Genomic DNA, 72,089 nt, shown 5'->3' with positions numbered 1-72,089 from the left:
CTCTCAAATCTCAAGTTCACTGTCAAACACGTCCAAAGAACGTCTCTGCTGCTTCCCCTGCTGTTCTCTGCTTAATCATGCATGTGACACATGCAATTTGCATGCAGACTGTAGGAATGTCCAACAGAGCTGTTGCCAAAGCATTGAACGTTCATTTCTCTACCATGAGCTGCTTCCAATTTATAGCACTGGTTAGCCCTACAGTCCTGTAGGTGTAATCCTGCCTTATGCCCAGTGTCTGCTAGTTTTAGCAGCAACTCACACCCAGTAAAATAAAGTGGTTACAAAATGTAATGCATGTTCAATGAAATAGTGTTAATATACAGTGAGGGAAAAAAGTATTTGATCCCCTGCTGATTTTGTACGTTTGCCCACTGACAAAGAAATGATCAGTCTATAATTTTAATGGTAGGTGTATTTTAACAGTGAGAGACAGAATAACAACAAAAAAATCCAGAAAAATGCATTTCAAAAAAGTTATAAATTGACTTGCATGTTAATGAGGGAAATAAGTATTTGATCCCCTATCAATCAGCAAGATTTCTGGCTCCCAGGTGTCTTTTATACAGGTAACGAGCTGAGATTAGGAGCACTCCCATTAAGAGAGTGCTCCTAATCTCAGCTCGTTACCTGTATAAAAGACACCTGTCCACAGAAGCAATCAATCAATCAGATTCCAAACTCTCCACCATGGCCAAGACCAAAGAGCTGTCCAAGGATGTCAGGGACAAGATTGTAGACCTACACAGGGCTGGAATGGGCTACAAGACCATCGCCAAGCAGCTTGGTGAGAAGGTGACAACAGTTGCGATTATTGGCAAATGGAAGAAACACAAAATAACTGTCAGTCTCCCTCGGTCTGGGGCTCCATGCAAGATCTCACCTCGTGGAGTTTCAATGATCATGAGAACGGTGAGGAATCAGCCCAGAACTACACGGGAGGATCTTGTTCTCAAGGCAGCTGGGACCATAGTCACCAAGAAAACAATTGGTAACACACTACGCCGTGAAGGACAGAAATCCTGCAGCACCCGCAAGGTCCCCCTGCTCAAGAAAGCACATGTACAGGCCCGTCTGAAGTTTGCCAATGAACATCTGAATCATTCAGAGGAGAACTGGGTGAAAGTGTTGTGGTCAGATGAGACCAAATTCGAGCTCTTTGGCATCAACTCAACTCGCCGTGTTTGGAGGAGGAGGAATGACCCCAAGAACACCATCCCCACCGTCAAACATGGAGGTGGAAACATTATGCTTTGGGGGTGTTTTTCTGCTAAGGGGACAGGACAACTGCACCGCATCAAAGGGACGATGGACAGGGCCATGTACCGTCAAATCTTGGGTGAGAACCTCCTTCGCTCAGCCAGTGCATTGAAAATGGGTTGTGGATGGGTATTCCAGCATGACAATGACCCAAAACACACAGCCAAGGCAACAAAGGAGTGGCTCAAGAAGAAGCACATGAAGGTCCTGGAGTGGCCTAGCCAGTCTCCAGACCTTAATCCCATAGAAAATCTGTGGAGGGAGCTGAAGGTTCGACTTGCCAAACGTCAGCCTCGAAACCTTAATGACTTGGAGATGATCTGCAAAGAGGAGTGGGACAAAATCCCTCCTGAGATGTGTGCAAACCTGGTGGCCAACTACAAGAAATGTCTGACCTCTGTGATTGCCAACAAGGGTTTTGCAACCAAGTACTAAGTCGAAGGGGTCAAATACTTATTTCCCTCATTAACAATCAAATCAATTTATAACTTTTTTGAAATGCGTTTTTCTGGATTTTTTTGTTGTTATGCTGTCTCTCACTGTTAAAATACACCTACCATTAAAATTATAGACTGATCATTTCTTTGTCAGTTGGCAAACGTACAAAATCAGCAGGGGATCTTTGTTGCATTTTTAACCAACAATAACAATGTCCATTTGTAAGATATTATTAAATCACGCAGAATTGAAAATAGCGGCATATGATGTACGTGGTCAGAGAAATACAAGATTGAGAAACAATTATTGAGGTAAAGTTGGATTTATATTCAGACATTCAACAGACATTCGCCAATAGCTATTTAAAGTAAAAAAAAAAAAATCCATTAACTAATTCAGTGATTGTCACAGAAACCGAGGATGCAGAAGCAGGATGTGTGGAAGATAGAAGACACTCATGATAATGAAGGGGGCAATGAGAGAGAAATAAATCAGGATCATGACCTAGAAGAGAAAAAGGGTGAAAATGAGTACATAAAAAACAAACAAGGAGCCAATACCTTTACTATTCAAATACAAAAGAAAACATGGGAGAAAATTAAACCATTGTCTGGTACCTCAGCGATGGACTGGAATCCCGTCCTGGGTGTATTCCTGCCTTGTGCCCTATGTCTGCCGGGATCGGTTCCGGCTTCCCCCGTGACCCTCACCAGGATAAGCAGTTTGGATGGATGTCTGGTACCTACCAGCTGAAGAAGCCATAGAAAGAGATGTATTATAGACAATTCAGGAAGGTAAATCCATGTTGTACTCTGATATTCAAATATCAGCACATAGCGAGACATAGCCATAAGACACAGTGCCCATATTTATTTGTCAAGGCAGTCTGTTAATTCAAGGCCTACAAAAGCTCTTTACTGCTTCCAAATCCAGAAAAAAATACATCAGAAAAAAGTAAACCTGCATGTAACACGTGTTGGTGATGTCAAACATAACAGAAGTGAGGTGAAATCAGGCCCTGCCACCTACTTGAAGAGAGGAAAAATCACTAAAGCCCTGCAAAAAGGCATGAGTAATGAGTACTACTCATACTCAGACACCCCTGTGAATGAGTTGCTAGAAGGGAACATCACAAGGAGTCGGTCTAATGAGGTTTTAAAAGTTATTAGTTCAGAAATCAACTACAGCAGATGCCTACATGATTTTTAGAATTAGTGCTTGCACAAAGGATTAAAGAATACGAAGACCTATAACTTTGTCTTGGTTATATACAGCACCTGCAAGTTGATCTTTCTGCTGTTCATTTGTACTCTGAGACAGGCATTGGAATTGCTGTTCATCACTTCGGTTTAGAAAACCTACAACATTGTATTTGGATATCACTGGTGGGGTTGTAAGCAAGAACCTAAATCAAAACAAAAGCATCTTATATTACATCCTCAACTTCCCTGGAGAAGGCAGAAACAAACCCTCTCTACCCGTGACTGAGATGAACATACAGTACCTAATGTGACCTTCTGGCTAATACAGACTGACCAAAATAAAAAGGTAACAGTGAACCGGGTCCAGCAGTTGGAGATGGACTACAGTTGGCCATTGATCCAAGGTGTACTTCTAGCCTTTAACAAAGAGCATAAGTGCATACCTCGACAAAGCCCAACTGATCCTCCAATACGGACGTCGCAAGAGACAAAAAGAAATGGTCTGGTGCATTTGGGAGGCAGACCACAGACAAGGGATTGAAAGTTTTCTACATATAGTTTTGCCCTTATGCTGAACAGTACATCCCTGGAAGATGCGTTGGATGTCTTCTGGCACCTGTGTGTGATGCTGTGTCCAAAGAGTCTAGAGATACGATCCAGAAAATTAAGTATGTACTCAAAGGGTTAATCAGTAAAGTGGAATTTGAAGATCTGGACACACCAATCAAACTTAATTCACCAAAAGGAAGTGCCCTGTGATGATGCCATCTTCACCAGGTCTCCCTTCACCATACAATTCCAGGTGGTGTTTGACAAGACAACGATGTCCTTGAAACAGTTGGAGAAAGTGACAATCATTACCACTGCCCAGAGGTAGTGTCATGTCATTTCCTGGCTACCTGGGGATCTTTCCTCTTTCGAGTGGGGTACTGCTAGGTGACCTCACTAGATATGCCTTGGATAAAGATGAAACTACTGTTCTGAGCATGAAATGCAGAGAGACCAACTGCCATGCCGAAATCTGGTTTGGCATTGTGAAGAATTAGATTTTTCAGAAAGAGAGGTGTTCGGCCTGCTTGTTTCATACAGAAACTGTATCCTTCCATATGAGGGCAATACCGTTAGCATGTGAAACAGTTTGCCAGAAACCTTGCTAGAAAGGCCACTGAAGCACAAGCTCGAGCATAATGAGGAGCAGTGGGCCAAAAGAGCAGACTCAATCCCCCCAACCCTAACTAAAACTCAGTTAGGATGTCCCCCGTCACAATACCAACTCCAAAAGATCCCTCCAGAAAAACAAAGCCAAGGGTCAACAAGAAGCCCATGATGGTATAATTGAATTCATAAATGTGTTGATTTTAGAATTTTGGGGGATATTATGGATAACTTGATAATGGAACACTGTTCAGTGCTGGTTACTGCAGAAACAACCAAAACTGAAGACTTGGATAACATCCTCTGCTGAGCCTTCAAAGCCAGTAGGATATAACATGGATATAAGCATGTTAATTAGCAGTAATTTACTAAGATCAGGGGTGTCAAACTCAATTTTAGCACGGGCCATATGATCATTTCAAGGATCATTCAAGTGCTGCATAAATATTTGCTCATCCCTACTTATAATTCACTGTTGTTTCAACACAATTCGCAACACTCTACATTTAAATTAGTTCGAATTATACTTACTTTAAATCTTACGATTATTCAATCTGACCTAATCGCTGCTCTGAGGGGATTCATGTTTTCATGACACTAGCTTGGCAATGTCTGGTGTAATGTCTTGTGCTGAAGCGATCTTCAGTATGTAGTGTAGATGTTTGTCATTCAGTCGTGATGTCTGGGGGTATCTGTTGAGCTTCAGTGAAACAGCAGTTTGCACAGCTATGTGCTTCCACACATTGTGAGGACGTGTGCAGCGTGCAGGCGGGTCTGTGGTAACATGACTGGTAATAAGGGCTAAAACTCTGCAGCACCAATGGAACTAATTGCATTGCAATTCGATCAATTCCATCCGGATGTCCTCAACACCAAACGGGATGCAGAAAACCTGGAAACTGAATTGCTGTTTGTTAAAATCTGAGAAACGGTGCTCCAATTCTATACACAACAAGTTCAGTTTTGCAGCAAATCCAGCGCTAGGAATAGTGATGTTTGTGAGAGAGTTAGAGATGGCTTGGCAAGTCAGGAAATAGAAAAGGTTTCCTTGCTGCATTTGCATCTCCCATGAACATAATTTAAGCTGAATGCTTTCACACTGTCATACATCTCTGTTATGACCTGTTTACTGCCCTGTAGCTTCACGTTTAAAGTGCTCAGTAACATCACAGAAATGCAAGATCGCACAACCAGCTTTCATCCGAGAGCTCTGATATTTATTTTGCAGAAAGTCTGATTTCTCCCCATAGCTCAAAAAACTTGTTGAGTATTATGCCCCGACTCAGCCAGCGCACTTCTGTGTGATCAGGCAAATTGACACATTCAACGTTAAGCTACTCAAGGAATGCCTGGAATTGGTGCCGATTTAAACCTCTAGCCCTGATCAAATGTACAGTTTGATACCGTGTGCATTATATGATCCATATTCAACACCTTCCAACACAACACTTCCGGGTGTACAATGCAATGATACATTGTCCTGGGACACTAATCATTTTACTCCCATAGTTTTTTCTTGCATTCTAGCAAACAGACCTACTTTATCACCACACAAGCGCAGGCGCTCCGTCTGTGCTAATACCCACTAATTTCTCCCACGGCAACTTAATTCGGTTCATGCATCTCTCAACTTGCTGAAATGGGTCATTTGCTGTGCTGGTGCCATGTATTGCTGCATCCAAAAGCTCTTCAGTAACATTTAGATGTGAATTTGTCCCACTCCCCCTGTCTTACCGGGGCACGGAGGAGGAACAGGGCTCCTGCTCTCCCATTCTCTCCTCTTCTCTGTCCCCCCAGTGGAAATCACCTCTCCCTCTCACCTCTTCCTTCTAATTCTCTACCGTCCCCCCAGTCCACTCACCTCCTTCCTGGATGAACTTGACTTTCTTCTCTCCTCCCTCCCCTCGCTGTCCCACCTACCATCCTCCTGGGAGACTTCAACATCCACCTCTCCAACCCCTCCCACTGTGCCAGATTTCTTCCTCTCCTTCACTCCTTCTCTCTCTCCCTGTCTCCCCCCACTCACAGGGCAGGCCTCCAGTTAGACCTCATCTTCTCTAGAGGCTGCTCCCCTTCAACATTCTCCGTGACAGCCATGGACATCTCAGACCACCACTTAATCTCTTTCTCCCTTTCTCTCCCCTCCCTCCCCACCCCACCCACTCCCTTTGTCACCTTCCGCCGTAATCTCCGCTCCATCTCCGTCTACACCCTTGCTTCCACTGCCCTCACTCTCTTACCTTCCATTGACTGTTTTTCCCATCTATCCATCAACTGTGCTACCTCCTCTTTGTTCTCTTCCCTCACCTCCTCCCTTGACTTTCTGTCCTCTCACGTCTCATCCTGTCTGTCCCTCCCCTCCTCAGCCTCCCCTTCATCTACTCCCTCCTCAACTCTTCACTCCTCTCTGGCTGTTTCCCCATTGCATTTAAACAAGCTGCTGTCATCCCACTTCTCAAGAAACCAACCCTTGACCCCACCTCTCCTCCGAACTAGCGCCCCGTCTCCTTACTCCCCTTCCTCTCAAAGACTCTCGAGCGGGCGGTCCACCGTCATGCTCTATGACTTTCTGTCCCAACACTCACTCCTTGATCCTCTGCAATCCGGCTTCCGCACAGCTCACTCCACTGAGACGGCTCTCCTGGCACTCACTGACTCCCTCAGCTGTGCTCGGGCGGCCTTCCTCTCCTCCGTCCTCATCCTCCTTGACCTCTCCGCAGCATTTGACACTGTTGATCACTCCATCCTCCTCTCCTGTCTTGCTGACCTTGGAATCTCTGAAATTGCTCTCACCTGGTTCTCCTCCTACCTCAGCTACCGGATCTACCAAATTACATGGTGAGATTCCTCATCCACCCCCCAACCTCTCCTCACAGGCATACCCCAAGGCTCTGTCCTGGGCCCCTTCCTGTTCTCTCTCTCTACACTCGCTCCCTGGGCCCCCTCATCGCATCCCAAGGTTTCTCCTACCACTTCTATGCTGATGATACCCAGATCGTCCTGTCTTTTCCCTCTTGTGACCCTCTCATCCCCTCTCGCATCTCTTCCTGTTTGTCTGCTATCTCCACCTGGATGCACTCGCACCACCTCAAGATCAACCTCTCCAAATCAGATCTCCTGTTTTCCCCCCCCCACTCTTCCTCAACATCTGCTAATCTCTCCATCTCGATCCCCTTGGAATCCACCACACTGCCTGCCTGCAACTACTACCCGCCTGCTCCAGCTCATCCAGAAATCTGCGGCTCGTCTGGTATTCTCTCTGCCCCGATTCGCACATGCTACTCCATCGCTCCGCTCCCTCCACTGGCTCCCGATACCGGCATGCATTCAGTTCAAGACATTGACCCTCACCTACCGCTGTCTTGACCACACTGCACCAAGCTACCTTCTGCCCTTCATCTCCCCATACATCCCCTCCAGACTGCCGCGGTCTTCCCGTGCCAGAAGACTAACTCTGCTTCCTCTGCACTGCTATACATAAGGCAGTAAACTATGCTGCATACACCTCTCAGTCACCGCGTCCCGGCCTGTGTCTCTGGGCTTCCCGCTACCTGCCTTTCTACACTTTCCCTGATGCTCTCTCTTCCGAAACTTTCCTCCCTACTTTTATACAGGTGCAGCAATCACTTCAAGCATTGTCATCTGTTGATCATTACCCAATTAAAACAAACCTGTATAATCCCTAATATTCGACCCCTTTACAACATGTATATATGGGTACACCTTAAAACTGATATACTGAGTATAAAAAAGCATACATCAACAAGATCAATAAATAGCAACATTCTCAAAACAGCCAGTTTCACCAAAGTCTTCGGCTCTCAGCTCACATATCGCTCCTTTACCACACACCTAGACATCTTTTATACACCCCAAATTACTCAATTAACTTTCAGATAGTTAACACAGATTCTTAAAGAGACATTCCAATTAAAGCACACATTGTAACAAATCGTTTAATAGAAACCAAAACAATTATCAAACTGTGAATAAACAAAATAAACCATAATTAAACAATTAAACACAATACATAAAAAATACAAATCACATTTACACACTTTACATGTCACCCATTGAGCATGATCAACTACCTTTTTACTACTTTGTTTTAACTGTGTATCTGTGACCAACAGATGCATATCTGTTTTTCCAGTTATGTCAAATCCATAGGTTAGGGCCTAATTAATTTATTTCAATTGACTGATTTCCTGTAACTAAGTAAAATCTTTGAAATTGTTGCATATTGCATTTATATTTTTGTTCAGTGTATAATTCTAAGGGACTTTGTGCTTTCTACAGAATTTGCTCCAGACCATCACTACTGGAGAGCTGTGCCCCTTACATTCAGGCCAATTGCAAACACACTCTAATTCATTGTACCTGAGTTTATGAGAGCCTTGTGTCACATTTAAAGGACTTTGAAGACTCTAAATAATTGTTTTCCATTTTGCAGACACAATAATTTTGTCTACCCCACTATAGAAGATTGTTTAAATATATTTTACATATGATTATAACATATAATTGTTTCAAGTTCAACTGAAAGCACCAAAGTCTGAATAAGAATATGAATAAGAGAGAAATAGTAAGCATTTTTAGAAGGGGTATTTTAAACAAACATTTTTAGGAGCCTCCCGTTTTCTTTTGGAAAGATTACAAGTTAGAGAGGGGGGACATTTTATCTCAGTAGTTTCTTGTTACTTTATCCATTCAGGCCTTTTTGAGTTCTAACACATTGATCTTTCTGTTCCTCTCCCATTGTCACTGATTGGACCCTTTTTTTGAATGGGAAATATCTTGCACGAATGGTTGATGGGTGAATAGGTATAGGATTGCTTTCCTTACAAAGGAAAGGATAGCGAGGATAGGTTTGTCATTTAGGAGTTTGATTGTGTGTGATGGATTATATGACAGTACTGTAAAAAAACATCACAGACAGTCAGTTCACTCTGCCCTGACAAATAATCATTATACTCACATGTTCTCATCATAGAGGTCCCCGTAGTCCTGGCTGCAGAGTTACCATCAGCACTCTGTAATTCCCTGCCCTTTCAGAAGTAGTAAAGAGTCATCAGGGTTTAAAAGGGGTCAGAGTAATATGGCTGTGTTCTGCATTCTAAAGGACACACAGGTGCTTTCTGAGAATAGCCCTGGCTGGCCAATCAATAAGGCATTTCAAAATCATAATCACACATCAATACCACAATACCATTTCTAACTACATAGGAGAAATTGTGAATGTTAATACTCTCTTGGAATTCAGTACAAGATGCATCTACCATAAAAAGAAGCTTACCACCATTTTGCAGAGTTTAGCACTACCCAGCACATTATACATGAAAAACTATAGAATGTATGTGTAACAAGGGTGTTAAATACTGGCTTCCTTACCAGAGTATGGCTGTCCTAGAAATCCAGGCATGTAACATACCATAAAAACAGTATTATACTCTAATATCCAATTGAATTAACAGCATTTATTTACAGTGCAGTTCATCCACCCACAGAACTGACATACTGACATACTGACACTCACCATCTTGCACATTTAAAGAAATTGCCTACACAAGTCGATTCAAGATTACATTTCATTATTTAGTTATTGATGTCATGTCCCTATCAGTTGCATCTTATATTAGTAGCTATACTTTACATTTATGAAGGAAAGGTTATATGAATTGTACTACATTCATTATTTACAGAATTTAATTCTGAGTATGTAACGTGTGTGTTATGAAAACTAATACAATTATTGGATTTAAGCAAAAAAGAAAAAGGTGAGTAACTCAGTTCAACAGCTTCATGCAAAACATGACACATAATACAGCCCAACAACAACTTCAAAATATAATTTGTCCTATTATTTACTCCGTAAAATCTGGGTCATTGCCACTCACCTAGCCATTAGAAACATGCATGGAAGGTGGCTCAAATTTCCTGAGTTTGCCTATAGTGAAACGAAATATAGGAGATTCCATAGAAATAGAAAACCCCAATCCAATTAAGCATATTTACAAATATATAAGTACTGATGTTAACAAGGTCAAGGACACTTCTGATGTGTATATTGTGTTTAAAATACCATAGTGTATGACAAGCAGCTTCATTCAACCTATTTTATAGTGAAGTTTGTAAATATTCTTCAGTTGGAAGAACTTAATGGTTATTTGAATGGTTTTAAGATCTATTGAGAATTTTGCTTTGTCCTATAAGCTAGTGTTTCAATAAACTTCAATAGTGACTTCTATTAATTATAATGTGTTACACGCATTTCTGGGTAAAAATTAAATGTGTGATTAACCATGGAATTTTAACTTGAAGATAACACTTTTATTTGCATACACAGTTGATTCTATTATGATTGATTCTCCACACAAAATTATGTTATAGTAATTTATTTAGTTTAAAAGAAACAAAACCGACCGCAGAAGACAAATTCTGTAAGCGCATAGCACCTAATTATCTTTCAGGCCTCCCCTATAATTCCAAGGGCTTTCAGGTCAGCTAATTTTAAGTGACACCATTTCATTTTCCATTATCCAGGAAGTTAAGACAATATTTTCTATTTTATGCCCAAATATGGAGACATATGTGACCATTTCATTATTTATATTCCACACGTATCTAACGCATGTCTAGATAGGCAAAGGGGGGTCGTGTGCCCACTTCCCCATCTTCTTGTGGTTTTACAGAACATATGGGGGGGGGGGGGTATTTGGGGCCTCTTCAGTCCCTCCTGTCGGCAAGCAGAGCAGAGCGAGAGTAAGCTGAAACAGAAAGGTCAATCTGGCCACAACTCCACAACCTCAAATATAATTGCGCTTAAGTATGGCTGGGATGTGACACCATATATATATATATATATATATATATATATATATGTATTACAGAAAAGTATCCATCTCCCTCAGCCTGCCAGTTCAACCAACGGGCAAGACGGAGGAATGGAAGATGCTTGCGGAGGAGACAGGGAAAAGAGCATCGGAGGTCTTTTTAAAGAGACAATAAATGAGTTGTAAAGCCAGATAGAGACAAATGAAGAAGACCAGCGCATACACGACCAACTGCATAACGCTGCCACCCAGAAGATTTGTTAACCATGACCATCACCCTCCTGTGGAGGAGTTGGTGTCCCGTAAGTGGTTACTCACTTTACGTATGTGATCAGCCAAATCATAGATATGTTCAGAAGAATCAGGTATGTATGTACAACACTCCTTACCTATGAGGGCACATGTACCTCCTTGGGCAGCTAACATGTACTCTAAAGCTACACGGTTCTGCAATGTGACTGTCCTGATGGCCACCACTTCAGTGGTGATGTTAGACAAAGTGTCAGCGGTATCATTGGCAACAGTTTCTAGCATAGATGCAATCGTACGAATTTCTTTAGTATTTCGTGCTACCCCAAAATTAGGGGGTAGGGAGGCGGGAGATGGCAAACCATGACACGGGAGCCGACAGGGAAGGGAAGGCAGGGCAGAAGATTGGAGACTAAGATCATGAAGAGATTGCAAATTGCGCACGTGGCTATGAAGGCCAGAGAGATATGTGCAAAGGGCCTGCACATAGGACTGAAGGTAGTCCTTGAAGGGTGCCGAGGGGTCCGTTGGGCCCCAAAGGTCACTAGGCAATTGCATAGCCCGTCCAGTCATAAGCTCATAGGGAGAAAGCGAGGTTTGACGGGACGGGGCAGCACGCAGCTTATATAAGACAGCGGGTAGAACCACCATCCAGCCTTTTCCTGAAGAAAGGAGGGCCTTCGTGAGGCTCTCCTTCAGCGTGTGATTAGTGCATTCCATAAGACCACTGCTTTGTGGGTGGTAAGGTATGTGAAAGCGTTGTCTGACACCCAAGAGAAGGCGGGCCAATTTCATAACCTTCCCCATAAAGTGTGTGCCCATATCAGAATCCATCTGACGTGGCACACCCCAGCGGGGAATGATCTCAGTGGCCAACAAACGGACTGCAGTGGTTGCAGAACAATCGCAGAACAATCTGTTTGATTCAATCTACTCTACAGTCTGATTTTCTGAAAGTAATTAAAAGGGGATTCTTCAACACTAATTGCAACATTTGAAGATAATTTTAGGAAACATTTTAGTTCCCCTGGTAATGAGCATATTGCACCATATTACATACAGTGCATCCGGAAAGTATTCACAGCGCTTCACTTTTTCCACATTTTGTTATGTTACAGTCTTCTTCCAAAATATTATTTTCCTCTAAATTCTACAAACAATACCCCATAATGACAACGTAAAAGAAGTTTGTTTGAAATCTTTGTACATTTATTAAAAATAAAAAACAAAAAAAGCACATGTACATAAGTATTCACAACCTTTGCCATGACACTCAAAATTGAGCTCAGGTGCATCCTGTTTCCACTGATCATCCTTGAGATGTTTCTACAACTTGATTGGAGTCCACCTGTGGTAAATTCAGTTGATTGGACATGATTTGGAAAGGCACACACCTGTCTATATAAGGTCCCACAGTTAACAGTGCATGTCAGAGCACAAACCAAGCCATGAAGTCCAAGGAATTGTCTGTAGACCTCCGAGACAGGATTGTATCGAGGCACAGATCTGGGGAAGGGTACAGAAAAATGTCTGCAGCATTGAAGGTCCCAATGAGCACAGTGGCCTCCGTCATATGTAAATGGAAGAAGTTTGGAACCACCAGGACTCTTCCTAGAGCTGTCCGCCCGGCCAAACTGAGCGATCGGGGGAGAAGGGCCTTAGTCAGGGAGGTGACCAAGAACCTGATGGTCACTCTGACAGAGCTCCAGCGTGCATCTGTGGAGAGAGGAGAACCTTCCAGAAGAACAACCATTTCTGCAGCACTCCACCAATCAGGCCTGTATGGTAGAGTGGCCAGAGGGAAGCCACTCCTCAGTAAAAGGCACATGACAAATTTCACAGTGAGTGTGAGACATTGGTTTGTAGGCCTCTCCAGGTCTCCGTCTAACCATTAGACGACCAGGTGCTGGGCAAAGCTGAAAATTGGACTCATCAGAGAAGATGACCTTACTCCAGTCCTCTATAGTCCACTCCTTATGGTCTTTTGCAAACCTCAGCCTGGCTCTTCTTTGTTTCTCATTGATGAAGGGCTTTTTTCTAGCTTTGTACGACTTCAGCCCTGCCCCTAGGAGCCTGTTTCGAACCATCCTTGCCGTGCACTTCACCCCAGCTGCCGTTTGTCATTCTTTCTGTAGGTCACTTGATGTCATCCAATGGTTGTTGAGTGACATTCAAATGAGTTGGCCGTCATCCCAGTCAGTGGAGAGTTGTTTTTGCCCTCTGTTGGTCTATAGCTTTGTTGTCCCCAGTGTCTGCTGCTTGACCTTGTTCTTATGAACCACCGTCTTTTAAATTTTAAGGCTGGAAGCAACCCGATGCTCACTGCATCCCTCCGCCAGTAAAGCCAGAATTGAACCCTTCTTTTCCTCACTAAAAACTTTCCTTTTGAACTCTTTTGGCATAGTCAATAGTTATTTTTTTATTCCAATAGCTTTTGAGGTACTACTAGCACTGTTTTTGCCATCCAGCTGGTCCTATTGCGAGAGGATAGTGATGACCACAGCAGTGGTTTTTATACTTTTCCTCATTAAATAAGATTTGGTTCAGGTGATCACCTAATCAGTACCTCATTCGGTAGAATGAGGTGTGCCCATGTTGGAATTCAACAGACACTGGAATGGAATGGCTGCGATACATGTAGAGATGCTGATTTAAGAAAAATTTGCAGTGGTCTCTTAATTTTTTCCAGAGTTGTATATGATGCATCTGATTGGTTATTTGCCTTTAGAAGGTGGGACATACATGACACGACCTTAGTTTTGTAAGGTTAATAAACTTGGAGATGGTAACTTGCTCAAGCAGCCCTGTATATCAGCGAGCCAATTAGATAAATTAGTGACTGTGTTTAAAAAAAATATATATATATATTTATGTTCTATTTTGTCATGTCTTGAGGAGGTGCCGGAGCTGTGCTTAAGATAGGGACTGTTCTCTTACCTTTATTGTCATAAAAGGCATAATTTTAAGACCCTTTGTGTGTATTAACTGATGTAATGAAATGTAATGAAAGTCCCTTTAACAGGGGGCAGTCATAAGCATTGGACTACAGGCAGGTTACCTGCTTATCAGGTATGGTGGAATCTGCCACCACCTTTTTTTAACCCAGCAAAGTCTGGGAGCAGAGAAAACCTAAAATGATATTATTAGGCACAACACAAATAAAGCACCATTGAATACTGTAACAAGTTTTCAACCCTTTCACACATGAGTTCTAAATGCCACACTGTGCCTCCATGAGTGAGGCGCTTAACTTTTCTCTGCATATTAATATTGCAGACATTTGGCTTGAAACCTACCTACAAGCATTTAAGTAAAGAATATAATAAAGGTGTCCTGGATAAGGGCGTCTGCCAAGAAACAAATAATAACAATAATAATAATCCATGCCTCCCTGTAAGCCCCGTCCTCACGGCAAAACTCAAAAATGAAAATAAAAGCGAAAGCAAAGATCACAGCATCGTAACCATCGTAAGGCAGCGACTCCAGTGCTCTTGCTTTAAAATGATTTGCTTACAAGTTTTTTTGTTTTGCTTTTGACATTATTATTTTTGTTTACAATTCTATACATTTTGTTTTCGATTGTTTTATTTTTGATCTCAACATCCATTTTGTTCAACTTTATTTTTCTCATTTACAATATATTTTATTTTGAGCCCATACAAACATAATTAATGCCGCCTGCCCCAGTCATGCATTGACACAGAGCCGCAGACCCTCTCTGTGGCTGCGCTTCTTATCCAGAAGTGGGTTACTCTACACTGTGGGCAACATGGAAAATTTGAACAAATCTGCAGTGTTTAACACTGTTTGGAAATTGTAATGTATTTATAACTACTGTGTAGATAATACACTAGTTTTATCAGTTATATAATTTATTGAGCACCCCCTTTATTCCCATAATTTATTGAATTGAATCCCCTTTGAGTTTTTGACGATACGTGTTGCTGTGGGAAGTGTGGCAGTGTTGTTAAAACATTGTGATGGGGATATTTTCCTTTCATAAATGAGTTTATTGCACCAAAGGCATCAGGGATCAGCTTGTGAATAGAAATAAATCATCAGATCCAGTGTAACACTATATGCTTGAAAGCTTGATGTTCAAGTGTATACATGACAACTAAATATCAATGGTCACACTATTCCTTCTCCACCTTCCTCATCTTTAAGGAACTGTAATTCAGATAGACTGTAAGCAATATCAAATAGTATATTCCAACAGCCTAGAAATAATATAGGGCTATACGATGAATATATACTTCTATATGGTATACTGTTGGCCAGCACAGAGCTTGAGGAAATTAAAAAACAATAAACTGAAGCATTTAACTTATATGCAATTGTTTGTAAGGCTTCTTCCCTGTCTTTTACAGCCAATCCAGCAGTATTGGCTTTATTCAATATAATGTTATTTGCCTCCTCATAGCCTTCCATAATAAGTGCTGAAATTGGCAGCATGCTCTTTTGCAAATCCTAGTTTCGGCGCCATTGAGCATTCTTTCATACCCAAAGGGGAACATGCACGCACGTATCCTCGAATGAGCGAAATCTGATTTAAGCTAACAAGCAAATTAAATCCGAGATAAGTGTTTGAAGAACTGAAAATCACGGATATCAGATAGCACGTTAGCTTAAGCCGGGATACATCAATTTAGCCTGGATTTGTTAAACCACATACGAAGAATGGACCCCTGCTGTTAAAACTGAAAAGGGATACCGAACCAAACGTTGAAAAATAAACAAACAAAAAGTTAAAATGCTACTTCTTTTAATAATCACATAATAAAACATCAAACTGAGAGATGAACAGAGCAGCGTTAAACATCACTCCTCATTGTGAGAGGCAGCCATCTTGTTGTGTTCCTAGTTTCAGACTTAGCATTCCTGATTTTGTTTTAACTGCCTTAATTGAAGATAATCTTCTCTGTAGTTTGCCTTAATTTAAGTCAATTCAGTACAGCTGCTGAGTTGGTGAAAGTAAATAGGTTGAAGGAAAGGTGATTTAGTCTAGGACTAGCAGGAATTCAATTAGGTGAGTTATGCCAGGTGGAACCAGTTGGAGCCAGTTACAGTAGATGGAATTGGGGGCAGTAGACAAAAGGGTGCTTAAAGCTGCTGTTGAGAAAGAGCTGCGCTGTTTCTCTGTGACAAAAAAGTTAAGCAGTTGACCAGGGGACAGAAACCAAAACCAAAAAATAATAATAATAATAATAATAATAATAATAATTAAAATATAAAACGTGCAAACTTTAGAAGCATGTGACCACTACAGTGTCATGTTTGCAAAATTATTGCCTTCCTGGATGAAGTCATCCAAGAAGATTTCATTTGTGAATGTTCCTAGAGATCAAGGTCCATGATCTTGAGGCTCAGCTTGCTGATCAGTGCTGTATTAGTGATATGAAAGAATTGGTCAATCCGACCATGAGAGAGATGAGACCGTAGAGCAGGAAAGTGTACAGAACTGCTGGGTTACAGTAGGTCATAATCGCAGAAAAGGGAGTGCACAACCCTTAGAGACATCCCAAGAGCTAGAAATGTCCAACAGGTTCCAACTGCTGGACACCAAGTTGGACAGTGATGGCTCCAAGGGTAATGGGAGGGCAGTTGAGCACCAGAGCACCATGGTGTCCACTCAGGGAGGAAGTTATAGTAGGAGACTCAATTCTTAGAGATGTAGATCACACAAAGAATATGTTGAACTGCAAAGTGATGTGGTAAGAGAGGGATCAGGAAAGCAAACAGGGAAATAGAAAGAAACATAGCTCTTGGAGCTAAAACTAATGCAGAGCTTTTTTTCAATAGCAAGAGGTCAACGAAGGAGGAAGTGAAACAGATAAAGGACAAAAATGGAAGTATCTTGGAAGAGGAACAACATGTGGCAAATGTTCTAAATTAGTATTTCACAGAAGTTTTTACAAAAGAAAACATGCCATGGGTTAACAATCGGTCCAGTCAAACCCTAAGAAAGATCAGGATAAATGAGGAGGAGGTACTAAAGGGACTAGCAGAATTAAAAACAAACAAATCACCTGGGCCAGATGGTATTTTTCCAACAGTATCTAAAGAAATGAGGGAAATTATTTATAGGCTGCTAACTCAAATATTCCAAATGACACTTAGAACAGGGGATGTGACTGGAAGACGACAAATGTCATACCTTTCCACAAGAAAAGGGACAAAACTGAGCCAGAAAATTACAGACCAATCAGTCTCACCTCCATCACCTGTACAATGTTGGAAAAAATGATTAAGCAGAAAATAGAAGAGCATTTTAATGAAAACCATATTCTTGGAGATAGTCAACATGGGTTTAGATGAGGCAGATCATGTCTTACTAATTTATTAGAATGTTTTGAACATGCAACTGCAGCTGTAGATCATGTGAAAGCTGATATGATATACTTAGATTTTCAAAAAGCTTTTGATAAGGTTCCACACCAAAGACTGATCCTCAAATTGGAAGCTGTAGGCATTCAGGGTAATGTAAGTAGATGGATTATGAACTGGTTGATGTAAGGAAACAGTGGGTGTTGATTAGAGGAGTCTCTTCTAACTAGAGTGAGGTTGTTAGTGGAGTTCCACAGGGATCAGTACTAGGGCCTTTGCTTTTTCTAATCTATATTAATGATCTGGACTCTGGGATAGTTAGCAAACTTGTCAAATTTGAAAATGATACTAAAATAGGTGGCTCAACAGATACAATCTCGGCAGCACAGGTTTTTCAAAAGGACTTAGATAATATTCAGTTGTGGGCCGACACCTGGCAGATAAAATTCAATGTGGACAAGTGCAAGGTATTACATGCAGGTAACAAAAATGTCCACTATAATTACACTATGGGAGGAATAGAACTAGATGAAGTAACGCATGAGAAAGACCTAAGAGTCTACATGGACTCCTCACTTTCTCCATCCAAACAATGTGGGGAAGCAAGAAAAAAGGCAAACAGGATGTTAAGGTATATTGTCAAAAAGCGTAGAATTTAAAACAAGGGCAGTAATGTTCAGACTGTACAATGCACTAGTTAGAGCTCATCTGGATACTGTGTGCAGTTCTGAGCTCCACAGTTCAAGAAAGATATCGCTGCTCTAGAGGCAGTTCAGAGGAGAGCAACCAGACTTATTCCAGGTCTGAAGGGAATGTCCTACTGAGACACTGAGAGAACTGAACTGGACTGAATAGGATCCTTGGATCACTTAGTTATTAATGGACACCAAACGATGGGTCAAATGGCCTCCTCTCGTTTGTAAACTTTCTTATGTTCTTATATTCTTATGGTCACTGTAGCCTCCCCCTGACTGAATGGAGAGCAGCCTTTTAAAGCCTGAATCTAGGACATATACAGTGAGGGAAAAAAGTATTTGATCCCCTGCTGATTTTGTACGTTTGCCCACTGACAAAGAAATGATCAGTTTATAATTTTAATGGTAGGTGTATTTTAACAGTGAGAGACAGAATAACAACAACAAAATCCAAAAAAACGCATTTCAAAAAAGTTATAAATTGATTTGCATGTTAATGAGGGAAATAAGTATTTGATCCCCTATCAATCAGCAAGATTTCTGGCTCCCAGGTGTCTTTTATATAGGTAACGAGCTGAGATTAGGAGCACTCTCTTAAAGCTCGTTACCTGTATAAAAGACACCTGTCCACAGAAGAAATCAATCAATCAGATTCCAAACTCTCCACCATGGCCATGACCAAAGAGCTGTCCAAGGATGTCAGGGACAAGATTGTAGACCTACACAAGGCTGGAATGGGCTACAAGACCATCGCCAAGCAGCTTGGTGAGAAGGTGACAACAGTTGGTGCGATTATTCGCAAATGGAAGAAACACAAAATAACTGTCAGTCTCCCTTGGTCTGGGGCTCCATGCAAGATCTCACCTCGTGGAGTTTCAGTGATCATGAGAACGGTGAGGAATCAGCCCAGAACTACACGGGAGGATCTTGTTAATGATCTGAAGGCAGCTGGGACCATAGTCACCAAGAAAACAATTGGTAACACACTACGCCGTGAAGGACTGAAATCCTGCAGCGCCCGCAAGGTCCCCCTGCTCAAGAAAGCACATGTACAGGCCCGTCTGAAGTTTGCCAATGAACATCTGAATCATTCAGAGGAGAACTGGGTGAAAGTGTTGTGGTCAGATGAGACCAAATTCGAGCTCTTTGGCATCAACTCAACTCACTGTGTTTGGAGGAGGAGGAATGACCCCAAGAACACCATCCCCACCGTCAAACATGGAGGTGGAAACATTATGCTTTGGGGGTGTTTTTCTGCTAAGGGGACAGGACAACTGCACTGCATCAAAGGGACGATGGACGGGGCCATATACCATCAAATCTTGGGTGAGAAACTCCTTCGCTCAGCCAGGGCATTGAAAATGGGTCGTGGATGGGTATTCCAGCATGACAATGACCCAAAACACACAGCCATGGCAACAAAGGAGTGGCTCAAGAAGAAGCACATTAAGGTCCTGGAGTGGCCTAGCCAGTCTCCAGACCTTAATCCCATAGAAAATCTGTGGAGGGAGCTGAAGGTTCGAGTTTCCAAATGTCAGCCTCGAAACCTTAATGACTTGGAAATGATCTGCAAAGAGGAGTGGGACAAAATCCCTCCTGAGATGTGTGCAAACCTGGTGGCCAACTACAAGAAACGTCTGACCTCTGTGATTGCCAACAAGGGTTTTGCCACCAAGTACTAAGTCGAAGGGGTCAAATACTTATTTCCCTCATTAACATTCAAATCAATTCATAACTTTTTTGAAATATGTTTTTCTGGATTTTTTGTTGTTGTTATTCTGTCTCTCACTGTTAAAATACATCTACCATTAAAATTATAGACTGATCATTTCTTTGTCAGTGGGGAAACGTACAAAATCAGCAGGGGATCAAATACTTTTTTCCCTCACTGTACCATATAGCTGGTAACACAGATAAGTAAGGAGTAATCATTACAAAATACAATATCAAAATGATTGAAAACAATGCAAATATTGATTACACAGATATTCCAATATGTAATATATCATTTCAAGAAACAAACAAAGAAGACAATTGCACAATTAACAATAAAAAAGGAATGAAAAGAAAAGAAAATGATCCCCCTACAGAGACTGGAGCATTCCAGGCACCCAAAAGACTTTACACATGCTGGTGCTTGGGCCTAGAGCAGTAGTGTGTGAGCTTTACTTCAGTCGAAGGTAAATGCAATCAATCAATCAATCAATCAATCAATTTTTATTTGTATAGCACCCTTCGCAGGGGAGCCATAGAGCATACATACATACTACAAAATACAGCAAAATTAAATAAATAAAAATAGACCTTAAAATGAACAAAAATAAAGTAAACCAACATTAAATAAACCATTAGGCATGGAGGAGAGAAAAACAATGGATGGCATATAGAAGAAAATAAATCTCGGGGGTTCATGGCTTAAGGCCTAGGTCTAATGGTTGCCTCCCCTCCAGGCAATACAGTTCAAGGAGATCAGAAAGTTCTTATATGGTGCTGCTGGCCATGGTCTTCCCTCTGCTGGGAGCCTCTCTCCGGCCCTTGGGGGGTGGAGGGGTTGGAACCCCAACAGCCCTTGTGTGGCGATGGCTCGTCAGACTTTGGGTGTGGGTGCCCTGTTAGCCCTCTGTTATAGGTTGCCTCTGGGGTGGGTTGTGCTTCGTCGAACTTTTCTATTGAAATTATCCATAAAGTCATTGCAGGTGATACTGGGAGGAATTACCTCTGAAGGCTTTACCTGCTGATTAGTGAGTGTCGCTATTGTATTGAAAAGAAAGCACGGGTTCTCTATTCAATTAGAGTTATAGCAATAACATACATGTAAAAAGTAAAACATACACTTTATATTTCAGACTAGTTTAGATTTAACTAGGGAAATTAATCAGTCTACTTGATGCATCAATGTAAGTAGTTTAATAATGTCTTATTATTACAAAATGTGATGTGACAAAGGAAAAGGCCTAATTATGTATTGAAATATTGCTGGTATTGAAATGTTTGGAAACTAGACTTTAAGGTCCCAAAATGGAGGTGGTATTCAGAGCCAATATGGTGATGAACGAGGGCTCAGTTCATCATATACACCGATCAGCCATAACATTATGACCACTGACAGGTGAAGTGAATAACACTGATAATCTTGTAATCATGGCACCTGTCAGTGAGTGGGATATATTAGGCAGCAAGTGAACATTTTGACTTAAAAGTTGATGTGTTAGAAGCAGGAAAAATGGGCAAGTGTAAGGATCTGAGCGACTTTGACAAGGGCCAAATTGTGATGGCTAGACAACTGGGTCAGAGCATCTCCAAAACTGCAGCTCTTGTGGGGTGTTCCGGTCTGCAGTCAGTACCTATCAAAAGTGGTCCAAGGAAGGAAAAGTGGTGAACTGGCGACAGGGTCATGGGCGGCCAAGGTTAATTGATGCACGTGGGGAGCGAAGGCTGGCCCGTGTGGTTCGATCCAGATGAGCTACTGTAGCTCAAATTGCTGAAGAAGTTAATGCTGGTTCTGATTGAAAGGTGTCAGAATACACAGTGCATCGCAGTTTGTTGCGTATGGGACTGCATAGCTGCAGACCAGTCAGGGTGCCCATGCTGACCCCTGTCCACTGCTGAAAGCACCTACAATGGGCACGTGAGCATCAGAACTGGACCACGGAGCAATGGAAGAAGGTGGCCTGGTCTGTTGAATCATGAGTTCAAGGTGTTGACTTGGCCTTCAAATTCCCCAGATATCAATCCAATCGAGCATCTGTGGGAGGTGCTGGACAAACCAGTCTGATCCATGCAGGCCCCACCTTGCAACTTACAGGACTTAAAGGATCTGCTGCTAATGTCTTGGTGCCAGACCACAGCACACCTTCAGAGGTCTAGTGGAGTCCATGCCTCAATGGGTCTGGGCTGTTTTGGCGGCCAAAGGGGGACCTACACAATATTAGGCAGGTGGTCATAATGTTATGGCTGATCGGTGTATATGTATATAACCTGCCCTATCACCCCACTGTGTATATAGTTCATTTGCACTTCTAGTGGGTGTTGAGAACACATAGAGCTTTTTTTTAAGGTATCTGTGACCAACAGATGCACATCTGTATCCCCAGTCATGTGAAATCCATAGGTTAGAGTCTAATTCATATATTTCAATAGACTGATTTCTGCAAGTGAACTTCAACTCAGTAAAATCTTTGAAATTGTTGCATGTTGAAATTATATTTTTGTTCAGTATAATTATACGTATCACAGAATACCATGTGTATATTGTTAACTTTGTTAGCTCAATTATTACATGCTTTTTCATTGCATTGTTTTGACAACATGTTTAATTCTGTCGATGTTTCTTTTAACGCATCAATTTATTCAATTACTAGACTAATTGTATTGTTTTTTCTATAATTAGTCAAAGCGTAATTAGTTTAATTACTTATTATGAATCCAATGCAGAGACATCTAGGGCATAACAGATTAATTACAACAACAACAACAACAACAACAACAACAACAACAACAACAATAATAATAATAATAATAATAATAATAATAATAATAATAATAATTGTTTAAAAAAAAGTTTTAAGTTTGTGGTGTTGATTGTTTAAAATCTCGACACATTGTTTTTATGTTATGTTACTTAAGATTATAGTTGAGCTGTGATAGCACAATGTGTTGTATTGGTGTCTCTTTACTATGATCGTCTTCGTTTTAAGACACTTATTTTGTCACTAAATAAATAGACAAAATAAAATACAGTTTTTAAAAGAGATACAGCAGTTCTTAATTATTTTGAATTGTCCTACAAAACTAAGTGAGTTATAACCAGTTACTGTTACCGTGTAAAAACAATCAGAAAACTAAGCATCTAACAATCCAAAAAAATAATAATAAACCGAAGTAATCTAGTAAAATTGCTTACAATTGGGTAGCTTAATAAAATACTTTGAATCTACTGAAACGAAAAAATAAAATTAAAAAATTAAAATAGTACGGAACTGTATTCAAAACTCCAGCGAACTTTCTCCAGCTGCTGAGCACCGTGTGACATGGGGATTCAGTGTAGCCTATATCAGGATGAATGTGCCTGCTAACGATTCTATGACTAAATGAAAAGTTGATATCCCGTGGTTGCGATTAAACATTGTGTTTCTTCCTATCCTTTCATATGAGAAACGACATATTTTTAAACATACTCGACCATTCATGTACACAACATAGATTTTAACATTCGCTCTGGATGAGTCGGAAAACTGGACACACAGGCAAGCCAAAGCCAGCAGTTTGCAGCAAAGGTAAAACAGGTTGCTCCGCTTTTAACGAATGTCCTGTCTTGTTGTACGAGGCTCAGGAATGTGCACCTGCTCATTAATAATTAGTCGTCTTTGTGTGTTTTCTCTGCTTGTTTTGTCACTCCAAACCTCTGTCCTCTTGGCTTTGCATGCCGGCTGCCATAGGGCGTGTGTTTCCTCGCTGTAAAGACGGTGCATTGAGCACAGCCCGCCCTCGAGACAGCACAGAGAAGTGAGACTCGGCTCGTGGTGAACGGGAGTTGAGAGAGAGAGAGAGAGAGAGAGGGAGAGAGAGAGAGAGAGAGAGAGGGAGAGAGAGAGAGAGAGAGAGGGAGAGAGGGCGAGAGAGAGAGAGAGAGAGAGAGGGCGAGGGAGAGGGCGAGAGAGAGAGAGAGGGAGAGAGAGGGAGAGGGCGAGAGAGAGAGAGAGAAGTTTAAGTTGAGACAAACTTAAGCTTGAGACAGCTTGATAGGAAAAGACACGAGAAAGTCTATCCAAAATCTACCGGCGAAATTGAAAGGCAGGACTTTTTCAACTAAGCAGCGCCGGATACAGTGAAGTCCTTCAACTGATGGAAATGTGATCATTCCAGACAGTGACAGTGTGCTCGTTTTTAAATTCATGGGACTGGACACCGACGATCCTGCAACTGCTGTGCGTGATTTCATATAAATGAACACATTTTGGAGAAATACACAGTACACAGTAAGGTAAGAGAGAAACCAGCTATTGTATATTCATTCGTCGGAAAATATCTATAATATATATAATATAATATATAATGATAATAAATCAATAAATAACAGGTAAATATAAGAGGAACTATCTATTTAAAATAAATGCTTAGATTCAATTATACACTTACAGAAACAAAACACCTTTTTTATTTTTTTATTTCACTGTGTATTCCATAGCCTTTTTACAGTCATTCATATGTCTCATATAGGTCAGACCTCACCAACAATAAACTCTCAGAGCATAGTTCTTTCCTGATGCTGTGAAAGATGCTGCTTAGGAGAGGGGATCATTAATTGGAATAGATTGGCCATCCCCCCCTCTCTCCATCACTCACCATTCAGAGACATGTTACCAAATGAGACCTGTGAGAACACCACTAGGATCCACGCTGATGGAAACCCAGTGGCCAGCACTGTGATGTTCATCGCTGGGGTGGTGGGCAATGTCGTTGCACTGGCCATCCTGGGCATCCACAGAAAGGAGCACCGGTCTAAGTCGTCAGTGTTCTGCATCCTGGTAACCGGACTGGCCGTCACTGACCTGCTGGGCACCTGTTTCCTCAGCCCACTGGTGTTCGTTTCCTATGCCCGCAACACCTCCCTGCTGGGGCTGGTGGGCACCCATGGCCTGTGTGACTTCTTTGCCTTCGCCATGACCTTCTTCGGCCTGGCCTCTATGCTGATCCTCTTCGCCATGGCTGTGGAGCGCTGCCTGGCCATCAGTCACCCCTACTTCTACTCCAAGCACATCAGCCGCAGCTTTGCCAAGGTCCTCCTGCCACTGGTGTATATTTTCACTTGCATTTTTTGCACCCTACCCTTCCTTGGCTATGGCAAATATAAGCAGTACTGCCCAGGGACCTGGTGCTTCATCAAGATGGAGGTCGGGGAGGGTGATGGCAGCCAAGTGTTGGCCTTCTCACTGTCCTACGCCACACTCATGGCCTTCCTCATTGTCGCCGTCTTTCTGTGCAACGGCTCGGTCATCGTCAGCCTGTGCCAGATGTACAAGAACCAGCTCAGCCGCCGGGGCTCTGTAGTCTCCTCCAACCGCAAGAGGAAGAGCTGGATTGGCCAAGGGGAGGAGGAGGTCGACCACCTGATGCTTCTGGCCTCCATGACCACCATATTTGTCATCTGCTCGCTGCCCCTCACTGTGAGTGAATGGCTTTACTTCTTTTGTTGGGCTAAGTGCTTTCTTTTGTTAAGTAGTTTGATTTTCAAGATACCTGTAAACTTTTTTCCCAGCTGCTTAAAATCGTCAGCTTTCTATGAGCTACTGAAAAGAAACAACTGAAAAGGTCTAAATGAGCAAAGTCGCAGTTTACTGAAGTGAGTTTAGCTGGAATAAAAGCAAGCACTATTCTGTGTGTCAGTGTAGTTCAGTATCATCTTTTAACATCAATGCCTACTGTTTTGTGAATCTAATCAGTAAAAATCAGCCATTGTCCTTATCTTCAGGTTACCACTATTACACTTTGCTGAAAAGTGAAAGGATGTCTTCCAAACAACAACCCTATCTGGCCATGTGACAGCACCTAGTTAATAGTCTTAACCTCAACAGTTATCATTATTTCATTACATGAAAAATAGTCAGTTAGGTAATCAGGTATAGACGAATGAGACCCTGGTTTCTGCATAGAATGGAAAATGACTCCACAAGAATCTAAAGGCAGCCACAGGATAGAACCTCGGTTTGCTTTTATGGTTCTATCGAAAGATTTGTTTAACAGTGTAGATATTTTTTGACAGCTGTTTTGATGAGCCCGTGTAATACAGTTGTAATGCTTCCTGAATATCAGTGTTTGCCTCATCCACATTGTCTTGCAGTGACTTAGTAATGGTGTGAGCACTTGTTTTCCTCAAGGCAAAAATGAGCACACTTTCCTAACAGCTGGGAAATGTATTTCCACTGGAGGAGTATAAAGACAAAAAACTGCATGCCGTGACTACAGGAAACCACATGCTGATTTTTCACAGATTATTTATCATCTTATTAGAAACATACAAGCACCGTTGCATTGTAGTTTCTCCCATCACAGGTTTTAGTATAAACTAAGACCAGGTGCTACGTGTATTTTAAGCTCAGATATATGTGTCATAGAAAGTGATGTGTAGCTCTACAATAATATAACACATTGTTTTCATGCTTTGTCAGGACAATCTGTATAAGAAAGCAGCAATGTGTAGTATCAGTTAGGGCTCTAAACTCTGAAGCGGAGGGTCATGGGTTTAATTCCAGGTGGGGGACACTGCTGTTGTACCCTTGAGCACGGTACTTTGCCCAGATTGCTCCAGTAAAAACAAAAACATAAAACAACTGTATAAATGGGTAATTGTATGGAAAAATAATGTGATATACTGTAACAATTGTTAGTCACCCTGGATAATGGCATCTGCTAAGAAGTGCAATAAAAAAAGAACGGGCAGTTTTTTAACTCGACATGGATCAAACAGAGATGATCTTTCTCCTGAGTCTATTCACAAATGACTGTATATATTATCGATATATGCATCGATGAGTCTGGCCAGGTACAAGTGTTGAAACTGTTAAGTCCCAGAATGCCACTGAAAGCATGGAAATGGAAATGGATTAGGGTTGACCTTTTGAGCCACCTCTCCTCACTCCTATAATACGTGGTGTGTAGAGATTGAAAGTCTCTGATATAGGATGTACCCTTAAGAACAGAAAAAATGTCAACGATTTCCAGACAAGCACACAAATTCATAAGCAAAATCCCTTTGTCCCAGATTGTAGTTAATTATTGCACAGGTGCTGTCCATTGGATAAACCTCAGAAGGTTAAAATAACCTTTTGCAAGTTTACCTTTGGTTAAGGTACTATAGAATTTGGCACTTTTTATGTTTATGTTTATGTTTTACTGTCACTGTGCTTTACTACACGAGACCATGGGAATATGATAATATACTATGATACATTTTTCTATGGCTGGTTTACAATGGGAGACCATGCTTTATTCAAGGTACAGGGTAGTAAAGCACAGTGAAGACATGCTAAACCTGTAGAAAACCACTGTAAAACTACAGTTAAATCACAGTAAACCAGTGTTAAAAGTGAAAAAATCCTAGGCTAAATTTACCAAGGCAGACTTGAATAGTGGAAAACTAAGTCGAATTTCTAATCCTATCGGTATTTCACTCACACTCATAATAAATCAGGAAAATTAGGGATTGCTAATTACACTGTTAAATACTTTATATAATGTACAGTATTAAAAAGACTATCATTTATTTTGTAGTAACTAACCTTTAATAATTATTATCTAGGCAACATTTTTATCACAATATTGATCTTATTTATTTATGAATTTGAGAAAACGTTAATTCCCGGATTATAATGCATTTATACAGTGTATTTTGCACCCTTAAATTAAAGCTTTTGTTGACTGCTACCATTACTACTACTACTATTAGCTCTGTGCAATAACTACACTAGCACATAGCATATGCCTCTGCCTTCTGAAAATTGTTCTGTACATTTTATTTTTGGAAGTGCCAGTTAATATATTGTTGTTGCTTAGTTTCCCAATAAACAAAACAAAACTGTATTTCAAGCAAGGAGGCAGTTTACTAGTTCACAGTGGGCTGTGTATAGGATGAAAAAAAAACTTGTATGTATATATAAAACAATACATTGTTTGTTCCAAAGTGTCATTTGAAAAGGATGAGATGTGTTTTGTCCATTTTTAGTCTTGTCTTTCACTGTTAGTTGAATGCTCAATTAAATAGTCTTTGTGGTCACTGTTGAAAAATCTTGTTTACGTTCTGCTGCTTTTTCCATTACACCAATGTAAATATAAAATCCAGCTTAATAAATTAACAGTTTTCGGGTCGCACAAGGATATACTGTTCAATGCCGAATTTTGAACATGCAGTCTGGTCAACTCCCTATATGATGTTAAAACACAATTAAGCATAAGACATGGGGTCTGTTTGCTGCATTGATATTGTATTAGAGAGTTTAGTCTGTTCTGATTAGATGCATTAAACCTGCACATCATTAGCATTACCAGTTAAATGGATTTCCAATTTACATGAATCTCCATTTTATATCTAAACACAAAGATTGACATGCAAACACACATGTCTGGATGGAGTTAGATTGTGAATTATTACACTGAATAGCAGAAATGCGGTCTTTGTAATACAGTGGGGAAGGAGAAGCTCAGCAGAAAATGTGCAGCAGGACAGCATTGCATTGTGTTGCACTATATTTCAGGAATAGCGGGCAACATTTACACTCTTAGCCATTCAAATATAAGCTGTCTTGCATTTTGTATTTTGTGACATCATAAAGTTAATCAGTATGCAGTATGAATGTCCAAGTCTCAGAGAAAGAAAATAAAACTTTCAAAACACAATAAGAAGCTTAGAAAATGTATAGCATTAGCAGTTTGGATTAGTGGGTGTTCTGTGGACGTTTGTGTTTGGAAATTTCTTCATATAGGCTACAGACATTAAGCCACATAGTTAAAAAGCTATATGTGTTATGTTTATTTAACAAAGTGTGCTCTCCAACAATAAGATAAAAAATAAGATTAAAAAACATAATAAAATAGCCATATGAGCTTTTGACTTTTGATATTTCATCATTGGATTTTGGCCAATTTACAGACAATTAAATCAGTAATTTATGAGTCCCTCTAAATATTTTTTGCATGAATTATTCTAGATGGACTATAAATCAAAACCATACTTGCTCAACCTCCAAGGGTTGTATTTTGCTTGAAAGGCTTAGCAAGGGACTGAAACCCAGTAATCAATGCCAAAGGCCTAGTGGGAAGTGGGTAATCTGAAAACAAAATCAATCTGAAATACTCAACCCTTCTTGGTTCTAAATTATCAGGAGTGCCATAGAAAGTAATATTTAGTATGAGGATAACTGGCCAGATTATATTAAAAAAAACAAATGTCCCTCTTGTTAATAGTAAACAACAAACTCGTTCTTGATAGCAATTTTTGAGTAGGAGAAAAAAATGAATCAAACAAGATTAGCATATATATTTTAGATGTCGTACTCTGTCAGTACTCTGTCTGTATCACTCCCCTCATTCAATGTTCAGTGGTCATGGCTAGTGATTATTATAAAGTGTTACCAATGTGAGTGAAGCATACCATATTTTATACTTGTGATAAAGATAACTAAAATAAGTTACTTGCTCAATTTTGCTTTTTCGTTGTTAATGAAAAAGGAAGTAAAAACTGGAAGTAAATTACATTCACTTTCAGGACATAACAGCACACTCCAACAGAATAATGTTTCTAATGGTTTAGAAATCATGATCGTAGATATTTAGCAGTTAATTCCCCGGATTCTGCCAACGCCCCCACTCCATCCCCCCACTCACAAATGTTCAAATTTCCTTCATAAAAAAATCTAAATTTGTATTAGACACACCAGAAAACATCCGAGGGAGAGAGGTTCTGCTGTATGTTTGAACTTTAAATACACCAGCTGTTACCTTAATCCATCTACCCACTCTCAATAAATACCTCTTAGTAGGTATGGTTAACTTATTAGTTATAATATTAACTGCTCTATTTTTAAAACATTTTGACTCCAGCTGAAATACATATATACACACACACACACACACACATATAAGTAAGACCCCGTTCACACTTATTAGGCCGGCCCTGGGCCGCCTCAAATTTAGGCCGGCTTTTTCAAGATTTAAAGCCGTTCACACTTGCGGTTTTAGGAGCCTAAGTGCGTCACATATGCGGGCGAAAAGCCGGCCTAAACGAAATGCATGCCGGGAATAAACATCTGCTCAAACAAACCAGTGACGCAGGACATTAGGTCTGCTTACAGGTGTGTGCGCTGTATTTAATCACAACTTATTAACATCGATTGGCTATTGTTCGGTTCTATATTTTATTTGAAAGTAATATTAACCCTTTGCAGCCGAAGCTTTCTAAAATAATTAAAAATGTGCTGGTTCAATGGGGAATCTAATTCATATATTTCCCTTTTCAAATGTCTATCTTCGGTTCTGCAAGTCTAAAAGTGCTGTTAGAGTTCACCCGAAAGCGAAACACCTTTATTAGCACATCTGCATTAAATCACAATAAATCGTGTGCATTTGTATGCAATCGTATGCATCGAAAGCAGCCTCTGTGACGCGTCTATAGTTATAATATCCTCAGACAGCAGCGCTGCACACTTCCTGCGGTTTGTTTTAACTTTATCATCCACATTGTAAACAGCGCTTTCATTTCTGCATTGTCATAGTTGTTTCCTCCAGCGCCGGCATTTGTGATTGTACTGCTCAGCTCAATATAACTGCATTTCATATTGCATAGTAAATAGCTGGTCTCGTATTAAAATGCACTGATTTGAATGGAAACCTGCTTTGTTTAAATTTATATCGTTTTAATCCAAAATTCGGATAATTAATAAAGTTATGGTCCCTTTCACAATTTCACAATGCAATTTCCACGTGTAAAATGCATACTGTTAAATTTCAGACTTCAATCATCCTTAGTACAAGAACAAACAATAGCAAGTTTACCAGCTACACAATTGTATTTTAATCGACCGAGTAGTTTGAACTGTTTACATTATAACTCATTACTTAGCCTAGACTTTTATAATATATATATAAAGATGTGAGCTAGCGAAATGTAACAGTACATTTAAGGCTATAGATCGATATGACATTCAAACAATACAGAGACAATACTGTGTCCTGCAGCGCTGATGCTGTGTCGGTGCCCGTGTTTATTGTGTTTATTCTGTTGATTCTGTGTTGATTTTCTCTGGGGGCGGGGCTTGAGTTGCGTCACACGCTGACGCTTTCCACCGGCCCAGGCCCGGCGCGTCACAGTTACATTTAGGCCGCATTAGGCCGGGTCGAAAAGAGGGACTAGTTTTGATCTGGACCAGGGCTTAGTCTCAAGTGTGAACGGGGTCTAAATAAACAAACATAAATAAATATGATAATACTTTTTTTTTTCCTTGCCCGCAATTTTTGTAATTATTATAAATGTATACATAAATAAATAAATATGATAATACTTTTATTTTCTTGCTCGCAAAAATTGTTTAGTTAATGTAATGAAATCAAATGTACCCAAATGCTTTGAGTGCTTTTATAATCTCAGTGTTCCTCAGTGGAGTTCACAAAGTATCAAACATCTGAACACTGCTGGAGAACATGCTGCCAAGATTTAAAGCCAACACTCTAGAGTGATCACATCACATCACTTCATCAAATGAAACTGTATCTGTCAACAGTTTGTTACTAATCAGCTGTGTATCAATGCAGTACTTTTTTTTTTTTGTATTTTGCTTAATTTAATCTGGGGTGGACTGAAGAAGAGAGCCTGTAATATTATTTGTCTTTTAGCATTTGAAGTCTGGGGTTCTCAATCCTGTGTCTTAGAGTGCTTTTCTGTATTTTTGTTTTGCTCTGAGTACCATAGCTGGCTCTTTAATTTAAATAACTGCAAACTGTTGAACTCATTTTCAACAACATATTGCTTTGATTAATTAAATAATTTAGAGTTTGTTCCCTACTTTTGATTATATTTCCAGACACACATACGCAGTTAAATAAATCTGAAATGCTGATCAGTCCAATTTATCAATTGAAAGTTTGCAAATGCATGGAACATATAAACCCAAATGTATCAGACTGCTTGGGAATGGACAGTGTATAGGTTTCCCAGTATTGTTTTCTGGGAATGCAAACCAGAGCTCTTGTGCCAACCTGATGGCATGGGTACAGCTTGCATTGGTAACACCAGTCTGTGCCTGGGCTCAGCACTGCTTCCCTGCATATGTTTGAATCTAAACATCCTGATCTATGGGAAAAATCTATATCTTTTGAGTCATTAGGAGTCTTCATATACTTTTAATTTGTCTGTGATTTTCCACAAGGATGTATATTGGCAGTCTTGAACTACTGAGTGAGACACTGCTAGATTAATATATCCTGATTTCTGTTTTTCTAAAAAAATGTGTTGTTGCTGATGGTTGTTTTGTTTTGTCTTTAAAAGTTGCCAAATCTAGATCTCTGGGTGAGACTAATCTTGATGACTGACTTCAAAAATAGCCTGCCTGAGATAAGGGAACATTATGAGAAATAACTCAGTGGTATGTTTCTCAAATGACAAGGCACTTAGAGCCGTGGCTTTTAAAACAGTCTCACATTGTTTGACATTAATACAAATAAATGTATATTGTTTAATGAAGGAGACATTTTCTTTCTTGTAGTTTTGTTTTTGGATATTAAACCTTTTTCAGGGGTTGTATTTATATGTGCTGCAAAGTAGGAAAAGTGAGTTGATTCCTGTATACAACTGTGAGATTCTCAAATGATGATACTAGAATTCATAGGAGAAGGTGGCTAGTGGCAGTCTGAAGCTTCTGATGACTTGTAATAACTCACCAGGCATCTCCTCTACTTGATATAAAAAGCTTCATTCAGCAAATATTCATGCAAAAGGATCTAGTGAATATGTTTTAGGATATTGCAGATTTAATATCCTGTTCTGTCCAAATAACAAATGTCTTTTCCTCTGCATTGTGTGCTGATGTTTTTGTATTGCCTCTCATTGAGGCAGTTTGTAAACCATCTGTTTCACAAATGACCACCCCCACCCCTTTTGCTGTGTTATTGTTGTATCTTCTAATAGGAACAAAACTGAAAAAATTACTCTGCATGGGCATATTAGAGTTAGGTTGTGACTGCCAAAAATCCTAACAGGAGAGGAAGAGGGGACTAGTGGTGGGTTGCTACTTCAGTAAGAGTGGCAGAGATGCACAACAGACAACACAGTTTATCTGGAAAGTGGTAAATGGCAAATTGAGGAAAATTGTAAAAATAATTCAGATTCAGTGAGTGATGCCTTTGAGTAAATACAGTGGGAGTTATTTGTCCAAAAGTTGTTTATCTTCTCTGCCTCCAAAGGGCATAGATAAACATTTCAAATGCATTGTAATTGAAAGTGTAATTGATTTATTTGAATGTGTTTATGGGAGGAATAATTATGGAGATTAAATGTAATTGCATTTTGGTTGAGGGGGGGGGATTCAGTTTCAACTACAGATGGTTATCTTTAAAGGTTTCTTTGGGGCTGAATCAGTGTTCAGTAACTTTTAAGACATGTAGTAGAGTTTAATGAACGATTTGTATTACACAGAAGGAATCACAGAATAACGTTTCAAATGAGGGTCGTGTAAGCATTTTCAACTACAGCCATAGCATAAGTATTCATATTTATCTGTATGACTTTCTGTGCACTGGTGTTGCCTGGTGATGCAGCTCCAAAACATTGTGCTGTGTGCTTAGGTCCATATTGTGAGTCACAAATAAAGTGATGTATTGTAGCACAGTTTTATATGCTGATGGATTAAGTTAGATTGATACTTACAGGAATGTATTGGGAAGAGCAGGAAAGAAAATGTAAAGTAAATGCCTGGGCGAACTACAGGAAACCTATTTTTTTCTGTAACTAAGACTCATTTCAATTTAATTGGTGAAGGAACAGATGCTGGAATAACTGACCTGAGACAGTGATTAAAGAGGAACAATGCTGAACTAAACATTAAGAATGTCCCTCTGGTCTCAAGATGTATTGTTTCCAATTCCAGTTCTTGTGACTTGCCAAGAAATGCGGACCTCTGAGTGTAAATCCGATGCTTTTCCAATAAAACACAAAATGTGCTGGTTTGAATAGGATGGCCTCTTGTTTTCTTTTTCTTATGCTGCCTTCTATAATTTGCTTTGTTTTTTTTCACTTGACTGAATGTTATGATACAGTACAAAACAGCAGTTAACAAGTAGTTGTTTGCCTGAAGCACAATATATCTTGCTGCACATGGTCTTCATTGTTGGGCATGTTTTTTATAGTTAGGGAAATTAGTGGGTGAAAATGAAGTTAATGTTCACAGGTAACTGTCCAGACCACAGAATGCTTGCAGATACTGAAAAAAAAAATGCTTCAGAAAAACTTGACTGGGTAAGGGATATGTGCCGAGAGATATAGATTAGAAAGAAAATGGCAGACAGGTAGAATTAACTTTTTGAAAAATAGAGACAAATGAATTAATAAAAAATAGAATGATAGCAAAAAGCAGAACTTTAATGAAAAAAGAGTAAAGGACAAAAGATGGCATCAAAACGGAAAAAAACTCAAAATGATTTATGAGATGAAAATGAAATGACAAAAACAAAGTATGAACAAGAAATGAAAAAAAAAGTGGCTACATTTCTGTCTAGTGTATTGGTAGTAGTTTCCTGTCAGTGGTGTAGCCCAGCCGCATCTCTGTGTGGTAAAAGATGTACCAACTGTAAGCAGTACAGCAAACTGTTAATGAAAACACAACTACACTGCTGATTACAATTTTACAATTCTGAAAAGGAATAGCTCTGACAAGAACTGCATTATCCCTTTACATTGGTTTTTCAGATAGTTAAAACCAGAAACAAAGATGTAGTGGATTATTTCCAAAAAGGAATATCACAAGCTGTTGGAAACATTCAAAGCTAAATGTGCTGTTTTGTTATTTAATCCTCTTAAAGAAAACTGTCAAAGCAGAATCCTAAATATTACAATGCTGACCTTTGTGAACTAGGATTTTTTTTTGCACTTTGCACACTTGTTTTCACATCTTATCTTCTTTGCTTTAGACGGCTAATTATAGTGCTAAACATAATTTTCTTTCCATTGATGCGGGGATTAACGTGTTAAATATTGAAATGTGTGGAAGGGTTTTAAAATGTCAACCCTTAAGCCTGCAACAGCAGTGTAGAACAGTTTAACAGGCTACATTTTTACCTTTAGGAGAGATCAGCAAAATGAAATACAACTTTTGTTTTTAATTCAGTGTTACCCAAAAGATATGCTTAAAATACTGTGCTCACTTTACTACTTTAATCTCTGTCAATCAATTCATAGTCTGCTTGTGTTTTGAAATATGTATTTTAACGAAAGATTAAATGGCTGTTGTGTTCCACTGTTCCACTGTTCCAATGTTCTACAGTTTATGTTTTTAGAACCAGCCCATATCGCCTGGCTGCCAGGGCTTAACAACAGCAGGGGCCTGTGTGGTATAAATAAAGCCTGAGTAACACAGTGCAATAAAGTCCAGCTGCATGTCAGGTTTCCCTTGCAAGTCAGACTGCCAATACGGAGCAGGAGGTTAAAATAGCTTTTTCTTTACTATGAAATTAATAAAACATGTGAGTGGCGATGAACCCTTGCACCAACCTAAAGCATTTATGTGGGTCTCTGTTTAGTTATTCATTCCACTTACACACTGACAAAAACAAGATCATCTTCAAGCCACCTGATACTGAAGGGAATAGGTGACCTAACCCTATGCGAGCTCAGCTGGTTCCCTAACACATGGATCTTGGTAGTTAATTACTCTGTGCACATGGAATATTTAAGTGTGAGAAAGGCTGTTGAGAATGGGGCAGCCCATATTGGGATTGTGGCCTCACAAAAGTAGACTGGTGGTCCATGTTATTACCACAAATCAGACACTGCCTGACTGAGACAAATTCTGCTATTTTGATTTGATATAATGATTATCTTCATCTGTGATATTTAAGCTCTACATCTGTGCCCTTGGGGTGCCACAGCAACACTTGAACTAGCTGATGAAGGGTTTTCTATTTTATTGTCATTGTCCACATAGAATTAGTAGGGCCTTCCCTACCTTTCCTGAGCTCAGGATTCATACAGCCAGTTGAAAGTTAAAGCTACACGTTTATAAAATGTGACAAGGATTGGAGTTCTGCCCACATTTGCATCTTTGCAGAAACTGTAGATGCCATACTGATGGGGACATCAAATAGTCTCACATCCAGAGTCAGATTGATGGTCTCTTTTCTCAGACTCTTACCCCAGGAAATGCAGATTAATCATGATTGATTAGTTTTCCTTTCCCCCCAAAACACTATTAGTCACATCAAACACCTGATATGGTGAAAGCATTCCCTTTGAGGAACAAAATCAGGGGGAAAAAATGCATGTAAACTTAACTGGCTCCAGGCCCAAATGTGATTGACAGCATGTTTTAATAAAAATACTAAGTCATGATTATTTTCACTGAAGTGGGGACTGAGCCAGCGAGAAATTAATTTGTTGGAAAGAATACAGATCTTGTTGGAATTTGGAATTGGTTAATGGGCCGATGATGTCTTCAGTAAGAATATGTAAAAATGCAAATCGTAACAAATCACTCAACCTTTGAACCAAAGAACTGACTGTACTACACATGCTTTATGATTAGTGTAGATATTGGGAAAGCCTAAGGCCTCAGACACGTCAGAGAGGGGGAATGGCTCCAATCCAGATGCTGTATGTAACAAGTGGCTCATTGTTCTGGTTCTTTAGTACACCTGGTTTGTGATACCTGTGCCATACCACAGCCTGGTAGAGGTCTAGGAAAGGACACATCATCATATAGGTGAACTCCTCCTAACCTGTTTCTCCACAGTACAGAATAAAGAGGTTTTGTTGCTTTTCCCAATTTTCCCTGTTGCCACAAACAAAGAATTATAAAGGGTGGATCCAGTATTTTGATAGAGGGGGCAATTTTGTCAAAACTGAATTGGGGTGTGACTTGGAATAATGGAGATGGGGGGGAAAACAATTTGCTTTTCAGTTGAGCCCACTGCTGACATTGGTCTAAATAGTCCTGCCAGGCTGCAGTGTTATGAACACATTTCAAATCAGCTACAAAAAGAGAAGAGATTACTTTCCCAACTTCTCTCCTTGTTGCCCTCACCCAGCATTTGCAAACCCTTCCCGAGCATAACATATATGAAACATGGTGTCCTTACAACATCCACTCTTAATACATGTTTCACACGAACAAAACCTTGTTGGAAATCAACAACAGATACAAGTAGTTATTTCCATTATTTAAGTTTAAGCAGACATTTGTAAGTGGACAGTACTTTACAAAGCAGATTGGTTTTATTAACACGACTGACAATCATTTATCCCTACTACATAAGAACATAAGAAAGTTTATAAACGAGAGGAGGCCATTCGACCCATTGTGCTCCAGAACTGTCATTCATCCCCCTCCCTTGCAGCCAACTGGTTTTCTTGACTGGATTGACAGATTTTCTGCCCTGTCTTTTATCCTCCTCCTTTGTAAGGTTTACATTCTCTTGACTTGACCAACAGACATTTTATCAGCATCCAAATGAGCTACATGGGCCAAGAGGCCTCTTTTGTCATTTGTAATCATTCTTCTGTTCTTAAGCATTGTCACTTCAGTGTTTACACAAGTTCTTTAGAGTAACAGATAATTTGATTTATCACTCGTTTCTGACACATAATGGGGAAAATGGCCACAATAATTACAATACTTGTTTATGTCAAATACTTGGCACACCTCTACATAGAAAAATAGTGAGGTCTTCATGTAGTGTAAACCATAAGCTAGGGAAAATTGAGAATGATATATTGGTTGTTTAATTGAAAGTATATATGGTCTGTTAAAACTGTTTTAAAATGAATAAAAAAACAGGTTTGGTGCATTCTTTACACAACACTACAGTATGGCGTGGTATGAAATGTTTCTTATAATTCAAGACAAAGCATACCATAATTCTGGCCTGTACCTATAAAATCTCTTTCAAACCATACCATAAAATATTGTACCATAATTTACTACTTCATTTCATCCCTTAAAATAAAAACATATTAAAAAACAAAGAGAAAAGGAGCATAGTTGTAAAATGAATTTGTCACTTTAAAATTAATGTGTTTTGCATTGCATGGACAATATTCTGGCATCACAAATTACTGCAGTACAAATTATATTAATTAACATTAAACTCATTGGCAAATTTGGCAATTCACAATAAGGTTCAAGAAAGGTATACCTTCCTTCCATACCGTACCTGGAAAATAATATTGTACTGTACTTTTGACCCGTACTCAGGGCTAAAAGTATTCTTTACCCTTCAATAATTGCATACCATTCTCTACTGTACTGCCACCCTTGACCTCCGAATTGAATATCATACATGTTAATATTCTTATAGTAACATCACTTATTTGGCTAAGTAGTATTTTTTAATTTGTTAAATGTGTGCTATGCTCTACCATTATGAATTGTAAGCTTGCCACCTGTAAACATAATCCATTTGCTGTCTATGGCCATGTCAATGGCCATCTCCTTTGGCTAAGTACCAGTTTGCCTGTTTGCCTCCTGGGCTTTGACTTGGCATGACCTGGTAATATGAATCAGTCATACAGTGGGGGAAGCTGAATTTCAGGTCACAGAAAAATCTTGGAAATTCTTGAGTAAAAACATGAATCCCTACAGTCAGGTCCCAAACCTTGATCCATGTGCCAAACACGTGTTCAGGTTCCCATCCAATCTGATTCAATGCTATGGAAAGTAGTTGGGGAAGAGGGTTGCTACCAGGCAGTAAAAACAACAGCGGAACATTGCGTTGGAAGTATGGCGAGTTCCGGGGAGGAGGGATTTTGTGAACACTACTAACGTTGTGAGCTGTGTATATTTCACCTTGTTCCATGATAGGCATGATCACCCAGACTTTAAATGTGAAAACTGTCTGCTAGCCAAGGGCTACAGGGAAGAAGTTGTAGCTTTAAGCAAACAGATATCGGACTTACATAAGCTTTTGGGAAACCCACATTCTCGACATTCTCTTTCTCCTCTACACCGCTGAATGTGCATCTTGTCTTGCTAAAATACTGGAGTCATTAGTAAATATACAGCTGTGTTCTTTTTTAACTGAAAATAGTATATTTAATGAATTGTAATCTCATTTCAGACCAGGACACAGTACAAACACAGCAACCATGCTGGTTATAGATGACATTGCAAAGGCCTTGGATGAGAAACTAAGTTTATGTTGCACTATTCATTGATGTGTCTAAAGCCTTTGATACTGTTGATCACTCTGTTTTGCTGAAAAACTGTCATCATTGGGCATGGATATTGGTAAATGTTTGTGGTTTAAAAACTACCTCAGTGAAATAACTCAAGCTGTAGTAATGGATGGGTGTGAATCTACATTTATTGCTGTTCATAAAGGAGTTCCCCGGGGATTGATCTTGGGGCCTTTACTGTTTACAATTATATTTGTAACTCTTGTGAGAAACTGTACATTCCATTTTATGGTACAGTTTTACAGTGGGGGAAAAAAGTATTTGATCCCCTGCTGATTTTGTCAGTGGGCAAACGTACAAAGAAATGATCAGTCTATAATTTTAATGGTAGGTATATTTTAATAGTGAGAGACAGAATAACAACAAAAAAATCCAGAAAAATGCATTTCAAAAAAGTTATAAATTGATTTGCATGTTAATGAGGGAAATAAGTATTTGACCCCTTGGACTTAGTACTTGGTGGCAAAACCCTTGTTGGCAATCACAGATGTCAGATGTTTCTTGTAGTTGGCCACCAGGTTTGCACACATCTCAGGAGGGATTTTGTCCCACTCCTCTTTGCAGATCCTCTCCAAGTTATTAAGGTTTCGAATATGACATTTGGCAACTTGAACCTACAGCTCCCTCCACAGATTTTCTATGGGATTAAGGTCTGGAGACTGGCTAGGCCACTCCAGGACCTTAATGTGCTTCTTCTTGAGCCACTCCTTTGTTGCCTTGGCTGTGTGTTTTGGGTCATTGTCATGCTGGAATACCCATCCACGACCCATTTTCAATGCCCTGGCTGAGGGAAGGAGGTTCTCACCCAAGATTTGACAGTACATGGCCCCGTCCATCGTCCCTTTGATGCGGTGCAGTTGTCCTGTCCCCTTAGCAGAAAAACACCCCCAAAGCATAATGTTTCCACCTCCATGTTTGACGGTGGGGATGGTGTTCTTGGGGTCATTCCTCTTCCTCCAAACACGGCGAGTTGAGTTGATGGCAAAGAGCTTGATTTTGGTCTCATCTGAGACCACTTTCACCCAGTTCTCCTCTGAATCATTCAGATGTTCATTGGCAAACTTCAGACGGGCCTGTACATGTGCTTTCTTGAGCAGGGGGACCTTGCGGGTGCTGCAGGATTTCAGTCCTTCACGGCATAGTGTGTTACCAATTGTTTTCTTGGTGACTATGGTCCCAGCTGCCTTGAGATCATTAACAAGATCCTCCCGTGTAGTTCTAGGCTGATTCCTCACCGTTCTCATGATCATTGAAACTCCACGAGGTGAGATCTTACATGGAGCCCCAGACTGAGGGAGACTGACAGTTATTTTGTGTTTCTTCCATTTGCGAATAATCACACCAACTGTTGTCACCTTCTCAACAAGCTGCTTGGCGATATTCTTGTAGCCCATTCCAGCCTTGTGTAGGTCTACAATCTTGTCCCTGACATCCTTGGACAGCTCTTTAGTCTTGGCCATGGTGGAGAGTTTGGAATCTGATTGATTGATTGCTTCTGTGAAAAGATGTCTTTTATACAGGTAACGAGCTGAGATTAGGAGCACTCCCTTTAAGAGAGTGCTTCTAATCTCAGCTCGTGACCTGTATAAAAGACACCTGGGAGCCAGAAATCTTGCTGATTGATAGGGGATCAAATACTTATTTCCCTCATTAACATGCAAATCAATTTATAACTTTTTTGAAATGTGTTTTTCTGGATTGTTTTGCTGTTATTCTGTCTCTCACTGTTAAAATACACCTACCATTAAAATTATAGACTGATCATTTCTTTGTCAGTGGACAAACGTACAAAATCAGCAGGGGATCAAATACTTTTTTCCCTCACTGTATATACGGCAACGCCATCTCTTGTTCAAGCATTTATGCAATTGCAGTCTGATTCCCAAATTTGACAAAATTCCTTTATTGATCTTAAATTGTTTTAAATAGAAACAAAAAAAGTATATGGTTTTCTCAAAGTCTAGAAGCATTGCTTTGGAAATTTTTTAAATTACAACTTTGGACAATTCGGTTTTAGAATGTGTCCCTTCATACAAATACCTTGGCATTTGGTTAGATGACAAACTGTCTTTTAAAAGCCACATTACTGAGTTGGTGAAAAAATTGAAGTTCAGATTATTATTATTTTTTTAATATAAACAAAGTGTATCTGTCATCTAGACATAGAAAGGAAATTGTGCAGGCCACCTTTATGTCTGTACTGGACTATGGTGATTATACTTTATATGCATGCTTTTGCATCTGTGTTAAATGTTTTAGACTTTGAAGATTTTGAACACACCATTGTCTGTTATACACTTCTGTTGGTTGGGATTCCTTATCTTCTAGAAGGGCCAGACATTGGTAATTCTTTGTTTATAAAGATGTCCTGCAGAAACTACCTAATCACAGGATTGGCTGGTACTAGAGGTACCACGGGCTCATTCTGAGATAAATTTCATTCACCTTCAATGCCCCCCATTTATGGAATGCTCTACAGGAGACCCTGAAGTTGAAGACCACTGTGTCTATATCACTTTTTAAACAGCTGTTGAGTGACCATTTTACTGTGAATTGTGTGTCTTATTCTTAAAGTGTTTTTACTTTATTTTTTTATGTATTTTAAGTCTATGTTTTGTTGTTTTTATTGTATATGGTTGTAATACAGGGCACCACTGTAAATGAGACCTCAGTCTCAGTTGGTCTTCCCTGTTTAAATAAATAAATACAAATTTGCAACAGATTGCTGTCCAAGGGGATCTTGGTGGCTTGAGGTTTAATGAAGGAAACCCAGGTTGCCTAAGATCTACACACACAGGGCCTTTAATGGAAAATAATACACTGTCCAAAAGTGGGAGGCACTTTATCCAAAGACATGACAACATGCCGTCCCCAGACTGTTCCCATTTTACTTTCTTTTCTTCTGCAGCCATGCATATCTGCACTAGTGGTGGGGGGGGGAGCACAGATTGATTCCCTTGGAGCAATGTTCAAACACAGTCATTCCAAGACCTTCCTCACCCTAAGCAGTCATGGGATTCATGAAGAAACAGATTGTCACGGAGCAGAAAAATGCACTCAAACAATGTGTTAACAGCACTAAAAAGCACTGAGTGCACATACTCTAAGAGCAATCAGACATGAACGCACCCAGTTTATGGTGCATTCCCTCTAAATATAATTGCATCATCCCTTAGTGAAGCAATGCCCATCTAATCTCAGTCTGGCTTTGCTGAGGAAGTAGGTTTCATAACATCTGCCTTTTCCTGTTATTTAAAGTTAGTTGTATGTCTTAGTGATGGGTACGTGTCTTTAGTAGTGATTTGCCACTGTGTGTGAAGAAGTGAAAGGGGAATCAGGAAGGGAGAGGAAAGGGGGGTAGTAATGTTACTACATGCTTCAGCACAGAGCATCCTGGGGAATTTAGGAGAATTCATAGAGTGGCCTTGGGCCGTGTGCCTGCCAGGTTAGACTCTGGCTCACCATGACCCTGTACTGGCCAAAATGAGTATCGATAATAAATGAATGAATGAATTAACTTTGTACTTGTCAAAAAATGAGTTTTCAATAAGGAAGTTGTGTAGCCTTATGTGAGACGGGTGCCATTAGGAGGTAAGGAAATGTAATTTCTTCTGACTGTAGCAAACAAAAGCCATATGATTTGGGTTTGGAAGCATCTTTTACCCGAGATCTTTTCTTTCAATATATTGTGTGAGTTGCAGAATTGATTTATGTCCCAGTCTGCCCAGTGCAGACTCATTACTGTACAATCCCCCAACTTCCTTCAGGGTTCATAATAAGACTAATTATCTTTCATAGGTAATGTAATGAATGGATTTCAAGAATGTGCCTTCTTTTTTAGATTTGACGCTAATGGTATCTTTGGGGAAATTATCAAAAGAATAATGTGCTCTGCTTTGAGTATGTCTGCGCCCCTATTCCCTAGTGAAACACAGCTTGAAGTCTCATGACCTTGTTAAAAAGATCTTAACGTTGTTTTCCTGCACTGCCTCTTCTTATCAATGCTAAAGGAGGGTGCTAATTGCCAGCCAATTGTCTAGCCCTGTAAATGTATGTCAGTGCCTTTTCTGAACTTTTTTCTGAATGCTTTTTTCAATGTAGTTATCAGGACCTCGATGCTGTTAAGGTCTACCTGGTTTACCTTTACTTTTTCAGGAATCCTATACAGAATACTGAGACATTAACTAATCAGTATTGTGCCCAAAGTAGCAGTTTTGGATCTCTGTATCTCCCTTCTCTTTTTCCCTCCCTCTGTCTCTCACTCTCACTCAATACTACCATATATAAAACCACCAGCTACACAGATATTCCCATTCTTATCCTGCATTGTACTTCTGTGTATTATCTCTGCATCACTCCCTTGCAAACTGCAAAGGAATATGCTACTAGATACTGCAGGGTTTTTGTCAGCTCAATTCTGTCCTTATCATTTTGTTGTGTTTGTATTTCATGCAAGGCTCTGTATAATGTATTGTACATACATACTTGTACGTTACCACAAATATGAAATATGAGATTGCAAGTACTTGTGTAAATACACTGCATGCACTATATCAAAGAATCCAGTTCATTGCGTATTGCTAGAAACAACATACAATTATTCTTTACAGTCAGCAAAGAAATGGGTCAAGTACAGGCAAAGGCATAAGCCTCTGTTGATTATATAAAGGCCTGGGTTAAAACATCAACCTCAAAACCTTGTTTTTCAATAGTTAATTTTGAATTGTTGTATAAACCGTACAAGAGTCATAAAACAGCCTTCATTCTTCAACAGTCCATTCCTATATTGTGGCTACAGTTAAGCCAGTTTGATTAGAACTTCTGACTTGTGACACGTTAGATATAGCTTCAATGTGTGTTTGTTGTCCTCTCTAAAATAACTTAAGTGGATAGGCAGAAAGTGTGGTGAGCACACTTCAGTTCAAAGTGAAACAAGAACTACCAGGTTACTGGAAAAAGTCTTAGCTAAGTACAAATTATTTTAAAAGCCATCGACCAAACCACATTCAATACTGTTCTAATAACCTTGTCACAGCAGTAGATTTGATTAATAAATAAAGGTTATATTAAGATATGCAGCTTTATTGCTTCTTGTAGGCCCTCCTGAGCACACTTCATTATTAAAAATACGGAGAGGAGATGGCTACAACATGTCACTGTGGGAGAGAGCTAGCTCAGTTTTTCATCTTTCTCTCCACTGGGCTGGGTATGAGTGCCTGGTCTATTTCAATCTGACACTGTCCTTAAAGTAGCACAATGTGGTGGTCCTATACACCACATTAAACACAGCCCCTTTGCCTTCCTCAACATTGTCTGTACATTTGTATGAGCTCATGCCTCAGAACCCTCTGAGCTGGAGACTCAAATTGTTAGCGAAGATTTGTTAAAGGGGGGTAAAAAATAGAACAGCGAATATTTATATATGTATATATACATACATACACCGATCAGCCATAACATTATGACCACCTGCCTAATATTGTGTAGGTCCCCCTTTTGCCGCCAAAACTCCACTAGACTAGACGCAACAAACTGCGATGCACTGTGTGTTCTGACACCTTTCTATCAGAACCAGCATTAACTTTTTCAGCAATTTGAGCTACAGTAGCTCGTCTGTTGGATCGGACCACACAGGCCAGCCTTCGCTCCCCACGTGTATCAGTGAGCCTTGGCCGCCCATGACCCTGTCGCCAGTTCACCGCTTTCCTTCCTTGGACCACTTTTGATAGGTACTGACAACTGCAGACCGGGAACACCCCACAAGAGCTCCAGTTTTGGAGATGCTATGACTTACAGTGAGGGAAAAAAGTATTTGATCCCCTGCTGATTTTGTACGTTTGTCCACTGACAAAGAAATGATCAGTCTATAATTTTAATGATAGGTGTATTTTAACAGTGAGAGACAGAATAACAACAAAAAAATCCAGAAAAAAGGTTATAAATTGATTTGCATGTTAATGAGGGAAATAAGTATTTGATCCCCTATCAATCAGCAAGATTTCTGGCTCCCAGGTGTCTTTTATACGGGTAGCGAGCTGAGATTAGAAGCACTCTCTTAAAGGGAGTGCTCCTAATCTCAGCTCGTTACCTGTATAAAAGACACCTGTCCACAGAAGCAATCAATCAATCAGATTCCAAACTCTCCACCATGGCCAAGACCAAAGAGCTGTCCAAGGATGTCAGGGACAAGATTGTAGACCTACACAAGGCTGGAATGGGCTACAAGACCATCGCCAAGCAGCTTGTTGAGAAGGTGACAACAGTTGGTGCGATTATTCGCAAATGGAAGAAACACAAAATAACAGTCTCCCTCGATCTGGGGCTCCATGCAAGATCTCACCTCCTGGAGTTTCAATGATCATGAGAACGGTGAGGAATCAGCCTAGAACTACACGGGAGGATCTTGTTAATGATCTCAAGGCAGCTGGGACCATAGTCACCAAGAAAACAATTGGTAACACACTACGCCGTGAAGGACTGAAATCCTGCAGCAACCGCAAGGTCCCCCTGCTCAAGAAAGCACATGTACAGGCCCGTCTGAAGTTTGCCAATGAACATCTGAATCATTCAGAGGAGAACTGGGTGAAAGTGTTGTGGTCAGATGAGACCAAAATCGAGCTCTTTGCCATCAACTCAATTCGCCGTGTTTGGAGGAGTAGGAATGACCCCAAGAACACCATCCCCACCGTCAAACATGGAGGTGGAAACATTATGCTTTGGGGGTGTTTTTCTGCTAAGGGGACAGGACAACTGCACCGCATCAAAGAGACGATGAATGGGGCCATGTACCGTCAAATCTTGGGTGAGAACTTCCTTCCCTCAGCCAGGGCATTGAAAATGGGTCATGGATGGATATTCCAGCATGACAATGACCCAAAACACACAGCCAAGGCAACAAAGGAGTGGCTCAAGAAGAAGCACATTAAGGTCCTGGAGTGGCCTAGCCAGTCTCCAGACCTTAATCCCATAGAAAATCTGTGGAGGGAGCTGAAGGTTCGAGTTGCCAAACGTCAGCCTCGAAACCTTAATGACTTGGAGAGGATCTGCAAAGAGGAGTGGGACAAAATCCCTCCTGAGATGTGTGCAAACCTGGTGGCCAACTACAAGAAACGTCTGACCTCTGTGATTGCCAACAAGGGTTTTGCCACCAAGTACTAAGTCGAAGGGGTCAAATACTTATTTCCCTCATTAACATGCAAATCAATTTATAACTTTTTTGAAATGCGTTTTTCTGGATTTTTTTTGTTGTTATTCTGTCTCTCACTGTTAAAATACACCTACCATTAAAATTATAGACTGATTATTTCTTTGTCAGTGGGCAAATGTACAAAATCAGCAGGGGATCAAATACTTTTTTCCCTCACTGTATAATCTATTAACATGTCTATTTTTTAAAGCATTCTTACTTTACAGCATTTTTTCACACTTGCCTAAAACTTTTGCACAGTACTATATATCTCACTTACATTTTCTTTCCTGTTGACATTTGCAGCTACTGTCACTGAGTGATTTCAGTTGAATTGTTTTGCTTCACTGCGTTTCCTCTCACTGCGTTTCCTCTCACTGCGTTTAGACGTTTTACTTGGAGAGCCTCAGCAAACTAAACTTATTAAAGAGACATATTTTAAATGCTATGTCCAAATCCCAGGCTCTGCAAAAGCCTGTATGGCCCCGGGGTCATTGCGGCTTCATATATGGCTTCATGAATAATGGTGTTTGGTGTCCTCGGCTACAAAAGCCCTAACCAGAGTGCTATTCACAGCTCAACCCATTTCAATCAGCTGAAATCTTGTTCCTGAATCAATGTTCAACCAACTCTAGAAAGGTAGCATTGATAAATAAGTATGGTTTTGCAAACAATATTTAGAAAAACTAACAGAACTCCCAATAACATTGTTCCAAACAATTATGTGATCCTACTACTGTAATGCAGTTTTTGTTAACCTTCCTGCTCGTTCTATAAATCGATTGCAGATGGTGCAAAATGCTGCAGCTAGGATCTTAACAGGTACTAGGCACTCCGGTCCTCCATTGGCTCCCTGGTGTCACGGTTGCCTCTTAGGAGGACCGTAAAACTGTAGAGAAAGGACCCAAGTGCAAAGCTAGTACAATGAGCAGACAAAAGCCAAGGAGAGATCAGAGGCATGGTCGAGGTCATAGGCTAAGGCTGAAATCCAGGAGGTCAAGAGAAACAGATACAGAACACAGGGAGCGAGAGAGAGACACAGGGTTACAGAACAAGGCGCTAAGGAGAACAAGGCGCTAAGGAGAACAAGGCGCTAAGGAGAACAAGGCTTAGTGATGCAGGGAGAGCTGACAACACTTCACCCAGAGTGAGGGCAGTGAGGGGTATATAAAGGAGAGCAGAAACTAGGAACCTAGGTTTATGTCCCAGGAAGACAGTTGAGATCCACAAACCTCCTGCAGAAAATTATCCCAAAACACATCACACTTGGTGGGCGTAGTTTTAGTTGTGTTGCTCCTTCCTTTTGGAATTCCCTCCCAATTTGAATCAGAGATTCCAACACAGCTGTTCCTTTTTCAATTGCCCTGATAACATTTTTATTTTCTACTGCATTTGGTACTCTGTAATGTATTTTATTTGCTTCTTAGAAAATTGTATTTTATTCTTGTCCTTATGGTATTTTACTCTTATTTATTTTTCTTTTTATCTATTGTATTTATTGTTCATTTCTTGTATCCATTGCATTTGTGTCTTGCTTTTAACTCGGTGTGAAAGAGTGCTATATTAAATAAAAGTTATTATTCTGTTTTATGCTGTTACATGTAACGCTTATTTCTGCCCTGTTGCTGGTTTCAGTATTTTGGACAGCCCCATTTAAAAGCAGGTGAAGGATAGTGATGAAATAATGGAGATTATTTGGCCTTAACCCACTTAGTGAGGGAACAATAGCCTGACCACTAGGATGAGACCATTGGAACCTCCACATGGTGGATGGAGCAAAGGAGCTGCTGCAAAAGAAGGGACTGGAGAGGTGGAGGGATGTTGCTCTTAATGTTTTAAGCTATTCACACAAAGGAAATGTATTATATGTGGAATTTATGATAGTGTGTATGTATGAGGGTGTGTCAGATTGGTTGTGCTTCGTGTTTAGTTTAAACTCAATTTAAAATTATTTTATTTTGTACATGTTGACATAACAGTCTCATCCTGGTTCTTTTAAACCTTTCAGTTGCAGCCATGATGCAGAGGTTGTCATCCTTTCAGAGTATCTTAATGTTTTTCCTCAACGGGAGTGTAAGGTTTCTCCACATTTTATTATTTCTGAGTGAAGTTACAGAGCATCAGTTGCCCTACATTCATAATAAAGCTTGGGGAATTCCTAGAAAATGTAACAACACAAATTCCTAGAAACATGACCTTTCACAGATGCCTCAGAATAGGATGACACATTGCAAGAATGTGTAGGCAGATCGATTCAATGAGCTCAATGAGTCAAATACAGACACGATCATTTCATTTCGGGAAATGTATTTTATCATGGTTATTTATTTATTTGTAAAGCAATGAGGAGGAAAAAAAACATTGACAGGGAAATTAATCATGTTTGATATATGCATATATATACACACACACACACACACACACACATTATATATATATATATATATATATATAAACAACACAACTTACAGTGAGGGAAAAAAGTTTTTGATCCCCTGTTGATTTTGTACATTTGCCCACTGACAAAGAAATGATCAGTCTATAATTTTAATGGTAGGTGTATTTTAACAGTGAGAGACAGAATAACAACAAAAAAATCCAGAAAAACACATTTCAAAAAAGTTATAAATTGATTTGCATGTTAATGAGGGAAATAAGTATTTGACCCCTTCGACTTAGTACTTGGTGGCAAAACCCTTGTTGGCAATCACAGAGGTCAGACGTTTCTTGTAGTTGGCCACCAGGTTTGCACACATCTCAGGAGGGATTTTGTCCCACTCCTCTTTGCAGATCCTCTCCAAGTCATTAAGGTTTCGAGGCTGACGTTTGGCAGCTCGAACCTTCAGCTCCCTCCACAGATTTTCTATGGGATTAAGGTCTGGAGACTGGCTAGGCCACTCCAGGATCTTAATGTGCTTCTTCTTGAGCCACTCCTTTGTTGCCTTGGCTGTGTGTTTTGGGTCATTGTCATGCTGGAATACCCATCCACGACCCATTTTCAATGCCCTGGCTGAGGGAAGGAAGTTCTCACCCAAGATTTGACGGTACATGGCCCCGTCCATCGTCCCTTTGATGCGGTGCAGTTGTCCTGTCTCCTTAGCAGAAAAACACCCCCAAAGCATAATGTTTCCACCTCCATGTTTGACGGTGGGGATGGTGTTCTTGGGGTCATTCCTCCTCCTCCAAACACGGCGAGTTGAGTTGATGCCAAAGAGCTCGATTTTGGTCTCATCTGACCACAACACTTTCACCCAGTTCTCCTCTGAGTGATTCAGATGTTCAGTGGCAAACTTCAGACGGGCCTGTACATGTGCTTTCTTGAGCAGGGGGACCTTGCGGGTGCTGCAGGATTTCAGTCCTTCACGGCGTAGTGTGTTACCAATTGTTTTCTTGGTGACTATGGTCCCAGCTGCCTTGAGATCATTAACAAGATCCTCCCGTGTGGTTCTGGGCTGATTCCTCACCGTTTTCATGATCATTGAAACTGCAGGAGGTGAGATCTTGCATGGAGCCCCAGATTGAGGGAGACTGACAGTTATTTTGTGTTTCTTCCATTTACGAATAATCGCACCAACTGTTGTCACCTTCTCAACAAGCTGCTTGGCGATGGTCTTGTAGCCCATTCCAGCCTTGTGTAGGTCTACAATCTTGTCCCTGACATCCTTGCACAGCTCTTTGGTCTTGGCCATGGTGGAGAGTTTGGAATCTGATTGATTATGGACAGGTGTCTTTTATACAGGTAACGAGTTGAGATTAGGAGCACTCTCTTAAAGGGAGTGCTCCTAATCTCAGCTCGTTACCTGTATAAAAGACACCTGGGAGCCAGAAATCTTTCTGATTGATAGGGGATCAAATACTTATTTCCCTCATTAACATGCAAATCAATTCATAACTTTTTTGAAATGCGTTTTTCTGGATTTTTTTGTTGTTATTCTATCTCTCACTGTTAAAATACACCTACCATTAAAATTATAGACTGACCATTTATTTTTCAGTGGGCAAACGTACAAAATCAGCAGGGGATCAAATACTTTTTTCCCTCACTGTATATATATCAATTAACTAAATGCAAAGTGAGTGAACAGAAGAAAAATCTAAATCAAATCCATATTTGGTGTGACCACCCTTTGCCTTCAAAACAGCATCAATTCTTATAGGTACACTTGCACAAAGTCTGGTGCCAGGAAATAACTTGTTTTACTGTAATTGAGGTTAATGCACAAAAAGTGGCAAATATTATGCTTCAGTTCAGATTTTGTACATTTTAGAGATGCACATATTTTTGTTTTGGTGTCAATGTCAAGGTGAGGTTGCTGAAGACAGTTTACTGTCAAAAGTCATACACCAAGGCAAGACTGAGTGCATCAATAAGACACAAGGTAGTTATACTGCATCAGCAAGGTCTCCCCCAGGCAGAAATGTCAAGGCAGACAGGGGTTTCCAGATGTGCTGTCCAAGCTCTTTTGAAGAAGCACAAAGAAATGGGCAACGTTGAAGACCGTAGATGCAATGGTCGGCCAAGGAAAAGACACATCATGCTTACTTCCCTTTGCAATCGGAAGATGGACAGCAGTGCCATCAGCTCAGAATTGGTAGAAAACAGTGGGACCCTGTTGTCCGGAGAAGTCTGGTCAGAAGTGGCCTTCATGGAAGACTTGTGAGCAAAAATCCATACCTCCGACGTGGCAACAAGACCAAGCGACTCAACTATGCATGAAAACACAGGAACTGGGGTGCAGAAAAATGGCAGCAGTGCTCTGAACTGATGAGTAAAAATTTGAAATATTTGGCTGTAGCAGAAGGCCCGAAGGGCTGCAGAGTGATACATGAATGAGTGTCTGCAGACAACAGTGAAGCATGGTGTAGGTTCCTTGCAAGTTTGGGGCTGCTTTTCTGCAAATGGAGTTGAGGATTTGGTCAGAATTAATGGTCTCCTCAATGCTAAGAAGTACAGGCAGATACTTATCCATCATGCAGTGCCATCAGGAAGGCATCTGATTGGCCCCAAATGTATTCTGCAGCATGACAACGATCCCACACATGCAGCAAAAGTCATTAAGAACTATCTTCAGTGTAAAGAAGAACAAGGAGTCCTGGAAGTGAAGGTATGGCCCCACAGAGCCCTGATCTCAACATCATCGAGTCTGTCTGGGATTACATGAAGAGAGAGAAGCAACTGAGGCTGCCTAAATCCACAGAAGAACTGTGGTTAGTTCTCCAAGATGTTTGGCCAGCCTACCTGCCTTCAAAAACTGTGTGCAAGTGCACCTAGAAGAATTGATGCTGTTTTGAAGGCAAAGGGTGGTCACACCAAATATGGGTTTGATTTAGATTTTTCTTGTGTTCACTCACTTTGCATTTAGTTAATTGATAAATATAATCTATTAACATGTCTATTGTTGAAAGCATTCTTACTTTACAGCATTTGTTCACACCTGCCTAAAACTTTTGCAAAGTACTGTAGCTTTCTAAAAGAGAGAGTGAGAAGGACAAAGGATGTCAACACAAATACAGTGTACATTAAGTGTATTTATAATGTATTTATGTCAATGGTGTTCAACTGTAATCTGCTGTGCAAACACAGTGTGTTAATGTGTTTGTAGGTGTCGGGATGGCATCATAAAATGCAGGGTAAAAATATCTTTAAAAAACTTAAACTGGATAATCATTAGAAAAATACAGTTATTGCTAATTTAACCTAAGTAGTGTAGATTTTGGTTTACTACTTGGAGTACACATGAGTTTTTGTCTGTCCATAACTCTCATGATTACATGTATGTTTGTGATATTGAGTGTGTCAGAAGGGAGAGTAAATATTTGTCTGCATGTGTGTCTGTGAATGTCTGTGGATAGTGGAAAGAATTGGAAGGCTGTCCTGCTGATTGGTGGTGCTGCCAGTTCTGTTGCTCCTGATAAATCAGCACAGTAATCAGTCTCAGACAGCACCCCAAGCACTGGCGACAGTGCGGAGAGGAATCCGGCAGGTTGTGGTAATGCAAACAAATGAGGGAGATTAAGACAAAATTATGAATCGCACAGCCCTACAAAAGACAGATGTGTTTCAGCTGCAGGCTGCTCTGAATAGCTGACATGCACTCTGACACCACATTCCCCACTGACCATACTGCCAAACTCTTTGACAGCTTTGGGTTAACCTTTTATTCTCTTGCTTTGGTGTAAGTAAATCCAGTTATACCAGTCCACTTTCCACTACAATAGTTAAATGCTTTGGTTGGTAAACTTTCCGAACTAATAACCCAAAACAGTGGCTTACTTCCTTCCCATGGCCATATCTAATATTTCTAAACTAAAATAGACATACTCTATAAGGACTGAATAAAATAACTTTTTAAGAATATTTTATTGGGAGCAGTGCCATTCTTGGATTTTTGCTACTTGCAGTTCTGGCCTCTGAATTGTTCTATAATTCTTCTTCATGTATGACAACTTTGGGAATCTCCATTCTTGCAGGCTAATGCAAAATAATATTTATAGTATTTTGTCGGGAGGAGTTAAAGTGAAAGGTTCTTTGATCTTTTGATGCAAAATATGACAAGGAGAATGCATGCAAACCCAGATATACAAACTTTTGTTTTCTTGTACAGTATTATTTTCATTAAATCCATAATATTTGGTTGACATAATTCACTTGCTTTATCTATCCTGTGCACTTTTGTTTTAAGGCATTGTGGAAGTAAATCAGTTACAAGGGACGGGACATTTATTTCCAGCAGATTTGCACCATCCAGCCTTTGCCACCTTCTGCACAATAGCAAAGATTTTAAAAAGTGATCTTTAATATTTGACACCCACAGTCATTTCCTCACTTATAATGCCTTTGCACAACTTAGCTCTCATAGCACATTTATCAAACAAATTGCATTACACTGCATGAGCCCAGAGCAGACCCATGCCATCTAATTTGCTAAGGAAGAGAGATCTGTAAAGAGGTAAATCTTTCCTGTCCCTCTTTTTATCCAATAATGGCAAAAACTGTCTTTCTAATGACTTTGATGTAACAGAATCTCGGGTTAGAGCTGGAGAGCATGTTCTTGGTATCAACATGACTAACTGTCGGAGTGTATAATGTGCTACTCTGGACCCTTATTATTATAGCAGCTTCCTGAGTTGCATCTATTATCATTAGCCCCCAACATTAGCCGCTAACTTGAACACTTACACAGGAGCCAAGTGCTTGCAGTAACACAAATGCTATGCAGTGAAGCCTTCCCTCTTCCGATGAGTGAATCAATAATACAAGGATCTCAGAGTTGTTTTACTGCTCCGTAGTGGTAATCCTTCAATGACCCACAGCATGCAGTGCGTATAAATCTCATTACGCTCCTTGTAAAAGTCATATTTTGGAGGTGCTTATTGTTTTACTGGGGTAGATAGTTAGTGACCTTAGAAGAAAAGCAGTAAATCAATCACACTAAGTTCCAAGCCCCAGAGTCTAAAAAATAGTTAAATATATTCACACCTCCATTTCACTTTTATTCTATGCACAGATTTAGCACTGACCCAGTTAACACTCTCACTGGAGAGGATTCAAACAGGTTCTGAGGTTCCTGTAGTCATGACTGAACTCTCTACCTGAGGGGGTGGTGAGCATTAATAAACACATATTTTTGAATATAGTCAGATTCTATATTTTTTTTTTTACAAGATTTCGGCAACATCTGCTTTAGTAACACACCCTTTGTTAGATGCTTTTGGAAAAAGAGAAGACTAGAACACAAGCAGCTATTATCTGTGTGAATAGACTCTACATACATTTTAATGCCAGGCATTGAAACTGGCAGTAAACATGGTTCATATTTTAAAAACTGCATTGCAGAGGGAGGCTTTAGCAATTTGAACAGGTTAAGCATTGTCTTGAAGAAAAGCCTTTATCATACCCACTAGAGCACCGAAGGTTGCCTCACTATTGCGCTACATTAAAAGATACAACCAAAGGCCGCATTGCGTAAAGTTGCATAAGACTTATAGCCATGCCAAAAAATTGAGTCTTGTATTATCTGCGGAGGTGTTCAACCACACTGGTATCCACCCCCCCCCCCCCCCTCCAATCACAACAAAAAATAACAGCATGTACTAATGGAAATTGTTTTGTGAGGTAGTCACATCTTTTCTGTTCTTTTGTTTTATTTCAACGTTTATTTTCAGTGCTATGATTAGATAAACAAAATACTTGTCAACTGTGACTTTTGTATTTGTTAACATGCAGGTAAAATAGCTTCACTTCACTTCATAATTATAATATCACACTAGTGTCAGAGGTATGTAAACAGCAAATGTGATGGTAAACTCCATACTGAGATCTAGATAAACAGTAAAGACAATGTGAAATTTACCTTTTTCGTCCGAGGCCTTTTGTAAACACTGTAAAATATACATAGGTTGTAAAATGTAAATATTTACAGGTTATATTGAATTGCATGAATGTTTGTATTGTCCAATGTGTGAAAGGGATTATTGCCTACATGATCCTGTTAGGGTGACACTTCCCTGAGATCTAAAGATTATTCAAAACCCCTGCAGACCGCAGACACTATAAAAGTACACAAGTGATAATTACTGCAACCTGAGACAAAGCAGTGATGCAATGTTGGTGCAGACCGGCGTAAATCATCTTATGCCCAGTTGCATTAATGATCTATTTTTTTGTAATTCAAGGCCTGATCACTTGGCTTTAAAAAAAAAAAAAGTACTGGTTAACATACCAAAAATATATATATATTATCTGTTCCTGAACACTACTCTTATATACGATTGAACTTTAATCAGTGACAAACGCTTATATTAACTTTATAAGAACTGTAGGCTGAAAACTGAGTCCAAAGACAGAAGGAGAAGGGAGAGAGTTAAATCTGTTGCTAATATCAACTAATCTCTTTGCGATTGTTAACAATTCTGGGCAGCCTGGTTGACTTTCCTCTCTCACATAATAATAAGCCACAGTTATTGTGGCTGTGGATTAAAAAAGGAAAAAAAGTACTGGTTAACATACCAAAAAAAAAATATATATATATATTACCTGTTCCTGAACACTACTCTTCTATACGATTGCCCTGTTGGTACTGTTGTGGGCAGGTGCAGTGGAGACAATTAGACAATTGTGTCACACAAGATACACAGAATACACGTCTGTTTCCTTGGGGCATCCATTCTCATTTACTCAAATTACATGTGTGAAGGGGGGTCGGGGGTCCCCAGGGGACACGCGAGACCCAGCCTTCATAAAAGATACCCATATTCATCCTGTCCACAATGCCCTCCCCTTTTTTATTATGGTGAGCCATGACCCATACTGTGGCTTATTGCACCAATCCAAGTCATAGATTTGTTGTTTTGTTTTCTTCCACTTGTAGGAGTTCCCTGAAGTGACAGATTTACAATGTAGTTAGGACAGACCTAAGCAGTCACAGGACCACCTCTTGAGCAGACTATTTTTAGGTCCGATTTTAAGTCGGATTTTGGCTAATTATGTAAGGATGTGGTATCTGCCTACTGAAGTGCCCTAGCTAAAAAAGTAGAGCATTACATATAATGTGACTCATATTGAAAGAAGTTAAAATCAGAAAAATCATATCTGCATGTGCAGTGGTTTGACACAGCTATCAGCTATACTTGTCTCTAAATCTGAAGACGGTCTACTTTTTAGGTCAAGTTTTAATATCAGTACACATTGTGATGCAAACAACTTTCTGACATGACAGTAGTTATTGCAATAAAATACTGCAAAGTGAATACTGCATCTTTATCCCCTTATAAGGATCAATGTATCTGTCTTGTCAATCTGTCTTTTTATTTATTTAACTTTGTTAGTTGTTGTTATTGCTACATCTGTTGCTAATATCAACTAATCTCTTTGCGATTGTTAACAATTCTGGGCACCCTGGTTGATTTCCTCTCTCACATAAGAATAAGCCACAGTTATTGTGGCTGTGGATTGCACTTTCTCTGGTAACCATTAAAAGCTATGTCCAGCTGGCAACCTGATACATCTTTAGGAAACAACAAAGGGAATATAAGGGACTCTTAATAATCTGTGACACTGGATTTATTTAAAACTTTTAGATTGTGCCAAACCTTTCAATTGTTTTGAATGTTTTAATAGGCAGCACACCATTTGAAAAAAAAGATAAGTAATTCTTAAACTGTTGTTTAGGAGAAGTACATTTTGTGGGTTAATAATCATTTACAGCTTCCCAAAAACAATGGAAAAAAGATTTCACAAAATGAATACTGCTTCACTTTAAATACACAGCAATCTTGTTTATATAAAGTGTTTATATAAAATAGATAAAAAATATATTGTAGTGCCATCTGCCGGTGCAGCAGGGGTGTTGACAAAACAAGACACTGTCAGACCCCCCTTGTATTTTCTGTCAGCCCCCCCACCAGATACCGGATATAACGCCCCCCCCCGGCTCTTACCAGAGAAAACGCAGTCACTCTTACGAGAGAAAACACCGTCAGCAGCTCCTGGGCATCGTTTCTGTTATATTGCAATGAACGACTGGACACCAACTGTATAGGTTGAACTGTATAGGATGTTTTTATTATCCCTGTTACCATTGCCACAACATGGCGTCTCTTTCTCGTTGCACGCATACACATGCAACACCAGCATCGTATCCTAACACCCCAAGCACGACACTCATTCACCTAGGAAGACTGAAAACGGAACACGGAACACTTAATAATCATATGCATAATAATTTAATATAACAGTTTCGTTGCCCCCCTAAAACCTAAAGTCTAGCGACGCCCCTGCAGTGCAGCCCAGTACTAGAGACTGCAAACCAGAGTCAGCAGAACTCAAGGGATCGTGGGAGTGGCCTGGTGCAATTGAATTGGACAGGGTAGTGGCTGCCAGACATTGTAAATAGTTGTGTTGAGGACTTTTATGACTTTTCAAACACATCCCTCTGTGTATACCTTTTTCTGTCCACCCTGGCAGTGTCAGTGTCAGAGCCTCTCTCCCTTCTCCTTCTGTCTTTGGTCTACAGTTCTTATAAGGGTAATATAGCGTTTGTCACTGATTAAAGGGCAAATTCCTAGTTAAGTGCAGAATTCTGTTTTCCATGCTTCCGAAACCCTTGTACTGTTTGAAACTATTACACTGGTGACAGACATGTGGAGCTGGGAACGACACTGGCTAGGGATGATAGGCTGATCCTGGGCCTCAACTTCACATTCACAGCCCTGTCGTCAGCATTGCAGCAGTGCATCAAATTGGGCAACATGAAAGGGGGGCCTACAAGATGAACTAGAGAGGGGATAATGGTGGACATCCTATATATGACTTGGCAGGCATACCCCCCACATTTCTGGGGGCCGCAGTGAAGAGCTGGCCTGTGCAGAGGAGAGGAAGATAACCTGGAACTACAACTGATTAAGGGAACAGGGCTATTTTGCCAGGGCCTGCTATGCCCCATAACCCTACCATTGAGGGAACCTATCACTGAGAAGTGCCAGCAAAGCATCTTGGGAAAGAGAAGGACACCTCCTGCAGTGATTCCCCCCTCTCTCACTTCTGCTATCGAGTTGGAACCCCTCATTGCCACGGTGGGCTGGATCAGACTGCGTTATCAAGGGTGCAGTCTGCCGGACCTTGGTGGATACTGGCACCACAAAATCTCTGATTCAGCCTGGAGTGCTCCCAGGGACTGAGGACCCCTCTTCTGCCAGCCGGGACTCTGAGCAGCACATGACAATACAGGGTAAGAGAGAACTCTTTATCCAAAAGCTGGTCCTCTGCCAGGTGTGAAGGCATCCACACCCTCCAGAAGTAGTATTCAGGCCTCTGAGAGCCCAGAGCTTTTCTGCTGCCTGGAGCTGATCTTCTCTGGAATCAAGTGGTGGAGCTGAGATCCACCTTAGGAGGATGAAGCGTCCTCTGTCGAGCTAAATGTCACCATTGAGTATTGGAATTGGTACTTTGCACTTGTCGGGGGGTCCTAGACAGACATTCCTAGGATCATAGCCCTAGACAGACAAGCATGGTAGTGGCATTAGGGGCTTCTACACTGCCATTTCTGATCCAAATCAACTTTCAGGGGTCTCTGCATGAGCACTAGCACGTAAGTCCAAACTTAATGCTACCGATGCATTTGATCTGGATCAGAAATGGCAATGTAAACATGTCTTTTGGTGGTGGGGGCAGAGGAGCTATCTGAAGCATCTGTTTACGTCTATCTACATCCTTTTACATTTTCTCCTGCATCCAGCTAGTTATTTCACAGTGGCTTTTCTAGTTGGATAGATTCCACAGTGCTGATTAATGGTTTCCTCTGATACACACAATCCCACTGGATTTTTATAAAAGTACCAAACAAAAACATATTGTTTTATTCTCAGCTTTTATGTTTCATCCTCCCCCCCCCTCCAGAAATAAGAGAAAAAAGGAACGTGTTTTAGGAATGCATGATGAGAAGGAAGCATGTACTGCTCTACTCAGAGCACATTTAAAGGAAATTATTCCAGCTTGAATTGACCATAGGATTCAAAATCAACAATGATCTCATCCTGTTTTTGCCTGAATAATACGGTATTTCAGCACTAGTACTGGGTGACTGCCGAGTGCCTTCACTCTGCTGGAAAATGGCCACACATGGCTGTCAAAGCAGTGCCCAACCCCATTCACCACAGTGCTGTTTTTCTTTCTTTTAATTCCTTAATTTTTTAACTGAATCCATCTAAAGTTAAATCCAGTACTGCCCAACTCAACTCCCCAAACCATGTTAACTGAACTACCACCAGATATACCCATTCCTAATTTTGTTAACAGCTGATTTACCCCCACCTTTTGTTAACTGATTTACTGATACATTATTCAAAATATATCCCGGTTCACCTGATCACACCCTTCTTAAACACTAACTCTTATCTCCTGAGAAAATGCTAGGTATAGGAATCCCAGTCGGCACCATCTATACACACCCAGCAACCAGCAAACTCACACTTGCTGAATGTCTTTTTATTCAAATTTATATTTAGCAATAGCTAATTGTTATTGTTGTCAACTGAGCTGGAAGGCTCCTTAGTCAAGGGAGGTAACAACTAGATAAGTGATATTCGACTGCTCTCAGCATTAGTTGTGGACATTGAATGCCCAATGAGATGTGTTTCAAAAGTAGTAGGCCTATGCCTTTATAGCTAGGTATATTCTCTGTCTTTTTTGTCTCTTGTAAAGACAGCCCTTCTCTCAGCTCTTTCACTTAGTTTCCCATGAATAGGTCACCTAAATAAGGAAGTGGAAGTTGATCCTATTTAACAACAGGACAAATGGCCATCGGGCATTTGTACAATTATTACCCACACTGCTTCATCAAAGTGTTTGAACCAACAGTGGCCTAAATCAACCACTGCCAAGAGGACAAAATGTTATCCTCTTCCTGCTCTGTGTTGTTTAAAGGGTACTGAGAGTTTCCATCAATTTAACCTTTTCTTGTCCCCCATAACTATACCATTTACAAACATATTGTATTAATGTTTTTACTACATTATTGTATCATCTTATGGCAACTGTGGGCAGGTTAGAATGAGAATGTACTGATGGATGCAAAAACTTCCAACACATGTAGAATTCTCATTTCACTGGGGCATTCACTTTTAAAGCCTTATGACACATATACATTTGCTCTCCACTTTCTGAAGATCACTGTAACATTCTAAAGGGGCAAATCTATCATGAAACAACATGGTCAACAGAATGTTTTTTCCTCCGCTTAGTGTTGGCAGGATTTTTATTTGGAGTTGCAGAGACAAAATACAGAGGGAATTTTGCACTTGGAGAAAAAAAAACCATCCTGTACCTTATCTTATTAGCTGTGATTCCTTCAATGGTTTTGTGAAACATACTTTTCAGAATTGCAGTTCTCATAGCTCTCCGATACAGAGTGTGCCAGATGTGGGTCATAGTGATTAGCCCTGTAATCAGGGTGGTACAGAAACTGCTAAGTCAGAGCCCTGCAGGTCTGTGCTTTACCTCCCACCTGCCTGTTAAGATTAAATAAACACAAAGGGACTGTGGTTTTCTTTCTTTCCATCAACACATTAGGACAACAGGCTCTGAGCCAAAGCCGGAGCTCGTGGTTAATATTTACACGCATTAGACAATAGCAATGCGACTTGAGAAAATATTTGCAGATCTGAATTTCACTACAAAGAGAAGCCCAGAGCCTGGTATAACTAGTTATATAATTGGCACTGTGCTAGCTACATCTTTATTAATAATAATAATAATAATAATAATAATAATAATAATAATATTATTATTATTATTTTAAAAATATGATACATGTTTGTTTGCTTGTCTTCTTTTTATCATATATCAAAGAGCCCAGAGAGAAGCAATCTGAAGTATTGAGCCTCTGCTAAAGTACCTCTCTATTGACTTGTCTGATCCCATAAGAAAAGCACATAAAGGTTATAATTGAGTAGAGACAGTTTGGCCCATCTCACTTGATTGGTGGCCAGTAGCTTATTGATCTGAGGATCTCATCCAGCTGTTTTTAGAAGGATCTACAAGGAATCAGGTTCATCCATATGGCTGGGTCGATTCAGACTCGCACAACTCTTTGTGTAAAGAGATTTTGGTCCTAAAAAGTACACCCTGTTCATTTTCTTCATGTGTCCTTGTGTCTTAATATCTTAATTTTAAAGTTTCTCACTCAGTACCATTCAGGATTTTGACTGCTTTTGTCAAGTTCCTTCATTGTCTCCTTTATTCAGGACTAAATTAGGAGAAAACTAAGGAATCCACATGTAATAGAAGTAGTTCACAGTAAATTCTAAATCCAATTCTACCTACTGACTGAAAGCTATATGCTGCTTCTCTTCAACTTCCCCTGAAAATGAGCCAAAACTACCCTCTATAGGGGTAACTGCCTTGAAAAACATTTGAGTTATTTTTCCATGGTGCCAGAGTAAAGCAAACAAAATACTCCAGCTCAGTCTTTGATTTGCACAAGTTCCAATACAATAAATAACTGTCGGATCAGACTTAACAGAAATTAATGGCTTTGTTAATGCATACTCTGGTTAAACCCTGCAGGTCATTACATACTGAATGATGGGGGATTAATTAAAATAATAATAATAATAAAAACATACAAGCTAAAATAATGCATTTAGTTTCATACATATTGCTTATGACACTATACTTATTCATCAATTATTATATTTTTCAATCTGATGAAATCTTGAGAAGGTTGGATTTTATTGGAGTAAGTTAGGAAGGGGGAAGTCATTATATATGTTCCAGAAAGTCAAAAGATGTCTAAATGGGTATGGGATGAATAGGTTCAGTTTTGTAAACTTCAAACGAAGCAAATGTACTCATTCATTCCAATTGAAACTAATCACAAAAGAAAACATCCAAACTATTTATGTAATTTGATTCTCAGAGAAATGTGCAGGTTGCTTCGATTTAATTCCTCCAAATTATTTTAATAATGTTAATGCTTAGAATAGGATCAGTGGGGCAGTGCTAGATATACATCCTGCCCAGGCCATAATTATTTGTTTAGTGCTGTGGTTCATTTCTCACAGAGTGAACAAACTAATTAAACTCTTTTTAAGTTCAAGGAAAAGTTCAAACGCAAGTGGCCATTTAAGTGGTGAGTTCCTGTACTGAGCCCAGTTTATCTACCTTTTTCATTTATCAATTTTTCCTTTTCTTATATTACACTTACTTGGAATCATGCATCATATTCGCCATCACAGAATTACTGACTGTTCCATATTTAAGAAAATGAAAAGGGAATGCTTCTGATTTTATGAAATATTGGAAACATTTATTTTTGTTTGGCAAAATAATAGCATAATTTAACATAAGAGGTAGCAGAGTCACATCCAATAGTGCTGTGAAGGAGAAACGTGTTTCTCCAAAAATACTTTTGATCAGTATCACGTGTATGCAAATAGGGGCTGCACTGCAGTAAACATACAAAATATAAACACTTGTATATACAGTTAGGGGGAAAAAGTATTTGATCCCCTGCTGATTTTGTACGTTTGCCCATTGACAAAGAAATGATCAGTCTATAATTTTAATGGTAGGTGTATTTTAACAGTGAGAGACAGAATAACAACAACTAAATCCAGAAAAACGCATTTCAAAAAACTTATAAATTGATTTGCATGTTAATGAGAGAAATAAGTATTTGATCCCCTATCAATCAGCAAGATTTCTGGTTCCCAGGTGTCTTTTATACAGGTAAAGAGCTGAGATTAGGAGCACTCTCTTAAAGGGAGTGCTCCTAATCTCAGCTCATTACCTGTATAAAAGACACCTGTCCACAGAAGCAATCAATCAATCAGATTCCATCAAAGGGACGATGGACGGGGCCATGTACCGTCAAATCTTGGGTGAGAACCTCCTTCCCTCAGGCAGGGCATTGAAAATGGGTCGTGGATGGGTATTCCAGCATGACAATGACCCAAAACACACAGCCAAGGCAACAAAGGAGTGGCTCAAGAAGAAGCACATTAAGGTCCTGGAGTGGCCTAGCCAGTCTCCAGACCTTAATCCCATAGAAAATCTGTGGAGGGAGCTGAAGGTTCGAGTTGCCAAACGTCAGCCTCGAAACCTTAATGACTTGGAGAGGATCTGCAAAGAGGAGTGGGACAAAATCCCTCCTGAGATGTGTGCAAACCTTGTGGCCAACTACAAGAAACATCTGACCTTTGTGATTGCCAACAAGGGTTTTGTCACCAAGTACTAAGTCGAAGGGGTCAAATACTTATTTCCCTCATTAACATGCAAATCAATTTATAACTTTTTTGAAATGCGTTTTTCTGCGGTTCTAGACCCTGTGAACAGGTGGGGCATGGCTGGGGCCAGGTGTAATATGAGGGGGGGCATCAATTTATTTCGGGGTGTGTGTGGAGGGGGGAGCTGCTGACAGTGTTTTTTCTGTGATGTTTCGGGGGGGGACTTCTGGTATTTTGGCTGAGATTATTCCTCATTTGGTTACATAGAAATTAATTAACAAGTTAACAGGGAGTGATGATCTTGGGCTACATACAGGAAGTGATTTGAAGATATATAAAAATGATTTATAGAGATCTCGAAATAAACAGGAAGTAATTTGCAGATATCTCTAAATGATTTAAAGATATCTTTAAATGATTTAAAGATATCTTTAAATGATTTAGAGATATCTTTAAATGATTTAGAGATATCTTTAAATGATTTAGAGATATCTTTAAATAATTTAGAGATATCTTTAAATATTTGATGATATCTTGAAATTAATTAAAGATATCTCCATATACTTTAAAAACCACCAAGTAGGTTACAAACAATCTTTAAAACAAGAAAAGAATGAGCGATTTGCTATTTTATGGAGGGACATCACTGTAAAATAGTGCAAATCACAAGTGAGTACAAATCAAAAATACAAATATGACCAGTACAGCAGGGAGAATAGTGTCAAACATATTTTTAACTTGTAATTACAGATACAAATTAAAAATATGAGTATAACTTGCAAAAATGTATAGGTACAAATCAAACCTACGAATTGAAAAGAGCATGAAATCACTATGAGAAATATCATAAATATCACAGATTGTGGACTGTGGGAACAATCGATGAGGATTTAATTTATTAGTATTTTTTTATTATTAAAATAGTTTGTCAATTTTGCAACACAATCTACTTGTTAGTGTGTTACTTCTACACTGACCTCCCTGAAATCCTTAAAAGCACCTACATTTGTATGCTTTATTCAAAGGACAGAGGGTGAGAGACATGGAGGGATAAAAGAGTGGAACAAATTATGACCCTCCTGATAATATGGTTAAAAAGCTCCATAACAAGAAGATCATCTACACCTTTACTTAGACTATGGTCAAATCTTATTGACTGTAATATTCAATATGGCCAGCATGCAAACCAGTACTTCACTGTAGACCTGTTGGTTCCCAGTCAGAGCTATATTGTAAAAACACTTTGAGACTAGCTATAGATTATAAAGCTCTTGTCATAAGCCACTAATGCTTGAAATCAATGGTAGGGTTATGCAGACCACTGCGGGGAGGAGTTGCAAATGCTTGCATTAAATTGGCCCTCTATATAACATATCAGCATGTTTGTTTTTGTTTTTTTATGTTGCTCATTCTGTACTCTCCTACTGTCCTTGGCAGATCTGTGGCTTCGTCAGTGCCATCTCACCGGGGGGCAATGACCAAAAGAACCTGGTGGCCTTCCGCTTCTCTGCCACCAACCCCATTGTGGACCCCTGGATCTTCATCATCTTCCGCAAGAGTGTCTTCCGCAACCTGCGCTCCTTGGTGTGCTGCCGCTTCTCCAGGAGGCAGGTCAAGACTAGCTCTTTCCCCGAGCCCAGCCAGGTCCAGTCCGCACCCTATGAGCAGAAGTCCTACAGCAGCCTGCCTGTCAGCACACACTGAGCATGGGGGAACAGAGACTGGAGGGGTTAGAGTTGGGGGTGCACCGCACTCTCAGCCATTAGGGGAGAACCAAATGGTGTGTACGGGGACTCCCACCGGCTCCCACCGTCCAAACACATTCCTTACACTGCCAGGGCTGATGATGCACACTGAGCAGGCAGGGGGTTTCAAACTAGGCCCCTTTTAGGAGATGTGACAGTGGTATGTTCATAAAAAAACTGGTTCAGGCAGCTGCATAAAGACCTTTTTGTATATCTCCAAAGACCACTTGGATCTCAAAGTGCACAGATATCCTTTGGCATCACTGGTACATTGTACCTACTTTTATTTATATTGGTGACTGCAGGTGTTTGTGTTTGGAAAGAAGTACAAAATAATCTTTCACTACCCCCTTTCCACTACTATCTAGAGGAATGCAGAGAGAACTAGCTACTGATTTCCATTTACTGTCCATTAATTTGTAAGGCAGAAGAAACATCAGGCCTGACACTGATAATTAGTATTGCAGAACACTGCTTTATACAGAAGCCAATTCTGAACCCAGTGCAATCCCCGCTTAAATAAATTGTACAGAAAAATAAACAATACTACAACTATTTGCATTCATAAACTATATGCAATAATTGATGTGATGTTTTCACCTCCATTTAACCCAAAGACTTTAAGACCTTACCAAAAATGGAGATGCCAAGGATACAGTGGAAAACGATATGATTTACTGCATCCGGGGCTCTGCAGCATTGTCTTAACAAGGGCCAATGTAAAACAGGTCTCCCTGAGGTCTTTAATGCAAACAATGGTGAGTCATATCTGAGAAGTTGGGGGGATGCTGGAGTTGCTCCAGTGATAGAACAAAACACCAAACTGTCTCACTAAGCTGTGTCTCTCTGTGCCCTGAGGCGCAGGGTGACAGGTCGTGCACTGCCACTGATTTGGCTACAGAACTTTGAGCTACAGAACCAGGACATGACCAGTGGTAGCTGCACAGAGAACTCATTTCAGTCAGGCTAGCTCAGCATGTTAAGGCTGGTTCACACTGGGAGAACTATCATTCAGTCAGATGCTACTTAAGCACATCTCACTCATTTTGATGGATCCGGAGGTCAGATATAATGTGAGAAACTTTTTTTTTTACACTTCCCATTGTCTTTTCCTTTGGTCATCCTGTAATTATTCTTAATGTAGGGAATTGGTATCAGGTGGAGAAACGACTACAGATAGTGAAACAGTTGAGGCTGCAGCAAGGAGATACAATGCATGCTGGTCTAGGAGATGTGTCTGATAGAGAGAAACTGAAGATATTTGGGTTGTTTTCCAGCTGTTCAGAATGTCTCCTTAGAGCTCTAATGCACTTCTGGCTACAAGTGACATAGTCTGACATATTTTGCTACTGTATCCATAACTAACAAGCTATTGCAAACAATAAAGCAGGGTAATATATAATGCATGGGAAAGCTGTCATTGGATGGTTGAAAGCCAGCTTGATGCTGTGAAAGTGAGATAGGGCAGCTGGTCTGTTCTGCCAGTGATGTGAATACTTGCTGAAATGTCCATCTGAGTAGCTTCCCAAAGTGTGTGTGGGTTTATAAAAGGGCTCTCTAAAGCTTTACAATGTCAAGGACTTTTTAATGGACGTGTGAATCACGTTCTAAATCAGAACAGTGGCTGTTCAAGGGGATTCCTAATGGGACCAGAGCAAAAACTGCCACCCAACAGCTGGGTTTTTACCCATGCTTTCTCTGCTTACCTTCAGACTAACTTTATGGCCTTCAGACAATAAATGTACAAATTTTATTCTTTTAGAAAACAAAATACAAACAAACAATAAAAACATTACACTTTATATGAACACGCTACAGTTATTTTATTATAGATGTTTGCAGGGACACACAGGCCACAAGGACATTACAGGAAAGAGAGAGAAAGAGAAAGAAATAGATGTTGTTTCTTTGTTTTTTTGTTTTTGTTTTGTTAAACAATACATTACAAATAAAAAAAGTAGTAAGATAACGTCAAATACAAAAGTGTCACTACTGTTGCATATATAATGTATTTAAACTGACAGCATAGCACTGTCAGTACATGGTCTTCTAATTGAAAATGTGTATATTGATTTCAGCCAAATCACATGTAATGAATTTCGTGTGTGAACACCATATCACACAGACAACACAGGGAAAAATCATAATGTCTTCTGTTTAAAGCTATATATACAAGATTAATATAATGAAAGACAGGTTTCTATTCCCCAGGCAATGAACCTTCAGGACCTCAAATTTTCCATTACATAAAGAGGGGTGGGAGCTATGACACCCTAGAGAGTTATAGGTGAAAGACAAATTGAATGTGGCTCAAATTGCACAGCTGAACTGTGACCTTCAAAACAAATGATGTCTTGGCAGTATACTGCTCTGTCTTGATAGCTTCAGTCCCAGTGCAAGGCATCGATGTGCTATGTGTGTAGAATGTAAATCCGTGTGACAGTACATGTTTCTTATTGTAATAAAAGTGCCCTTTTTTCATGTGTTCAAAAATATGTGAATCATGAACATGGTTTCAGTATTTGTTTGCTAGTGTGTGTGTTTTTGCTGTGTGCTAATATTGCCCCTTGACTCTGTTTCAGCTGGCCTGTGGAAGAATGCATGGTGATCCAGAGCTTGCACTTTATGTAGACTAATGAACATGAAACAGCTCACTGCAGTATTGCCTTCTGGTGAAGTGATGCTTGTAAAGGTATTTTGAATAAAGAAATCAGTACAAGCCTTCCAGCTGAGTCGACAATTGATTTAAACCAGAGAGTGGATGTTACAGAGCAGCTTTGGCACACAAGTATTACTGGTCTGGTCCAATGCACACTGGATACATCCTGCGCAAAACTCTAACTTCCAAAAGTGGAACCTACTTCACTTTCTATCAGGTGCCCCAAATTATCTCTGCTGTTAATGTGGTTTCACTGCGTGACATGTTCTGTCTATACTACACCATATATAAATAACTTTAATGACTAACATGTAATGGATGTCTCTTTGCCTCTAGCCACTGTGGGAACACTTGGGAATAAACTTGCCCCCATATTTTAAAATAATCCAGCTGTCTCCCTATTTCCAGCTGATTGTCAGCTACTGTGCAGTAAGCAATTTTACCAAGAGGGAATAAAGCTCATAGAAACATCTGGACATTATCACTGTAAAAAGTGGCATTCAAAGACACATAACTGACATCCATTTAGTCCCATCCAAAAACTGTGATTTTATTGACAGGAAGCTACAAATGCACTAAATTATCAAAGGTACTAAGACAATGTATCTAAGAGGCCCAGTCTTAATGACAGCAGCAATGCTTCATCTTACTGTGCCCTTCATAGTGCAGAGTTTTCTAGTGCAGATATAGGAGTCTGTCTTGTTCCAGCTCATCCCAGAGGGGCTCCATAGGATTGAGAGCAGAACTATGAAGGGGGGCCTTGCTTTTTTGTAAATGCTATACCCCTTGATGCCATTTGTGTTGTGCTGCCAGCTTTGTGTAATATGTGTACAGATCCACAGACCTTACATGCTGGCAGTACAGCCTTTTCCGCAATATCTTAATATGCACTGCCTGTCACACAGCTCTTCCCAACAAAAAAAGACTGAATATGACTTCATTTTTGACTTGCAAAAAGGATGCACAGATTTAAGGGAAATAGCATCAGCCTGACCACAGTTCAGTTGATGGCAGTTTGTGTGTTATAATTTAGAACCATCTGCACAATCTCACACTGCTGGCAGGCACAATAGAGGCATGTCTTTCAGGTTTCAGTACACAATAGCCAGCAGGAGGGGAAAGCTTGTGTCACAATACAATACACAAAAGTAATTGAGCACAGCAATTAATGGCTTTCCACGTCTCCATAAGTGTCAGCTCAGCATGTTCCACCCCAGTAAACCCTAGTTAAATTCCATTCCGATAAGCAATCCCAGTTTAAGGATTTGAAGAAATGGGTCACACAGATAATTAAAATTCCAAGTAAGTTTTAATGGGAGAGTGAGAATATAATAAATACACATAAAGCTTTTTATGAATACCAATGTTCTGCTCCACATTAATATGGAGCAATAGATCTAGGCGAGTTCATAAATGATTTCCCAAGGACTGAGAGCCACAAAAAAAACTGCACACAAATAAGTAGTGCTTATTGCTAATTGCAGGTTGATGCTGCAAATATGTCCACTGCAGCTTAGGTAATAACTCTACAAAATGCTTCAACCACTTAAAGAATGAGAGCTTTGCAGGGTCTGCCAACCAGCTAACAAGATTCTGAAAGGTTGTGTACCAGCCACATGCCTATTAATATCATACATCTCATTAAAACAGCGAAAATGAAGGCATGTGTTCTTATAATTGGTTCACCTAACTTTCTTAATGAAGCATCCAGCCTACACTGATAGTATACCAGTGCTCTCACTGTGTAAAATAAGGCTTTTGTTTTCGGTCTACACTCACCTAAAGGATTATTAGGAACACCTGTTCAATTTCTCATTAATGCAATTATCTAACCAACCAATCACATGGCAGTTGCTTCAATGCATTTAGGGGTGTGGTCCTGGTCAAGACAATCTCCTGAACTCCAAACTGAATGTCTGAATGGGAAAGAAAGGTGATTTAAGCAATTTTGAGCGTGGCATGGTTGTTGGTGCCAGACGGGCCAGTCTGAGTATTTCACAATCTGCTCAGTTACTGGGATTTTCACGCACAACCATTTCTAGGGTTTACAAAGAATGGTGTGAAAAGGGAAAAACATCCAGTATGCGGCAGTCCTGTGGGCGAAAATGCCTTGTTGATGCTAGAGGTCAGAGGAGAATGGGCCGACTGATTCAAGCTGATAGAAGAGCAACTTTGACTGAAATAACCACTCGTTACAACCGAGGTATGCAGCAAAGCATTTGTGAAGCCACAACACGTACAACCTTGAGGCGGATGGCCTACAACAGCAGAAGACCCCACCGGGTACCACTCATCTCCACTACAAATAGGAAAAAGAGGCTACAATTTGCACAAGCTCACCAAAATTGGACAGTTGAAGACTGGAAAAATGTTGCCTGGTCTGATGAGTCTCGATTTCTGTTGAGACATTCAGATGGTAGAGTCAGAATTTGGCGTAAACAGAATGAGAACATGGATCCATCATGCCTTGTTTCCACTGTGCAGGCTGGTGGTGGTGGTGTAATGGTGTGGGGGATGTTTTCTTGGCACACTTTAGGCCCCTTAGTGCCAATTGGGCATCGTTTAAATGCCACGGCCTACCTGAGCATTGTTTCTGACCATGTCCATCCCTTTATGACCACCATGTACCCATCCTCTGATGGCTACTTCCAGCAGGATAATGCACCATGTCACAAAGGTCAAATCATTTCAAATTGGTTTCTTGAACATGACAATGAGTTCACTGTACTAAACTGGCCCCCACAGTCACCAGATCTCAACCCAATAGAGCATCTTTGGGATTTGGTGGAACGGGAGTTTCGTGCCCTGGATGTGCATCCCACAAATCTCCATCAACTGCAAGATGCTATCCTATCAATATGGGCCAACATTTCTAAAGAATGCTTTCAGCACCTTGTTGAATCAATGCCACATAGAATTAAGGCAGTTCTGAAGGCGAAAGGGGGTCAAACACAGTATTAGTATGGTGTTCCTAATAATCCTTTAGGTGAGTGTATGTCTCCTGTAGCTAGGCTTATGTGATTGATGTGTTTTGCTGAATGCCAGGACTTTGAGTCAAACTTATTACCACCCAAGATTTTGAAGAGCAGACCATCACCTGTTGAGGCTGAACACATTGACGTTTATTTCATTAAGACTAATCAGGGACAGATCCATTGTCATTTCTGTTTTATTTAACTACACAGCTAACAGTGTACTGTGTCAGTGGAACATGTACTCCCACACTCGCTTACACTAAGAATTGGTGAGTCACAACCAGACTGGATGCAATGAGGTTTGCAACATTGATCATTGCAATGTCAAAGTTCTTGTCTGCATTACAGATTGGTTTGCTCTTAAAAATAATTGTGGTTTATACAAGGTTTTCCTTTTCAGAAGTTATTTCTTCAAAAAGACCAAGCCTTTCAAAGCTGTCTTATCAGTGCTGTTGTCTTTTTGCATCTGCACATGAATCCACAAGAATGAAATATTGTTGCATACCAGACAATTCTGGAAATGCAGTCTAGCAATGGTGAGTCATTTCACACAACACTATGTTTTCAACTGAAGGATTTTTTTCACATCATGTAATTAAGAATAAAGGCACATGGTGTTAGCTAAATCCCTGGTGAGAAATTGTGCTTAGAGGTATGACCGTGTGTGGCAGGGAGGGGGTTAATTGTCCCTCCCTGCCTGCTCATGGACTGCAGGTGGTTGTGACGACTCTCAGTGTGAAGAAGTGTCTCCTGTTTTCCATTTTGAATGCCTTGAAGCCCAATTTCCATTTGTGTCCCCGGGTGCGTGTGTCCCTGCTGATCTGGAAAAGCTCCTCTGGTTTGATGTGGTCGATGCTCTTCATGATTTTGAAGACTTGGATCAAGTCCCCACATAGTCTCCTGTTCCAGGGTCAAAAAGGTTAAGTTCCCTCAGTCTCTCAGTAGGACATTCCCTTCAGACCTGGAATAAGTCTGGTTGCTCTCCTCTGAACTGCCTCTAGAGCAGCGATATCTTTCTTGAAGTGTGGAGCCCAGAACTGTACACAGTATCCAGATGAGCTCTAACTAGTGCATTGTACAGTCTGAACATTACTGCCCTTGTTTTAAATTCTACACTTTTGACAATATACCCTAACATCCTGTTTACCTTTTTTATTGCTTCCCCACGTTGTTTGGATGGAGAAAGTGAGGAGTCCACGTAGACTCTTTGGTCTTTCTCATGCGTTTCTTCATCTAGTTCTATTCCTCTCATAGTGTAATTATAGTGGACATTTTTGTTACCTGCATGTAATACCTTGTCAGCCCACAACTGAATATTATCTAAGTCCCTTTGAATAGCCTGTGCTGCCGAGATTGTATCTGCTGAGCCACCTATTTTAGTATCATCTGCAAATTTGACAAGTTTCCCAGATTCCAGATCATTAATATAGATTAGAAAAAGCAAAGGCCCTAGTACTGATCCCTGTGGAACTCCACTAACAACCTCACTCCAGTTAGAAGCAACTCCTCTAATCGACACCCTCTGATTCCTATACATCAACCAGTTCATAATCCATCTACTCACATTACCCTGAATGCCTACAGCTTCCAATTTGAGGATCTAAGTATATCATATCATATGCTTTCACGTGATCTACAGCTGCAGTTGCATGTTCAAAAAAATCTAGTTTGTAAGACATGATCTACCTCGTCTAAACCCATGTTGACTATC

General features: G+C 40.1%; 1 protein-coding gene across 1 annotated transcript; it reads left to right on the top strand.

Annotated features, from left to right (window-relative positions):
• The first annotated feature begins 23,737 nt into the window (after positions 1-23,737).
• On the top strand, positions 23,738-67,467 carry ptgir (prostaglandin I2 receptor). Its single transcript, XM_066704099.1, has 3 exons — positions 23,738-24,142; positions 24,379-25,325; positions 64,437-67,467. Exons 2-3 carry the CDS (start codon positions 24,516-24,518, stop codon positions 64,701-64,703), a joined length of 1,077 nt encoding a protein of 358 aa, XP_066560196.1. The 5' UTR covers positions 23,738-24,142; positions 24,379-24,515; the 3' UTR covers positions 64,704-67,467.
• Positions 67,468-72,089: the final 4,622 nt, after the last annotated feature.

This window comes from Amia ocellicauda, chromosome 5 (genome assembly GCF_036373705.1).
Source record: "Amia ocellicauda isolate fAmiCal2 chromosome 5, fAmiCal2.hap1, whole genome shotgun sequence".
NCBI classification, from domain to species: domain Eukaryota; kingdom Metazoa; phylum Chordata; class Actinopteri; order Amiiformes; family Amiidae; genus Amia; species Amia ocellicauda.
The sequence above is the reverse complement of the archived record's forward strand: the minus strand, read 5'-3'. Positions and strand labels throughout refer to the sequence as shown.

Coding starts and splice junctions, on each gene's coding strand:
- ptgir (XM_066704099.1), top strand. CDS start 24,516: ATGTTACCAAATGAGACCTGTGAGAACACCACTAGGATCCACGCTGAT. Junction 25,326..64,436: donor TCTGCTCGCTGCCCCTCACT/GTGAGTGAATGG, acceptor TGTCCTTGGCAG/ATCTGTGGCTTCGTCAGTGC.